Source organism: Sesamum indicum, linkage group LG4 (genome assembly GCF_000512975.1).
Source record: "Sesamum indicum cultivar Zhongzhi No. 13 linkage group LG4, S_indicum_v1.0, whole genome shotgun sequence".
Lineage (NCBI taxonomy): Eukaryota > Viridiplantae > Streptophyta > Magnoliopsida > Lamiales > Pedaliaceae > Sesamum > Sesamum indicum.
The window spans coordinates 9,408,846-9,477,366 of record NC_026148.1 but is presented as its reverse complement, the minus strand read 5'-3'; the positions used below and the strand labels follow the sequence as shown (position 1 = coordinate 9,477,366).

The following is a 68,521-nucleotide window of genomic DNA, read 5'->3' as shown; positions in this document are numbered from 1 at the left end:
ATATTGGCAAGGGATTTCAAGTTGATAAGATTCTGGACTTAATTTTCTCTGTTTACATCCCCAAATTCGAGGCCGATAAGTTGGTTGATCTGCTTAGCTTTTTGAGAAACTGCTTTTCGTTTTCGGATTCAAATCTGATTTCTGTTATATCGAAATTAGACCAGTCGATACTGCGGTATTACATTGTTAATGCGCTTAAATGTGGAAGGAAAGACAAAGTGTTGGAGTTTTTCGGAGCTTTTGGCAATGATTTGCTGCGGAGAGACGATAGTTGGAGTTCCTGGTTTGGTTAGTTCATTTTTACAATTGATTTTTCTATAAAAAAAAAATGTGATTTTGCGACTGATTTTATGAATCTTATCCCTCGCAGCAATTCCGTATTTGCAGAATCCGCATTTGGATCCGCAGTTTCGCGTGTATTTTTCTGAGGAATGGTTCCGTGCTTTGCACCTTTCTATTATGAATTTCTTAAGTGAGATTCTTAACGGAACTCATATCCTTCAATTGATTATATTTGAGCTTATTCAAGTTGTTTGGACTTTATTATTATTTTGTTATTGTTATTTTTCTTTCGGTATTTTGATTGATAAACTAGGGAAGTGACTAGTGATATATTTAAAGTAAAAAGTCTTTATTGCTTTGTTTCTAGCTCTTAGAACATGCTCAATCCCGAAGCAATATAATGCTGTTTGGAAAAAATGTGAAAAAATACAAAAGAAAATGAAACCTTACTTGCAGTAGGTTTTATGTATGATGACATGGGAAAGTTTGTCTATGGAATAATGTCTTTTCTCTTGTACACCTCGGGTGATTGTTATGGTGGTAGGAATTTAGAGATACTTCTCAGTTTTAACACCTAAATTACGTTTAGGGCCTCTAATTTGAACAAGCTAAAGTGTATTAGAAAGCAACTGTTTACGGCTAATAACTTGCCGATTGGTGGACGACTCGATCTCTCTGTTTGACATTTTCATTGCAATATAGATAGAATCTTATCTTCCTTAGCTTATTCACGTACCCCTGCCTTATTGAAGATCAGTTCTGAAAGGGATACAGTGAAACGTCTCAAGAAAGAGATTAATCAACTTAATCTCAAGCTATCACAAGTTCAGACGTTGTTGCAGGAAAAAGAGGCACTATTGCGTCTTTCAAGGAGGTGATATTGATTTTTGATTGTGCTGAAATTCATTTATATATCAGGTTTAAGGAAAAGATAATGACTTACATTAATCACTAAGTGCAGTTTTTCCATTTTAGTGGTGCAGAAGATGCTGTAATACCACCTAGCAATGTGACACCGCCGGGAGAAAGAGAGTCATTTCAGATTAGGGACAATGTTGTGGGATCTTGTGAATCAAGATTTAACTTTAACAATCATGCTGATGAGAGTGGGAACAGTAATATTCTGCAAGGTTTTATTGATGACTCTCCTCTTGGTAAATTTTTGCTGGAGTTCCTGGTTCTTTTACCCAGACAAAGTAGGTTAAGAGAATATCACGAGTTTCTATCCAAGTTGATAGGATATGGCTATTGAACCTGAAACACCTTATGCTGTATGCTGTTGTGAACGAACTATAATTTTATCTAACAGACCATTTTGGATGGGCTGGTGAACAAGGATCTGAATTGTACAGAAGCTGTTAATAAAGATGCCCTTGCATGTCTCAACCTCTTTACTGATGTTATATGATTTTTTTCATTACAGGAAGTGGTTCCGATTTGCAGAGTGAAGAAAACTTTCTAGAAGTGAACGCAGTGTTTCAGGTAAATTAGTTAAAAGTTTGTTCCTCTTTATGCCTTTCCTTTGTCTTTAAGATCTATTTCTTTTCCATCTTTTTATGTTGCAAAATCCTTCTTTTGCAGGATTCATTCTTGGGCCATACAAGTCCCATCAGTTGTAGCCGCTTTTCTGCCTCTGGCGACAATATTGCTAGTTCTTCAATTGATGGCACAGTTAGGTATATATTGTCAACTTATGACACCCTTTTGAAAGATGCACAGACGTCTCGTAAAACAGTTATTATGTAGAACTCAAAAGTAGTATATAAATGCAAAACTAATTTCAATGGTATTTCCTCCTTGTGTCGCTACGTGCCCTGGTTCGACTGTTGTTCCTCAGCCTATAACCCATTCCTTGATGAAATCATTGAGAATAGTAGACAAACCCCAGTCTAACATTTGTCAGAACTATCTTTCTGTCCAATTTCAAGTTCAGCATTTCATAAACTTCTGTGTAGTATTAAAACACTCAGACTTATTCTTTTTACAAATATCATGTGCTATGGTGAAGGATATGGACCTATGATTCAGCAGCACCAACATCTAGAAATGCCACCATCTATTGCGGAGCCGAGATCATGTCTCTTGAGTGGGACTGCAAATCTGATCGTTTGGTATGTTGCTGAATTTGTTAATCATATACATTTACATTGGGAAATGATAATTGTTTTGTCGTGATCTGAAATATTTCTGAGTAAAGAAGACTGGGCATTTGATCATTTTATTGTCTATTTGACTAAAGCTACTGATAGGCACTTCTGATGGAGGCATTAAAGCATGGAATGTAGATGCTAAGCGTGTTGTCTGTGATCTCAACTCAAGTGAAGGATACCCTAGGTGCTTGTTATTCTCATTTGTTAATTCGTCTGTGTCCCATCGCTGTATACCCATTTCCTTTTCATCTTTTACATTTTCTGAGAATTATTGGGAGAAACATGAACTTATGGTGAGGGTCTCACTCTATTTATTATTTTTGGTTTGATGCTTTCTGTAATTTCAGCATTTTGGACCTAAAATGCAGCCCTGTGGAGCCTATTTTTGTTTCTGCAGCAGCATCGAGGAGGTAGTTTTGCACTTATGATTTTCTTTTTCCCCTTTGCACCTATGAACATGTGAGTCTCTTTTTGGGATATGATTGATTTTGGATATACCCTGGTATTATAAAAAGAATCTAGTAAATAACTTAGGACCAATCACCATGATAAAATATTAGTTCATGATAAGACCATGCTGTTGAGATTTGATAAAAGAAATATACATCAGTGGTTAACATGTTATTCTGTTGTCTCTTGAGCTTTTCCAGGCACTGCAACTGTTTTACCTTGATGATTTTATAAAACATACCTGTGGAATTTGGTTGCATTGATCAGGTTCTATAATGAGCTTGATGGTAGGCCAATAAACATTTCAAAACGTTTTGGTACCAGATTGTGCATAATATAAAGGAGTAGGAACAAGAAGATACAGAGTGAAAATTGAGGACTGTCTCTCGATCTCTGTAGTTGCCACCTCATAAAATGATGCAATCCAATTTCACATGTTTTGATAGTTTGTTATGAACATCATGTGAAAAAGCTATAAGTAAACTGATTCTGCTAGATGAAACAGATATACAACTTCTTCCCTGTTGGTCTGGTCTCTCTTTTGGCGAGCAAGTCATTAACGGAGTCTGTCATTCCAACTTGAGGAAATAGAACATAATTTCTTTTGAAGATGTAAATATAAGATTTCCTTTTTATTTCCTCATTTTGTAATGGATGATAGAAGTCCTTCACTAACAGAGTTTCTTTGTTCTGTTATTAGAATCAATCACTGTCTGTTCCTCCTTTTCTTTTCTATTAGTGATTACATAACTTGACTATACCGTGATGAAAACCATGCATATTCATCCATATGCATGGGACATATTCATTTCATGTATATTATAAACATTGTTTCTTAATCTTTGTAGGGATGGTACTGGCTATTTTGATAACTTGGGGTTTGCTTCATTAACTGTATGGAACATGAGAACATGGAAGCCTATGGTATGTAACTGTCTATCTGATATATATGACAATAAGTACAGGAAATTTTCCATTGTTCTTTCTCACTTTGGAATAAGAGTCATTAGTCCTCACTTCATCTCAACTTTTTTGAAGACAGTGCTTCCTCTTGGTAAAGATCCACCAGCAGTGACCTCCTTGAGTTTCAATCACAATGGAAAGCTTTTAGCAGCTGCTGCAACTGATGGAATGATTCATATGTTTGGTATCCTTTTCCTCATCTTTTGTGGAATTGTGTTCTTCTGTTTTTACCATAGATTTGATATGACAACATTTCTACCAACAAGCAAATGCTAGACCTTAACTGGGGAAGACATGTCTGCTGGACAGCAAGTTACTGGATGGCCAGCTCATGATTCTGCAATTAGCTCGATTCGTTTTGGGCCCGATGAGACCAGCATTTTTAGCTTAGGAACTGATGGAAATGCAAGTATCTTTGACAACTCTTAGTTATGCTTTCCAATTGCATACATGATGCATTTGGGTAGTCCGTCATTTGAAACTATTTTGAATTTGTAATGAATTTCTGATGCATTTATCATATGTTCCCTTACAGCATTGCAAAATTATTGTACTGTACTCAATATTGGGAAACTAACCTGTAAGTTTGTTTGAGCGCTCAGATATTCGAATGGAGCTTGCACAATCAAGGCAAAATCCTTTGGTCAAGAAATTGTAGCAGGTGTGAAATTGATTTTTGATTTATTTATATGCATCTTTTTTCTACAGATTTAACATCAGCAACTAATTGCATACAAGCTTGCAAATATGCACAGACTCTTTGCTGTCTAAAATATTTTTTCTTGGTTTGGCAAATTCATTTCCAATTATGTCATGCTTGTTTGACTTGTTTCCAATTATGCTTCCACAACATAAAGATGGACACTTGGGAATAACCACCATAGCCATTAGTACCAATAAATGTAGGTCCCTGACCTATTCCTTGCCCCCTTATAACTACCACACTAACTATTCTTTGACACGATCTTACTATCTGTCCTGAAGAGGCATCCCTTCATGATATATTTGCTGAATTATTCTTTGCCAACCCCTAGCTTAATCACCACCACTAACGACATGCCTATTTTACATATATTATATTGCAATGTGCTAGATAGGTTCAATATATTTGAGAAATAACGTGGAATGTTTGGTCATGATTATTTTGATCTTTGGTGACCGTATATATTAGTTTCCACTATATGAACATGGTAATGAGTCAATTGTTTGGTCCAGGTTTTGCAACCCTCAAAATTCATCCGATTGGAAACATGAAATGGCTTTAGATGCTGATGGGAGGAGACTTCTGGTGACATCTAGTTCAACAAGTGCACCAATATACCAGGTACCAAAACAATCTTTAGTTCTGACTTTGTTATCTTGTGGCCATAATCACCTGATGATGATGATTGAGCTACTCAACCAACATTTTTACTGTCTTTTGGAGGTTCATTTGATAGTTGATACTACTATTTTACTAGTTAATCTTCTTGTTTTTCTTACTTTATCATGGGCAGGTCCGAGGTCAGATGAGTGTTATGCGAACTCTTTCTCATAGTGGATCTATCACAACAGTAGATTGGCATCCAACATTGCCCATCTTCTTGACAGGGTCAGCTGATCACTCTGTCAGGGTCACTTCAATTTTATGATGGGTCTCGTTGCTGCTGGTTAGTTCATCATTATTTATCCCATACCATGTTTTCCTTTTGTTTTCGGTTTTCCCCAGGGTTTGTTGGGTGTGGATGGGGGTGGAAGGGGTTGTGTTGGAGAGGGCGATGAGCTGCACTGATATTGCTGTTGTGCCTTGTTGTGGAACCCGGTGGATCTGCAACATGGTGGAATGAGTTTGTTGTAGTTAAATGTGAATATTTGCTATGATAACCATGTTTGTGCAGTATAATTTAGTCGCATTTATTCTATGTTCAAAGAAAGATGAAGCAGATGATTAAATTGCTTCATAAACCATTTTTACTGTGGAAACAAAACAATCATTATAATTTATAGGTCTCCTCATTAGTTCATATTACTTGTGATGGAGTCGCTTTACTCATCTACTGGTACCCCAACTCTTTATTGCCGGATTATGCTAGTCTGTGGTGTATATGGATAAGTTGGGAACAGACTCCGTGAACGACTTCTCCAGAGGAACTGCTCGAAAAACAGTGACTTCTTATTCATCCAAATCGCTCATCTCTGTATGATTCTGAAGGTTTAGTTGCATTTAAGACTCTTTAGTAGACTCTGGCGACAGTATGAATAGAAAAAAGTAGAGAGGTCGTCATCATATGTTGCAGTGAATCCTCTTTAAGTTGAAGTGTATAACATCATTCTATGAGCAGCTCCGCAGTCTATATAAAAGATAATTCTGTGTACGGAATTGAATAATTTTAGCACCTGTTTATAATGGAAAGAGTCACGTAAGACTGGCATGATAATCCACCCCTTTTCTTTTTGTAATTCGCATGATAGAAAAATAATTTTAGAAGATAAAAAAACAAAAATTTGTTTCATAAACATTACATTCGTGCAGCATTTACAAGAGACATCTAACCCAACCACCTCCAGTCAGATCTCTTATTTGGAGATTAGGAACTCCTGCTCATGATCATTTACTTTCTTTTGACTCCCGTGGAAATGAAAGTTGCAAATGTCTAAAACCAAACCGAAGTCGTGTTAACTGAAAGATAAAAGAGGGGAGGGCATCTTTTAATTGAACAAATATTCCATAAAATAAGTTTTACATTTACGATTAAGAATAGAAGTTACAGTGCTCAAAGGAAGCGGACAGGAGACAAACTGAGCAACCCTACCGCTCTTAAGTTACATTCAACCAACAAACCGTTACAAGTTCAAAGAACACAGTGGCATCCAATAGAAGTTCAAAAGGATGGGGGAAAGGTACAAAATATAAAAGAAATGGACTCAGCTGAAGTAAATAACTTATGGTTACGGCACGCACAGTACATGCCCTCAAAAACTGAATCATCCAAGACGCATCAATCAATGTAAAGTGAGGGGATCACCACACTCTTTTCCAATCTATGCATCGACTATCAATGCAATGCCATGGTATAGATTCCAATTCCCTTTCGCATCTATACTTTCCTCACCTGAATATTATGGGTGGATTGGAACCGCCAGATAGGTTGTCTACCACTTTGAACAAGTGCAACCTGCTCGCCTTCTTTCACCATTCCTTGCTTCTACAAATCGGGAAGATGTTATTGTAAGAATGAAATAAGCAGAATGAAATGCATAAAGAAAGAGATGTCAATCATATAACAAATGACTCAAAGAAAGAATTTCAGGGTTAATGCTCTCGGACCAAAATATGGTTTTCTGGGTCATTTTTTTATCAAATTGAAATGAACTTATAGAACCACATACCAACCATTATTAATAATCATAAGGGTTAAATACACTTTACCCTCTTCACTATATCAGAAGTCTCATTTACCTTGCTAAGCTAATAATTGTAACCTTGAGCTAAATGTTTGGACAAAATTGCCTTGTAAATATATATATATATATATAAAGCACAAATAATTTCCAAAATTTTCATCTTAAATTCAACATATAATATTTCTTAATTAAACAAATACATTTTAATTTTAATAAAAATTGATAGTTAACTAATTGAAACTGCAAGACTAAAGATTAAGTAATATGAGTAAAATAAATACACAAAAACCTCAAATGTAAAAAGATACTCGAAACTTAAATTATCAACTACTCAATCTAAATGTTTTTAGATAAAGATGAATAATTACACCTCCATTTTCAAATATATATCTTTTACAAAAATTAGAACAAAAGTGTATTTACTCATATTTTTTTGAAATGGTGCAACATTTCTTCAATTTTTTATTTTTCTTTTGTACAAATTAATTGAATATCTTTATCCGTTTGTCAAGAAAAGCCAAGCCTCATTTGATTAGTTAATTAATAACTTCTTCTTTAGTTCAAATGAATAAAATAAATTCTTCATGATTAGTATTTGTATATATCATACTAATATATTACTTTAATTTGATCTATAATGCTCAAGTTATTAATTACTCTTTCTATATTTCAATAATTTGATTTAAATTAATGTGTAAACTATTTAAAATATATTAGGAATATATAAATATATATGGCATGCAAAGGGGTATTTTTGTCCCAATAATTAAATCAGGGGGGGGGGGGGAAGGCCACATTTACTTGGGGGGCGGGAGGTGAATGAGACTTAGAGTATAGTTCGGTGGTCAAGTGTATTTACCCTAATTATTATATTCTTTACTTCAATTTGGAAAATAGTTCCTTACTAAAGGCCGGTTGTGAAATACAACTTCATCTACCATCAATTCTTTGTTACTATTTTATGATTGTTATCAACTGGTCTAAAGTACCTGACAGTCAAAAGACTCAGAACTCAGCAGAGAAGAGCATTTTTAAAAATAATTGCACAGAAGTTGTATTCACCTGTAACAAAGCCAGCGCATTGGAAAATGTTTCCTCAGCATCCGCAGAGAACTCCATGTGTATGGGACAAACACCTTGGTACAAGGCCAATCTCTGCTGTACTCTCTTCCTGTGAAACAATTATATAAAATATATCAATCAAATAGAACTGCAGAATTACCAAAAGGCTAAAATTTCGAAATGCCGGTAAAATCATTTTACTACAGAAAAGTAATCATGTTAAGGAGGACTGGTAGATTCACTTAATTATTAGATAAGGCACCAAAATGCATTAAAATTGAATGAGATTTGCCTCATTTGCTCACACATTGGCTTTTTGAAAAAAGCAGTTTGCGGATGTAAATTCACATGACTCACTCATTTGTGAAAGCAAAAATTGTGCCAGATGGTCGAAAATGGCTCAGTAGAATGGCCATGAAGCCAGTTCTAGTGAAGACAACGATAGAAGTTCCAAGGGTGTTAGACATCATTGTTGCATGGAAGGCAAACATTTCGCTCATATGATTCTGCAGAGAACAGAAATGATAGGTCAATAAAAATGTAAGTGACTGTACATGCATGTACTTGCATGACAGAGCATGTATGCAGAAAACAAAGCTAGCACATTATTGAGAAAAAGATTATCCTGACCTTGAAGGTTTGGCCCAGATTTGCTGGAGTTTGGGCACCAACTATTGTAGCTTCAGTCCTCAAAGACACTGTGTGCATGACCTTGACTGCTTTCAGTGGGAACCTAACACAGAAGTGAAACTAAATCAATTTAACATTCAGGTGAAGCCTTATAGTGCATAAAAGAGTATGTGAAATTGCCCTATTATCAAACCAAAGAAAAGGTTACTTACTTCCCATGAGCAGTTTCTCCAGAAAGCATAACAGCATCTGCTCCTTCTCTAACAGCAATAGCAATATCTGATACCTCTGCCCGGGTAGGAGTAGGATGCACAATCATGCTTTCAAGCATATTTGTTGCCACTATGACTGCCTTCCCCATACTACGACATATCGTGATAATTTCTTCCTACATTTGTAATAAAATTGCATTTGTAAATCAATGTATGGCCTTGACAATGTAACCAGCATTAGAAAATCCAGCTACCCATGTGCCCCACGCTCTATACTAGATAAGGCAAGGGAAAGACGTATACGTTTCCTTAACAAGATATCATTATTCTACCTGCAACAAAGGAACCTCTTCAATTGGCAACTCGGCTCCAAGATCCCCTCTCGCAACCATAGCCTGACAAAGAAAAGGGAGTTAGCTATCTTCTTGCCGAATTAAGTTGATATTCATGATTCATCAAGGTAAAAGGATAAAAAGGAGTACTGAATCAAGAAAGGGATAATCAGCTGTTTAGGCTGGACTAAATCATAGCCTAACATCTTGCTGTTCGAGCAGTTTCATTTGGTTTCAGGGATAAAATTCTCATATTCTTACCCCATCAGATGCAGTTATAATTGAATGCAGATTTGGTATGGAATCTGCACTTTCAATTTTTACAATGACATGAATATCTGCACCAGCATCTGCAGGGAAAAACATTAAGATAGTTGAAATCAAAGACGCAACAGTTATACATCAAACATACAATTGTACCTTATAAGCTGTATTGTTATTAAATGACCTAGAACTTGAAATATACCTTTCAGATAATTCTTCAGTTCGTGGACCACAGCTGCATCCTTGACAAAAGAAACAGCATAGAAGTCAACTTTGTTATCCACTCCAAATTTGATGTCGTCCCAGTCCTTTTCTGTTATAAATCACCATGAAAGGATCATCCCATTTGTCACCCAAAGGAAGAAAGAGGACATAAAATAATACCCATCAGTTGAAGCAACAGTGGCAAGTATGCATTTACAACATGGTTAGTAAGCATGAAATAAAGCATGCAAATGTAAGAAGTATCATTGTTGATCTAACCAGTTATGGAAGGCAGTGTTGCACTTTTTCCGCGAACATTAAGATGCCGTCGGGATTTAAGCTCTCCCCCATCAACAACTTCACATTTCACAGAATCTTCCGTCTTTGATTTTACCATTAATGACATCATACCACCTGCAAAAGCGATAGTCAGTAACAGAGTAAGAATAAAAGCATAATCATAACTTCCCCATGAACATAGTATCTAAAAGAGGTACACATGCAAACATGTCACATGCATCAAAGATCTTTTTGAATGGCCAGTAAATGTATGAGCTGGTCAGCAAATAAACAGATATTTCACATAGGAAGAATTCAAAATGTTTGATTTCTGAATGCAAAATTTTCACACACTAAAAAAAATTTGGACAACATAATAAAAAATGAGTGATAATAATCCACTTTCCATCAAGATGGGTGATTCAAATGTTCTACTCGTAGATAGTCTGCAGTTGATGAAAAGCACAATTAAAGGATTCATAGATTATACCATCAACAAGTAGCATGTCTCCCACTTCTACATCATTGACAAAATCATCATAGTTCACACTGACACAGTCTGCTGTGCCAACTCCTCTTCGGATTGTGAAAGTAAATTCCTGACCAGTAGTCAATGTAATGGGTTGAGGTAAATCGCCACTCCTAACTTCAGGACCCTGTCATCAAAATTCATCAGGCATTAGAAAACAAATACATTAGACATTCAAAACATCACATGAATATTTACTTAGCCATGATACTTGAAATTCCATATCATACATTTCACATACAGCTCTTCTAGTACGAAGAGTGGATGCCAATGAATGGTTCACATGCCAAAAGAAGACTTACCTTAGTGTCAAGCATGATGGCAATAACATTGTCTTTTGCTTGGGCATTATATTCCTTAACCAAGTCAATTACTTTTTGGTGAGATGCATGGTCTCCATGGGACATATTAAGACGAGCAACATTCATTCCAGCCTCTGCCAACTTCCATATCATTTCCCTGGTGTTGGTTGAGGGGCCTATCGTGCAAACAATCTTTGTCTTGCGCCTGACGGTAGGCTTAGACCACATACCCACTGATGTCTCACCAATTTGTGGAATCCCCTGTAAATATTGGTTTTGTTCTTCTGCCTGGTTAAGAGAAAAGCAATGCTGATGCTTTTTGGTGTAGAATACATAACTAAGCCATATCTGCACAGTTATTGTTTAGCCACCTAACAGACGCTCAATTTACCTCAACAGTGTGAGTTATGCCCAAGTATATATTGTCAATGATACTCTTAAAGTTTAATTTCAGATAGTACATTATCATTGACTCGAACTCTGAAGCCAAATTCAATGACATGAAAATGGGGTAACTCAAGAAAAACGAAAACGGACACATAAATAAATAACTAAAAGTTAGCTACCCAGGCTAAGTGAGCCAAATAAGCTGCACTGGTTTCTTTTTATTCGTGCAACCTCAAATGATATTAAAACTGCAAAACTTAATATAGTCCAGAAAGCCTCGAACATGCATAAGAAGCTAAAATCTCCAACACGCATGTAGAATCACTTCCTCTAACAAAAAACACTAATAAAGCTGGAACCAATCATCTACAACATAAGCTTACCACCATGCTCAAAGTCAGAACCCCCAGCCACCCCCCGACAAATAAAGGAACAAAACAGAAAGATTCAGAACCTTTGGCACGTCTTCAGGAGAAACTGGAATCACATGCGGCTCAACACCGCTAGATCTCCTCGCCGTGATCGGCGCGCTGACGTGCACAGCTCCGCGGCTGCTCCTCTTCTCGGTTTGTGCAAAAACCTTCGCCTCGAAGCCAGAAGTCGGCCGCAGTCTCTCAGCCCGGCTCTGGAGAGATCGAGAACCAGTATTCGCAGCAAATGCACCGTGAATCAACCGAGTCGCCACCACTTGAGCCATCGCCACAAAAACCTCTCAGAGAGACAAAGGTAAACCGTCGGAGATTAAGAGAGAGAGAGAGAGGGGGTGAGGCGCAGAAGAGAAGAACTGAATGTATAATAAATTGAGAGAGAGTTTGGAGAAATCGCCGATAAATTTGGAGGTTGTGAAGGCGGAAGGCTCTCTTCTTGTTTGTATCGAAAATAGAAGGGAGGCTTCTAACTCTCAGCAAGCTTCGTTCGACTTCGCAACGGTTTAGAGGGGTTTTAGTTTTGGGGAGAAAATGGGGTTTTCGCTTTTATTTTCCTTGGTGAGGGTGGTTAAGCGGTGTCGTTTGGATGGTGGGGGAATTCAGAGTTACAGTGGGTCAACGAAGAATGGGCCCCTAACATAGGAGGAGCGAAGTCGCCAATGGGACTGACACACGAGAGCCTCGTGCGAAGCTGGACTTGCCCACCTGCTTTTTGGGTCTACTGGACCGGAATTCCAGTTAGGTATATGCATATGATTTATCCCACCAATCTTTAAGTTGTCCAGTAAATCCAACAACAATCATTGCTACAATAGTTTTATCTGAATTATTACTATTTTTGCAAATCATGGAATACATAAGCATTCTATGTACTGTATTACAAATTTACTTATTAGAATATCCATCAATATTCCATTCATAAATTTTATTATCAGAATAACTTATATCAATTGTATCATTATATTCTTCATGTAAGACATCCATAGGTGTTGGTCTATTATAATAGAATTTACTTTGAATAGGTTTGTCAGCCCATTTATTAATAATTTTATTAATTTGATTTTGAAAAACTTGTTTATGATCAGTATTTTCTATCAACTCATATTGTAATTCTTTATCAAGAGTTTTTATACTCAATTTACTGAATTTTTCTTCAATAATTTTTTCTAATTCATGGATTAGTCTTATTTTGAAATCAGATATAACTGGAGGAGGCTGGAAACTAGGAGATGCTTCATTTTCTTCAGATTTTGTTTCTATTATAACCGGTTTTACATTATTTATAGCTTAAATAATAATTTCAATTTTATTATGAATGGATTGAATCTGTTCTCCCAAAATATTAAGGAATAAATTCGTATAATTTTGTTGTTCAAACATATTATTAATATGTTTACAAGTTACTGCAAGTGTATCATTTTCTATTAATTTAGAAAAAGTTGAAAAATTATGAATTTTTACATTCTTTTCAATATGAAAAGTCTGCCGCAGAGGGTAAAGACCTTGATAAACTTTTTCTGATTCTAATTTATAATTTCTTTCCATAACAAAAATATAATTTTTTACATATGTATCAATAAACCATGTTACAAAAGGAATTAAAGCATTTTTTTCTTTACAGGTTTTATAAAATTCATCTTGAAAATATAACATTTCTTGCTTATTAAAGCTTTGGAAAAACCATTATCTGAATTGGCTATAACCTACGTCTTTAAATTCTTCTGAACTGATTTTTTTGGCTGGAGAGCCAGGACTAAAATCTATAATAGAACTATAATCCATTAAATATTAAAATCCATTTCTAACATTGTCGGTTCTAACTCATTTATATTCTGAGTTTTAGTATTAGATTCTCTTACAATATTTTGTCTATTAATGTATAATTTTTCTGTGAAAGGGGTAAATACTTCTGAATCTCTTATTTGAGAAGTAAATGCTCTAGAAGGCATAGGAGATTCCACCCTATAATCTATAGGTGATGTGTAAGATCTCGTCGAGTTACATTTTTTGAACAGTAATGATTTTGTATTTGTATCAAATTTAATATTTATAGTTCCTTCATTATTTTGAATAATATTTGTTATATTATTATGATCATGTATTTGTGTTCTGACCGGTACAGTTTTTTCAATTATCCAATTTTCTGAAAAAATTATTTCTTCCCATTTAATGGGTCTTCTTGTAATAATATTTGAATTACTTTAATATAATATATTAATTATATATTTAACTCTTATTTATAATATATTTAAAAACACAATAAATTATTTATTATATAACAAACAAATCTTGCTCCATTTTATAATATAAGTGTCATAGTGTTGTTTCTTTATTCAAGTTTTTTAACTCCATTTGTCCAAAGTTTGTAATAAAAATAAAGTGTGTTCAGCAAAATTCAATTTGATAGTGCGCTTTGTATAAAAACGACGAGTAATGTAAATATAAGCTTATGATATACAACAAATGTGAAAAACATACCAAGTATGCAGGTGGGTAAATTGATATACAGTAATTGTAAAGTTGTAATTGCTATTTATTAAGTATAAGCGAATTAAAGTAACTATATTCCATTGGTAAAGTGTATGCTAAGTAAAATATTTTCAAGCATATTATTTTTACACAAAATGAGAATCTCTTTGACTTTTTATTATTAATATTCGATTCACACATGTTTAAAGTTAACAAAAAATATTTTAAAAACCATACATAATGTTTATCTTTGTGTTTTAAATATTTTGTTTTCATTATATTTGGTTTCATTTTTAACTTGTTTTGGTATGTTCAGTGGAGATAGAGAGTGAAAAACAAAGATAAATAAGTATGTGTTAGAGATAGTGTGTATGTTTGAATTTGTTTTGAAGATAATATAAAATAAGTATGGTATGTTTGATGTTGTTTAGTGTGAGGCAAAAATTATTGTTTATTGTCAAATCATGTATCTTTTATATATATTCATATATATATGTATGAATATGTATATAATTTTTTAGTTGTAGGCCCTATAATTAGTGTAGACTTATTTTAACCAAAAATAAATGAGGCATTATTTCAAAATATTTCAAAACACCATCAAAACTTTCAAAATAAATCAAGGCAAACATTTACTATGTTTTGTCCATCTCAAAGACGGGCCAAAAATAAAATCAAACACTATGTTTGTGTTTTGGAGATAAATAGAAAAATATAAAGATAAGTAAGTGTGTGTTGGAGATAGATTGTATGTTTTAATTTGTTTGAGATAATTTAAAATATTTTAAAATAAGTGGTGTATGTTTGATGTTGGAATCTTGGATACAAAAATAACTGTTCATTGTCAAATCATATTTCTATTTTATATATTTTTATATTAAATATGTATATAATATATATTTTATGTTTAATGTCAAATCATGTCTCTTTTATATATTATATATAAGTGTATATATATATATATTATTATATATATAATTGAAAAACAAAAAAGACACACAGATAAAGTGTAAAAACACAAAAATAAAAAATGAGTATGCTTTATCTTGTATCGAAAATGCGAAAACATGAATCATAACATAGCGATAAGTTCTTGTCATTTTTCTATTTTTTGTTTTCTCAATTTATTAAAGACAAATTTAGAGATAATTACACCGTCTTCCTCTTATATTTAATGTAATTATACGTAAATCTCCTATAATTTGAAAATTACATTTAATACAATCGATGTTTATTTCTATGTAACAAATAGATTCATCATTTATTTGAAATTGAATTCAAAATGATATTTACACCAAATGGATTTATTATTCACTTATTATAAATCAAATATGTTATAATCAGAATACCCATGATTAATATAATAATCCTAAAGTACTTTGAGCTCGTTTTATTTTAGTTTTACTTATTTTGTTAAACCAAATTAAAAAAAGGTTTATACATGCATGTATATTTATATATTTTCTTAAAAAAATATACAATTAATAAAATTAAAAGGGCTGATGAACTGATAGAAAAATACACAATTAATATATACTATATGCGTATGGTAATCATATAATTGTAGTAATTATATGTATGTATAGATTTATTTTTAATTTGATTTGACGAACAAGTCAAACTAAAATGAATCCCAATTATTTTAGGATTATAAAATTAAAAAGAGCTTGATAAACAAATAAAACTAGAATTAGACAAAGATTTAACAAAGAGTTCTTTGGCATTTTAGAATTGTTATTATTTTGATTTGCTTTATATATTTTTTTTCCACAAATCAATTTTTATAAGGATAAAATTGATTTTTCAAACTTAAAAAGATCGAAGAAATTTTTAAAAGTTTTAATACTTTAGTAAATAATTAATGTGGGGTGGATATTTAAATATGATAACTGTATTTAACTCAATAATTTACATTAAAATTTTTTGCAAAATTTAGTAATATTACAAATATATTTTCGGTTTTAGAGAAATAGGCAGTCGCTATTTTGTAGGAAGACACCGAAGACCGAACCATTAAAAAGTAAAGAAAAGGAAAAGAGAAAATAGAGAGAAATTATGAACACACTCGAGCCTTTCTCAAAAAGGGCGGGAAATTTGCTTCGCGCTTGGCGCCCCCCCTAAAAGCCCTAATCCCAGAAATTCTCAGATCCCCCAAGTTTCCAAACCAGTTCTACTTCCACCCATTTCACCACATTTCGTCTATCATTCTCCCCAAACTTGAGGTTTTTGTTAAAGCTACATGGACGGATTGTCCAGCATCTGCGCTGGCCTCGGAACATTAGAAGAAGACGACAATGGGAAGCGAATTGGTTATGCCAAGGGAGAGTACTGTTCAGGTAAGGCTATCTTTTGTTTTTCGGTTTTATGTTAAGAAAACTTTGTTGCTTATTTAGATGACTGTGATACTACTTTTAAAATTTATTTGCCAGATAACCTGAAGGATTTATTAAGGTTTCTAAGGCGTGATGATCCGGAGAAACGAGATGTGTTCAAGCAAGTTTGTAAATGGAACATAGTGGGAAAAGATCTGATACCTATTATTGAGTATTGTCAAGAAGATCGAAATTTAGTGCTAAATTCAGGTAGGTTTTACCTAGAATTATGGATATGTAATATTTTTGACATACTCAATAAGATCCTTTTTGTTTTATGTTTTGAGTTTTTGTGTTTTTGCAGTGAAGGTGTTGGTGTTTCTTACTATGCCTGTTGAGCCCACGTCTATTGATATAGCCCAGCAGATTGAGTATCTATGGGGATTGAAGTCTGCCATTACGTTCAGTGATATTGTTCCAGTGATAGTGTCTCTTCTGGAAAGTCCACTAGAAAATCTCGAAAAGTGAGTATGGATTTTCAATTATGGTTTTATGATTTTTATTTAATGGAAATTGGAATGGGATCTCTATCTCAAATCTTATATGTGAGTTTCCTAAAGACAAGAAGTGGACGAGACGAGGGTGAAGTACGAGGATTACTTGGTCCACAAACCTAAATTATTAAATACTAGCAGTTTACTTTTCAAGATGTTCACACAAGTTTAATTCCATGTCTTCCAGTTCAAACTTTATCTATAACTCTGATTCCAACCTGATGAATTTACTCCATGAACCATGATACCAGTGAATCCTTTACAGAAGAAGATTGGAAATTGGTTCAGCTGGTCCTTACTTTGTTCCGCAACCTTCTTGCTATTCAAGATATATCAACTCAGCAGAAAGCTGGAGGATCGGCCACTCAATTCCTAGCCCTGCGGGACAGGTTTCTAGAACTATTATTCCAGGAGAATGTGACGGACCTGATATTAGTATTGTCTCAGCACACTGGTGGTTCTCATGGCTACCTACGTCAAGATAACTTGCTTTTACTGGAAGTTTTCTATTACATATTTAAGGGTCAAGAGCCGGAGTTGATTGCTAAGGCATATTTAAAGGGCTCAAAGGTGGAAGATGACCCTGAAGAAACAGTTTCTACTCTTCAATCTATTATGACAGAGGAGCAAGAGAAAAGAAAGCTGACCAGATTTCATAAACTCAGTTGCTATTCACAGTTTAGTGGAACATTTACCCGGGTCTCCTTGGTATGCCTTATCAGATTTTTGGAGTGTCGTCCTAGTAATTCATTTTTGGATTAAGTAATTATTACTTTTTATATCTACAACAGGATGGTTCTAAAGCACTTCTTAAAGGAAACCCTTCTGCGTCTGCTGACGCTTTGCTAAAGGCTCACAAGAATTACCGAGGTCCGTCGAAAAGAGAAATGTGGGACCATGGAGAACTGCCATCTATAAAAAATCAAATCCTGCAATTACTTGATGATTTTATAAGCCAGTTTCTGATGGGGGGATACAATGGTATTACTGCATTCATCTACTGAAATGAATATTTTTTTTGAGCTTTTGCATCCTTTTAACATTTTTTTGGTACATAATCAGTTAATTTTCGTGTCCATCAGTTTTGATGCTGTCAATCCGGGAGGATATTGAAAAAGAAAACCAGGAAATTCAGAGTAGCGATGTGGTCATGTTCTTTCAAGTTGCTCAATTTGTCACCTCATTTCAATATCACAAGTGTTTAGCTTCAAAGGTAAGATGCAATTAGTGGAACTGAAACATTTAATCATGCTACGGCCTACGAGTTGCATTTAATTAGTACAGTCTGAAAGAAAGTTTAGTTGTGAACTCTTTCTAATAGGACATCAAATTAGCATTAGCATGTTTGGTACCTATCAAAAGAAAAAAGGAAAACATATTCTTTTGTACTCAAGAATGAGTGGCTTTTCTTTCCTTATTCTCCATTCAGATAGGATAAGCATGAATCACCAGGGAAAATATCCTAAGCCATGTCCAACTCCAAAGGCAAGCAGCCGGTTAGAAGCAATCAGTATTGCTACTTGCATATGCAGGCATGTTCTTTTGATTGCATTGTAAGTCAAATCTTGATTTAGTGATGATGGTAAACATCAAAGCTGTTGAAATAGTTAATCCTAATATCTTATAACACTGAAATAGCCTATTTGTTGAGGGGGACTATTATTCCAAAGCAACTTAACTATACAGTAGAATTTTTCAGTAATGGAAACTGAAGTTTCTGAGTCTGCATGATTGCTCTTACAATGAAGAGTGAGGATGGAATTTAATTGGAAGACAAAAGTCTTAGGCTTTCAAAATTTAGTGTTAATTAAGGAGAATGATTAATTCTTTTGAATGAACCTTGGGTATTAGATGTGTTGTGCTGCAGTGTTGTGGTGTCTGTCAGGATATGACTGATTGTACTTGTTAGTAGTTGAATTAAGTGTTGTTGCATGAATACATCAGTAGAAGTTCGAGATTTAGGTAAGAAGCTAGAGGAAATTCTTTCAAGTACAGCTTATACTCATTAACAGGAGTTGCATCAAACCAGGTAACCTAGAAAGATATCACAGTTGTGTTGATTTTAACTGGAGAAACTTGTTGGAGAATACATCATTTACCTGCTCTGGCTCTATAAGACATTCTGGCACGCAAGAGTCATTATATAAGCTCTAGCTAGCCGATCATTTCAGGACCCAAATTCTGTACACTTGATAAGTAAATTTGTTGGTCCTATTATTTTTCACATCTGAGGATGTGATGGTTGGTAGAAGAGATTCAATGAAACAGTATAATATTCCCAGGTCCCTGAAATCTTGTACTTGATGAATCTCTTGTTTCATAGAATCATCATTTGTAATTTTCTGGTTGCTATCTCAAGTATTAAAGCTGATTTTCTGCCCTTTTTCATTGGCAGCCTAGTAATCATGTTGAAAACAGAGCATCAGCGACTTGTCATGATGACAACACTTTGTTTACTGGTAGTATATGCGGACCAATTGCTGAAACTCTGAACGAGTCGATGTTTCTAATGGTCATTTCGAAATGGCGTTATGCATTTGAAGGTTTAAAACAAACAAACGACTATAAGTTTCTTTCAGCAGCAGGATCCCTGGTGAAAATTATGGTAGACATTCTTCCCATTCAATTTTATGATATTTATTTGCATACAGATGGATGGCATTCTTTCTATTATAATTATCAGTTGCCATTTTTGTTCTTTTTTAAGAACTACTCTCTCAATATCCATTTTCTTTATAATCATTGCTTGGAAAAAATGTGTATCTTTGGCGTAATAAATTATTCCACACATTTCTACTCCATGGGTTTTCAGATCATAATCACTGGCAAAGCATGCATTTAGTGCCATTTCTAACATATGGGTTGTTTCTTATGAAGATACGTATGCTGGATTTGGTGCTGAAGCAATGCCCCGAAGATTCTAAGGAACCTCAGACAGCTCGAGTCCTTCTATACAAGTTATTCTATGATCAAACTGAGGAAGGGATGACTCAGTTTCTCCTGAACCTGATTAGATCATTTGATACTCATAAACAGTCAAAAAGGTATCACTTTTAATACATTGCAATACTCTATTTTTAAAATTTTTGCTCTCAGTGGATTGTTCCTTTGTAAGATGGATGTATAATGCTCTTTACACCCTATACTCAAATTGGTGCTTATTTAGGAGTACTAAATCCCTTGAAGATTATTTCATGCATTCAGTAGAACCAAAGTCATAATTACATATGTTATTCAGATTAATGGTATCTTGATTTGCATCAAGACAGCAATCACTCCTCCCATTCCTTTGTCTGGACTTTTATATGAATCCTCATTGCAAGATCTTTATGTTTGTGCATTGTCCATGACATTCACCTTTCATGTTAATTGTCAAGCCATATACTATGTTTTTAGCTGCAGTGCTTGGTGCTAGTTTCTTCATACAAGCAACCAAGCATTTGTCTGTTGCCATGTCACATAGTTATTTACTCTGTTTGATCCTGAATGACTTGGTGTGCTTTTAAGTGCATCTATTTTCCCCTAATCCTAAGATTAACATTTACATTTTCAAAAGAGAAACTAATATCAAGGGCAAAATAAATGGTGCACATCTTGTTGAATTTTAGCTGGTACCAATTTAAAATGCTAGCTTCAATGCAGAATGAATATTTTTCAATTATAGCCGTTTCATGCATCTAGTTTTTAAAAGTTGATGGCGCTCATGTGCCTATACCTGCAGCCGTGAATATGCCACATTGGGTCTAACCTCAAATATTTAAATATAATGATGTTATAACAAGAGTATGGAGTTTAAGCCTCTAAAATGGAAAAAAAAAATCATTGAATCTCAGAAACAATCACTTACCTAAATGATGTACTGGGTAATCTAGACCATACTCATTGAGCATCTCCTCTGTTTTCAAGCTTATATGATGTCTTTAAATTTGTACATGTGCTTCTTCAATATTCCATGCACTTAAGAATGGTATTGTTGAGTTTGTGTACAACTGATAGTTTTCCAGTTTCTTCAAGTTGAAATGGAGCAGAAAGATGCATGAACAGTGTGACAGACTATGTATGCTAAAATTTACAATGAAAAGTGTCAATCTAGTGAGTCAATAGTAACAGGTTTTTAAAGTTTTTAGTATTATTGGGCTGAATTTACGGTCTGGGGCATTTTGTTTATGGACTTGTCTATTTAAGCAAGATTTGAACATCAATGTTTCAGGCATAGCCCTCTAGAAGGACCACTTAAATCTACAATACACATGTGGAGATAAAAATGTCACTAGTTCTACATACTTGATAAGCATTAATTTCTATTTCTGTTCTATTACTTTGTTAACCCTGTATTTATGATGTTTCAAGTGATCTTGCTAACTTGGTGGAAAGCATGCATGTGGTGCTACGACTATTGGAGAATCTTCAAGCACGTGGCACCTTACGGGTACAGTTGATTTACAATTAATTTTTCATTCAGTAGTTTCTGTGTACGATTTTTTTGATGGAGTTTCAACCTTTTGGTTTATCAAACTACATAGTGCCTACAAACTCATTGGACTTGAATTTCTAGCCCAGTTTCTTTATGAAAGCATCACTTGACTTGTTTTCATTTGTTTCCCCTACTACATTATCTGATTGACTTTCCTTCGGGGTTGAATTTTATTACAATCTTGCTCTCAAGTTTTCTCAAACCCCTTCAAGTGCTTTCTGGTGATGAGCTAGCACGCACAGAATAGTACTTCTTCTTTTAGCATACATAACAAAAGATACTTAAAAATAGCATTATTTAGCAGCAACTGAGCTTCCATACATGGAGTTAGAAGTTATAGTATTAAGTGGACTTGGAGATTTTTACCTGGGATAATTGCAGCTTAGTTTTCTCAAGCTAAGTGTTTCTTTTTGACACAGATTTGAGAATGCTGATAAAATAATTGTCCTAGCCATAAATTCACTTTATTGTGTTCTTATGATGTTAATGCAATGATAATGAATATGCTATATTTCTGGTCAAAAATTGTCATGGAATATAATTTTCACTAATGTTAAAAGTTGAGGTCTATTCAAGTAAACTTTTCTTGAAATGAAGGTTTCGAAAAAGTCAAGGAAGAAAAGGATGAATAAGAGCAAGAATGAAAATGTTTGTGAACCGAGTGTGGACAATGCTACCGTTCCGAATGAGGTTGGCAGCTCCATTTGTGAAGAATCAGCTGATATCAATCTTATTGAGAAGGAGACATTAAAAGTTCAGGATTTTGACGTAGAGGCAGATAGAAGTATGAGGGATTCCATTCAGGTTGATGAACCTGCTATAAAGCCTGCTAATCTAGCAAGCAATGAGTCAGAGACAGATGACATAAATGTTTTTCATCGTGGTGGTCTTTATCCTGAAACTGATAATTCTTCTGGTGATGAGCAGCTAGTATTGACAGATGAAGTTGACTTTAAGGTGTCTTCTTTGGTTTATGCTCTGGCTAACAACAGTGTTATTCAGAAACTATGTTGGCTGCTGAAGTTCTACAAGAGCAATTCTGTCATTACGAACCATTACATAGTAAGCATGCTTCGGCGAATTTGTGATGATTTGGAACTATCGCCAATGCTATACCAGGTATATAATCATTTTAGCTCATTAACATGACATTATAATTCTAGATAAAGAAAAGTATCTCATAGTAATGTCTTGAACAAGTACAGTTATCATACCTCACAATATTCTATGAGATCCTGGAGGAGCAGAAATCAAGACCATGCAAAGAATATGAGAATGTTGTTACCTTTCTGACAAGTTTGGTTCGGAGAATGTTGCGGAAAATGAAGAGTTATCCCCTTCTCTTTGTGGAAGTTCTATTTTGGAAGACACGAAAAGAATGCCATTATATAAATTGTGGATCCATGCTAAATGAGCTTAACAGTATGAAAAATAAAACTGGGCAAAGCAGAAGTGACACTAAAAGTGGAGGAAATGGTTTGTTTGAGGAGCAACAATGGGTACGAAGGAGTATAGCAGATGCCCTTGGTGATGATGATTTTGTAGCAGCTCGGCAGGACAGCCAAGGGTAAGTGATGATAACCTTAATGGTCGCTCTATTTTATGTTTCTTTGTAAATTTGTCTAAATAGAAACTACACATGACTTACTATAGCATTTTTTCTGTTGAATTAGAACTAATAGCTTATTTCAGCATTTTAGTTTTGAGCAGCTCAGGCATTATATACTACATTTGTTCCTGGATTCTGATTTACCTTTCTTCTATGAGATCTAATGCGTCTAATGACAGACATGGTTAATGAGATTAGGAAGTCAAAGAATCTTTACTTTTGGCCTGAGATTCTAATAAATGATGAACAGGGGATATGATCCTTTTGAAGGCAAATCTCAGAAGCTGGCACAAAGTCATGGGGAACAAAATGAGACCAGTACATCAAATCCAAACAAAGCCATTGATGGGAGTGAAATTTCTGATAGGCATGGTTTATTAGAAACTTTTTTTTTTAGTTCTTTGTGGTTCTAAGGTTTGTCCTCATTCTTCTGTTATTTCTTTGATTCAGGGAGGGGCGATCTGAAGAACCTGACAGAATATCAAAAAGAGGAAGCCGCCTCGTTCTCAGTGATGAAATGGAAGGCAGATTGAAGGATCTCTATGAAAAGTAAGCACAAAATTACATATCAACTATATTGCAAAATACCTTCTGAACCATTGGGAGTACTGGGGCTCTACAGCATTTTGTCTTGATCTTCATCCTCCATATAGATGATTCCGGTGCTTTATACCCTGCTTTTATTACTCAATCTGGAATGTGATTCTTCTAGAATACTCATGGTTTTGTTTATTATACCCCAGGTTATTGAGATTTTCACGTTCTTATAAATGCTTTCAAATTGCAAATTGCCAAACTGAAACAATTTTACTCCCATCTATGGCATGCTAGGTACAAGGATAATCCAGATTGTTGTCAGCTCATTGCTGGAGAGCTTGATCCAAATGGGGATATTTCGAAAATGCGAGTTGCCAAGACACTTAAACAGCTTGGATTTAAAATGCCAGCTAGGGAAAAGATGCAGAGGTCTGATGCCTCCATTCAACTTGGAACCAATAAAAGGGATCTTACAAGGGGTAGCATTACTGCAGAGGAAAGTTCACCCTTGAGAAAACCTACGTAAGTTGGTTGAAGCATTTTGAATGCTACTGTGTATTGTCAGCTTGCTGCAGGGCCTGTTTTCAGGATAATTGCTCTAGATTTATAAACTTTTCGTTTGTGGTTTCCTTTTTCTGCAAGTTGATGGATAGTCCTTCCTCTTCCTTCTTAGGCATTCTAGAAAAAGAGTACACGCATTTAGCGTGGACGAGGAGCAGAAGATTAAAGATTTGTTTGAGCAGTAAGTGCTTCCCAGCTATGGCTATCCTAATATTACTTGACTGCATTTTCGCATAACTCTGTAGAATCTGAAGAAGTATGCAATGTCCTAAAGGTTTAAAGATCAAAAGAGGTGCAGTTACATGATTGCTAATGCGCTCGATGGCAGTGGCAGAATTTCTGCAGCTCGGGTTTCTCGCAAACTCAAGCAACTTGGCCTTGTTGGGCCAAGAAAGAAGAGGTCTCATGCTAACAAGCATTTGAAGGACGAGGATTTTAGTGACATTTCTTCAGAAGCTGCAGGCAAATCCGACGATGAAACATTGTTCTCTAGGAGAAACAGGTGACAACAAATTACTGCAATCCTTTGGATGTGTGCATATATGTCGGTGAAGTTGTTCTTATGTGTTCCCCTATATCTCAAGCCCTGAGTGACTTGTTTTGGATGGGTGCCTCAAATCTGTTCTTCATAATGTTACTCTGGCCTCCTAGTTTTTGCAGTTCCTACCTACTTTTAACATGCTTTTTGGTTTAAGGATGATCCTCGTCAAAATCTAAATCAGCTAGAATGAAACATTTGTGTCTGGAATTAGTTTACATTTTCCGTTTAGCAAGTCTTTCTGCACCTTGATAGATATAATGCCATTCTCAAACATCCAGTTTCTTTGATAATATTGTTGACACCAATTGTCATTTGAAACATCATCAGTTATCTGACCTTTTAATTCAAGCCCTCCTGGATTGTCACATTTTGTCTCAAATTGAATTTTCATATTAGTAGAGGCAAGTTAAAAGCTAATAAAAGAAAAAGAACTATTACTGTTTTCAGATGGTGGTTTACCGTTTTTTCCAAAGTTGGTTTGTACTTTTCTTTTCTAATTATCAAATAGTTAAATTCTGAGTTATGAAAGTAGCTTTTCACATTTTAAACCATCTTTGAAGCTATAAAATTTTTTAACTGTTTGCTAGTGTAGTTTCCTCAAAAAGTTATTAGCGGCAATGTAATTCCTCTAAGTTCTGCTATGCCTAGCACTTGTATTCTAGCAGCATTTTGTGTATAATATCCCAGTTTGTTGCTGACATGGTTCATTATCTATTTTCTTTTCCTAATAGAAAGTGGCATAAACTACGATACAACATATATGTGAACATTCAGGATCTCCTCTTATCTATGTCTTTTTAGGGGCAAACAAAAGCGAAATGAAGGTCATTATGATGAGGAGCACAGTATGAAGATTGCGCAGAAATTGCCCGAAGATGTGTCTGATGATGAGTTGCTCAGCTCTATGTTTGTGTACGTCTGTCTCTCTTCCTCTCTCCTCTTCAGTATGGATTCTGGAGTTCTTGCTCTAGTTCAGTAGTATCTGCATTAAGGAAACCTAAATAGGCCATATATGTCCCATACCATGTTTATTGTTTCTTACTAAATTCTCCGGTTTTTTACTCAGAAAAAGAAAGAAAAGGTCCTCGAGAAATGATGATGATGAACATATGAATGGTTCATTTGAGAAGAATTTAGTTGAAGCTAACTCCATAGACAGGGATACTCAAGTTCCAGAGAGGTAAGTAAACTGCCATTTATCTAATCAAAATTTTCCTTACGTTTGGTTCAATGATTATTTTGCTGCCAAGATTGAGCTTAACTATTCTTATATATCTTAGGTAAGTTACTTCTGTCAATAAACAGTTACTGGATTTGGGTGTTACACTAGATAGCTCACCCAGGAAATATGCAAGTTTTTTTCCATTTATTATAGCTCAGGGGGTGAGAGTGCCCTGATTTGCCAGAAATTCCCCTCATGTCAGATATGTTTGTCATTGTTATTTCCCAGAGGCGGCACAAATCTTATGCTGCATTCTCCTTTACCTTTTTATATTTCATTACTGCAGTGTTGCATGGATTAAGCTGGAACTAGTTCTAAATTTGATTCATGCTTTGTCAGATTCTTGTCCTACAATTACTAGTATGTTAATAGTACCAATATCTTCCAGGGATGCTTCTGGGCTAACCAATCAGATTGGAGCTGTAGAAGACACTGTAATAGTTGATCATCCTGGCGATGCAGAAACTGAAGCAATTGTAGTGGATAATCCAAATGAATCAGATGCCAAGTCTTTTGCGAAAGCTGATGACTCCTCCAAGCAGACGCTCTTTGATGATGAGCTTGATGATGAATTAGTTGATTTTGATAAAAACACGGATTCTGTTACGACACAGGAAAATAGTGCATCAAGAAGGCGGCTGAGGATGGTAATAGATTATGAGGACGATGACGAATAAGGTTGTTCGGTTGCATGTCTCTTGTAAATGCTGCATGAATGTAATGTTTATGAAACAATTTTTATTTTTATCTTCTAAAATTATGTCTCTATTATGCGAATTACAAAAAGAAAAGGAGTGGATTATCATGCCGGTCTTGCTCGACTCTTTCCATTACAAAAAGAACAGGTGCTAAAATTATTCAATTCCGTACACAGAATTATCTTTTATGTAGACTGCGGAGCTGCTCGTTGAATGATGTTATTATACACTTCAACTTAAAGAGGATTCACTGCAACATATGATCTTGCTCTCAACTTTTTTCTATTCATACTGTCGCCAGAGTCTATTAAAGAGTCTTAAATGCAACTAAAACCTTCAGAATCATACAGAGATGAGCGATTTGGATGAATAAGAAGTCAATGTTTTTCGAGCAGTTACTCTGGAGAAGTCGTTCACGGAGTCTGTTCCCAAGTAATCCATAAAACCACACAGGGTAAGCATATAATAACGGGTTTTCAACCTAAAAGAAATAAATAGTTAGACTAACAAATATTAACAGTGCAACGCATACTAGTTCAACGAAATAAACATGCCATAACAGTACAACATAGAGCAAGATCTATTTTACATTGAGAAAAAAATTTATTTGTATATACCTGACTGGAATACCGGCCCATTAGACCCAACAAGTACGTGGGCGGTCCATCTTCGCACGAGGCTCTCGTGTGTCTGTCCCATTGGTGACTTCATACACCTATGTTAGGGCCCACTCCTCGTTGACCCACGCACGGTAACTCCTGTATTCCAAGTGGTAGGCAAAAGTAAAACTAGTCCAATTCTGAATTACCCCACCATCCAAAACGACACCGCTTAACCACCCTTACCAAGAAAAATAAAAGCGAAAACCCCATTCTCTCCCCAAAACTAAAACCCCTCTAAACCGTTGCAAGAGTCGAACGAAGCTTGCTGAGAGTTGGAAGCCTCCCTTCTATTTGCGATACAAACAAGAAGAGGCCTTCCGCCTTCACAACCTCCAAATTTATCGGCGATTTCCACAAACTATCACTCATTTTATTATACTCTCAGCTCTTCTCTTCTGCGTCTCGCCTTCTTTCTCTCTCTCTCTCTCTCTCTCTTAATCTCCGACGGTTTACCTTTGTCTCTCTGAGAGGTTTTTGTGGCGATGGCTCAAGTGGTGGCTACTCGGTTGATTCACGGTGCATTTGTTGCGAATCCTGGGTCTGGATCTCTGCAGAGCCGAGCCGAGAGACTGCGGCCGACTTCTGGCTTCGAGGCTAAGGTTTTTGCACAAACCGAGAAGAGAAGCAGCCGCGGAGCTGTGCACGTCAGCGCGCCGATCACGGCGAGGAGATCTAGCGGTGTTGAGCCGCATGTGATTCCAGTTTCTCCTGAAGACGTGCCAAAGGTTCTGAGTCTTTCTTTTTTGTTCCTTTCTTTGCCAGGGGGTGGCTGGGGGGTCTGAGTTTAAGCATGGTGGTAAGCTTATGTTGCAGATGCTTGGTTCCAGCTTTATTAATGTTTTTTGTTTGGCGAAGTGATTCTCCATTCGTGTTGGAGATTTAGCTTCTTATGCATGTTCGAGGCTTTATGGACTATATTCAGTTCTGCAGTCTTAATATCATTTGAGGTTGCACGAATAAAAAGAAACGATCGCAGCTTAATTTAGCTGACTTAGCCTGGGTAGCTAACTTTTAGTTATTTATTTATGTGTCCTTTTTCGTTTTTCTTGAGTTACCCTATTTTCGTGTCATTGAATTTGGCTTCAGAGTTCGAGTCTGTGAAAATGTACTATGTAAAATTAAACTTTAAGAGTGTCATTGACAATATTTACTTGGGCATAACTCACACTGTTGAGGTGATTTGAACGTCTGTTTGGTGGCTAAACCATCATTGTGCAGATATGGATTAGTTATGTAATCTTTACCAAAAAGCATCAGCATTGCTTTTCTCTTGACCAGGCAGAAGAACAAAATCAATATTTACAGGGGATTCCACAAATTGGCGAGACATCAGTGGGTATATGGTCTAAGCCTACGGTGAGGCGCAAGACAAATATTGTTTGCACAATTGGCCCCTCAACCAACACCAGGGAAATGATATGGAAGCTGGCAGAGGCTGGAATGAATGTTGCTCGTCTTAATATGTCCCATGGAGACCATGCATCTCACCAAAAAGTAATTGACTTGGTTAAGGAATATAATGCCCAAGCAAAAGACAATGTTATTGCCATCATGCTTGACACTAAGGCAAGTCTTCTTTTGGGATGTGAACCATACATTGGTATCCACTCTTCATACTAGAAGAGCTGTATGTGAAATGTACGATACGGAATTTCAAATATCACGGCTAAGTAAATATTCATGTGATGTTTTGAGTGTCTAATGTATTTGTTTTCTAATGCCTGATGAATTTTGTTGACAGGGTCCTGAGGTTCGGAGTGGCGATTTACCTCAACCCATTACATTGACAACTGGCCAGGAATTTACTTTCACAATCCGAAGAGGAGTTGGCACAGCAGACTGTGTCAGTGTCAACTATGATGATTTTGTTAATGATGTAGAAGTTGGAGACATGCTACTTGTTGATGGTATAACCTATGAATCCTTTAATTGTGCTTTTCATCAACTGCAGACTATCTAGGAATAGAACATTTGAATCATCCATCTTGATGGAAAGTGGAGTATTGTTCACTCATTTTTTATTATGTTGTCCAAATTTTTTTTAGTGTGAAAATTTTGCATTCAGAAATCAAACATTTTGAATTTCTTCCTATGTGAAATATCTGTTTATCTGCTCACCAGCTCATACAATTTCTGGCCATTAAAAAGATCTTGACGTATGTGACATGTGGGCATGTGTACGCCTTTTAGATACTATGTTCAAGAGGAAATTATGATTCTGCTTTTATTCTTACTTTGTTAGTGACTATCGGTTTGCAGGTGGTATGATGTCATTAATGGTAAAATCAAAGACGGAAGATTCTGTGAAATGTGAAGTTGTTGATGGTGGAGAGCTTAAATCCCGACGACATCTTAATGTTCGTGGAAAAAGCGCAACACTGCCATCCATAACTGGTTAGATCAACAATGATACTTCTTACATTAGGATGATTTATTTCATGCTCAATAACAATGTTGTAAATGCATACTTGCCAATGTTGCTTCAACTGATGGGTATTATTTTATGTCCTCTTTCTTGCTTTGGGTGACAAATGGGATGATCCTTTCATGGTGACTTATAACAGAAAAGGACTGGGATGACATAAAATTTGGAGTGGACAACAAAGTTGACTTCTATGCTGTTTCCTTTGTCAAGGATGCAGCTGTAGTCCATGAACTGAAGAATTATCTGAAAGGTATATTTCAAGTACTAGGTCATTAATCACAATACATCTTGGAAGGCGTAATTGTATTTTGATGTATAACTGCTGCGTCTTTAGTTTCAACTATCTTAATGTTTTTCCCTGCAGATGCTGGTGCAGACATTCATGTCATTGTAAAAATTGAAAGTGCAGATTCCATACCAAATCTGCATTCAATTATAACTGCATCTGATGGGGTAAGAATATGAATATTTATTCCCCTGAAACCAGATGAAACTGCTCGAACAGCAAGATGTTCGGCTATGATTTAACAGCTGCTTGTCTCTTTCTTGATTCAGTACTCCCTTTTATCCTTCTACCTTGATGAATCATGCATATCAAATTAATTCCGCAAGCGAATATCTAAATGCCTTTTCTTTCTCAGGCTATGGTTGCGAGAGGGGATCTTGGTGCAGAGTTGCCAATTGAAGAGGTTCCTTTATTGCAGGTAGTATACTGATATGTTGTTAAGGAAACATATACATCTTTCCCCTGCCTTTATCTAGTCTAGAGCCTGTGGAACATGGGTAGCTGGATTTTCTAATGCTGGTTACATTATCTAGGCCATAAATTGATTTACAAACGCAATTTATCACAAATGCAGGAAGAAATTATTAGGATATGTCGTAGTATGGGGAAGGCAGTCATAGTTGCAACAAATATGCTCGAAAGCATGATTGTGCATCCTACTCCTACCCGAGCAGAGGTATCAGATATTGCTATTGCTGTTAGAGAAGGGGCAGATGCTGTTATGCTTTCTGGAGAAACTGCTCATGGGAAGTAAGTAACCATTTCTTTGGTATAATAATAGGGCAATTTTTTCACATACTTTTTTATGCATTTGTAAGGCTTCACCAAATAATTGAATTGATTTAGTTTCACTTCCGTGTTAGGTTCCCACTGAAAGCAGTCAGGGTCATGCACACAGTCTCTCTGCGGACTGAAGCTACAATGGTTGGTGTACAAACTCCAGCAAATTTGGGCCAAGCCTTCAAGGTCAGCCTATGTTTACTGCATACATGCTCCGTCACGCAAGTACATGCATGTACAGTCACTTACATTTTTATTGACCTATCATTTCTGTTCTCTGCAGAATCATATGAGCGAAATGTTTGCCTTCCATGCAACAATGATGTCTAACACCCTTGGAACTTCTATTGTTGTCTTCACTAGAACTGGCTTCATGGCTATTCTACTGAGCCATTTTCGACCATCTGGCACAATTTTTGCTTTCACAAATGAGTGAGTCATGTGAATTTACATACACAAACTGCTTTTTCAAAAAGCCAATGTGTAAGCAAAAGAGGTGAATCTCATGCAATTTAAATGCATGTCGGTGTCTTATCTAATAATCAAGTAGATCAGCAGGTCCTCCTTAACATGATTACTTTTGTGTAATAAAATGATTTTTCCGGCATTTCGAATACTTAGCCTTTTGGCAATTCTGCAGTTCTATTTGATTGATATATTTTATATAACTGTTCACAGGAAGAGAGTACAGCAGAGATTGGCCTTGTACCAAGGTGTTTGTCCCATACACATGGAGTTCTCTGCTGATGCTGAGGAAACATTTGCCAACGCTTTGGCTTTGTTACAGGTGAATACTCTTCTCTGCAATTATTTAAAAAAAAAGAAAATTACTCTTCTCTGCTGATGTTACAGGTGAATACTCTTCCTGAACTCTTCTCTGCTGAGTTTTGACTGTCAGGTATTTTAGACCAGTTTAACAGAGGCAATCATAAAATAGTAACAAAGAATTGATGGTAGATGAAGTTGTATTTCACAACCGGCCTTTAGCAAGAAACTATTTTCCAGATTGCAGTAAAGAATATATTAATTAGGGTAAATAGATTTTACCCCCTCAACTCTTCTCCAAGTCGCATTCACCTCCCTAAATTAATATACGTTAACATTAGCCCCCTTGATTTAACAAAAATACCCCTTTGCATGCCATATATATTTATATGTTCCTACTATATTTTAAATATTTTGCACATTAATTTACTATAAGATTATGTTTTACTTAGAAAAAAAGATATTCTTAATTAAAATGTGGAAAGAGTAATTAATAACTTGAGCATTATTGATCAAATTAAAGTAATATGTTAGTATGATATATACAAAACAAATACTAATCATTCAGAATTTGTTTTATTCATTTGATCTGAAGAAGTTATTAATTAACTAATCAAATATTCAAATGAGACTTGGCTATTCTTGACAAATGGATAAATATATTTAATTAACTTAAATAAAAGAAAAATTAAAAATTGAAGAAATGTTACACATTTTCGAAAAAATATGAATAAATACAGTTTTGATCTAATTTTCGTAAAAGATATATATTTGAAAATGAGATGTAATTATTCATCTGTGTCTATAAATCGTTAGATTGAGTAATTGATAATTTAAGTTTTTAAAAATTAATAATATCTTTTTACATTCGATGTTTTATTTTATTTATTTTACTCATATATTAATTAATCCTTAGTCTTTGAAGTTTAAATTACTTAACTGATAATTACTTTTTTTTTATTAAAATTAAAATATATTTGATTTATTTGAGGAATACTTTATGTTGAATTTAAGATGAAAGTTTTAGAAAGTATTTGTGCTTTAAAAAAAAAACCTATATATATATGTATACTAGGGCAATTTTGTCCAAACATGTAGTCAAGGGGGTTAAGGGGTATAATTATTAGTTTAGAAAGGTAAACAGCACATGTAATATAGTTGACGAGGGTAAAGTGTATTTAACCCTAATGATGATAAATAATGGTTGATATGTTGTTCTATAAGTTCATTTCAATTTGATGCAAAAGAAGGACCCAAATAACCGTATTTTGGTCTGACAGCACTATCCCTGAATTTTTTTTTTCAATCATGTGTTGTATGATTGGCATCTGTTTCTGTATGCATCTTCATTGCAGTCTGCTTACTTTAATATGTCTATTTTCTTATGATAACCTCTTGCCAAAATGTAGAAGCAAGGAATGGTGAAAGAAGGCGAGCAGGTTGCACTTGTTCAAAGTGGTAGACAACCTATTTGGCGGTTCCAGTCCACCCATAATATTCAGGTGAGGAAAGTATAGATGGGAAAGGAAATTAGAATCTATACCATGGCATTACGTTGACAGTCGATGCATAGATTGGAAAAAGAGTGTGGTGATGCCCTCGCTTGATTGATGCGTCTTGGATGCTTCAGCTTTTCACTTGGGGGCATGTGCTGTGGTGCCGTAACCATAAGTTATTTACTTTAGCTGAGTTCATTTCTTTTATATTTTGTACTTCTCCCCCATCCTTTTGAACTTCTACTAAATGGCACTGGGGTTCCTTGAACTTGTTACGGATTTGTCTGGTTGAGTGAAAGTAATGTGAGAGGTAGAAAGGTTGCTCAGTTTGTCGCCTGTCTGCTTCCTTAGCACTGTAACTTCTATTTTTAATCGTAAATGTAAAACTTAGTTTATGGAATCTTTGTTCACTTAAAAAGATGCCCTCGTCCCGTTTATCTTTGTGTTAACACGGCTTTCGGTTTGGATTTAGACATTGGCAACTTTCGTATCCTTGGATTAAAAATAAAGTAAATGATCATGAGGAGTTTCTAATCTCTAAATAAGAGATCTGACTGGAGGTGGTTCAGCACAGATCCCTGCAAAAGCCATAAACTGATTTTTTATCCTTCAACTAGGTCTCATCTCGTAGCAGACCACTGCGGATAGAAGGTATTAAACCAAATTACACAATCAGAAATAATGAACACCACAACCATAAGAGGCCATTATCCAGCAACCATTCAACGACATAGACAGAACAATACTTACAGCAATTATGTATTCACAGGAGACACATGATAGTTAAATGTATTCACAAGAGACACATGCAGTTTAACTATAACATAATGTAGCCACCCTACCTACCTAGATTACACACTTGACTTTAAAATTTCTTGAATACATCTATACCTGCTGCATAAATCAGAGACAAATACCTCATCCACCATGACCAGACCCAATAACTAACAAAGTACAGACTCCTCAACTTGAACCAACAGACAACTAAAACACAACCAACATAATGGCGTGAGGGATTCTGTTCATACCCATCTATGTGACATAGGAAAAGATTTCTCTGGCACCAATTCACCACTGTTGTCTTGAGTATTATTGCTTGTTGCAAAGGCTGTCCCTCCTTTAAGCATTGCCATCAGGCTACCTCCATGCACCCTGCCTTCAGGGAGAGAGAGCCGATCCAAGCAAGCATTTCCAACCACGAAATTTTCTTGTGCCATAATTGGCAGAGATATTGGTTGATGTCCATGACTTATTGAACCAACTGATCGTGCCCCATTGTTGTCAGTGGTGCAAGGATAAGGAATATGGGTTCCAGCTGGAAAAATGCCTTTCGTTTGAGTAGATGTGTTAGAACTCGTGTCCTGTGTCGTTGAAACCAACTCAAAGCTGCCATGGATATCTTTTTCCTGCACTTGCGCATTGTGGGCAGCACAGAGGCCAGATTTTCCCCTTGCAAACTTGTCACAAGGAACAGCACCTTGACTGCTGAACTCAGAACCCAACTGTCCCCAAGAGCATCGTTTCCCTCCACCATGCGCCTTGCAAAAATCAGTGCTTCCTTGTGCACTTTTTGGACAGCCTGCAAACTTGCACCTTTTTCCACCACCATGACGGACACAGTAGCTTGTACGACCCCTGGCACTCTTGGTACATCCAGGCATAGCACATCTTTTGCCCCCCCCATGACTAACACAAAATAAAGTTCCCCCGTGAACGCTCTTAGTGCATCCTTCTGATGTACATCTTTTCCCGCCACCGTGGCCCTTACAGAATGGAGTGCTCCCTTCTGCACCTTTTGTGCATCCCAAAACCGTGCACCTTCTGCCACCACCGTGAGCTTTACAGAACATTGTGCTCCCTTGAGCACCTTTTGTACACTCAGGGTATTGGCAGCGACGCCCACCTCCGTGGGATATGCAAAGGCCAGAGATGCCCTCAGCACTCTTACTGCAATTTTCCATCTTGCACCTTTTACCACCCCCATGACGGATGCAGAGGCCAGACTTACCTCTTGCTGCACGAGAGCAACCCTCATGACTACACCTCCTACCGCCACCATGACCTATGCAGTAGTCAGTACGGCCTTCGGCACTTTTAGTACACCCAAGATGCTGGCACCTCCGACCACCACCATGTGCCTTGCAAAATACAGTCCTGCCCTCAGCTCCCTTCTGACAACCAGCTTTTTGGCACCTCCTGCCACCTCCATGGGCAATACAGAGACCAGAAGCACCCCTTGCACCCCTGGTGCATCCTTCAAAACGACAAGTTTTCACTCTAGCTTTGCGTTGTTGCTGTTTGTTAAGTAGACAAGAAGCACTGCCAGCCAAACTTGGTGTCACCAATGCAGTTGAGGGGTTACTAGACACCACTGGATTAGGATTCCCACTGTCATGGACTTGGTCAAATGGGATGGAGATCTCTAGTGGACAATCCAAGGGGGCAACAAGAGGGCCAGTTTTCCACCGAGAAGATGTTGACCCTTCATCCACTAGTTGAAATGTAGGGGTTAAAACTGGTGACTCAGAGTAATTCTGGTAAGGAACGAATCCTTGGCTGCCAGTGGTTACATCAGATTCAGCAGGTCCAGTGGATAGACTTAATTGAAGGTTTAAAACAGGCCTCCGTACCGTAATTGCATTCAATGCCCCACCAGCAGAAACCTGCTTTGGATTGGATGACCTGCAATCTCCTATGTTGAGGTTGATACTCAGACCAAGATCTACAGAAGACTCCTCTTCAATTTCGTTCCCTGAGCATATGCTAGTGCAGGAACTTGATGAACGCCCCAACCCAAGAACCAGAGAAGACCCATCTTTGAATTTAATTGGTCGATCAACAGTAGTACATTTTCTCTTGCTTCCCTTGGAAACATAAGAGCCTGGCAGGCCAGGTGAATCAAAATCTAGAGTAGAAACAACAGTATAGTCAACAACTTCGCCCCCATCTCTTGATGCAGAGGCCAAAGTAGCTGTATGGCCATGGGTACCATCCATGCAATGAAATTCACGACTTCAACCGAACTAAAAGGTAAAATATATAGACACGAAAATAATATAAAGAATAGATTGCTGGATTTCTGTGGTCTACAGGGAAGAAGGAAGGGCCGCACAAGATCTAGTAGCTAAAAATCAACCAAAAGCTTCTGAAGATGAAGCAGCAACCACCACTAACAAAACCTGATGTGTCCTGGCGGTCCATGCTAAGAGCTAAGTATGCAACTTTAGCACTTCAAAAGTTGCAAGAATATCAACTGAGAAGCATTTACAACCGTCTCCAAGTGAAACTCACAACTGTCATCCTGTTTTAAGCAATCAAAATTCACTGTCAGCTGAGAGTTTCATATATAAACTGAGACAATTTAAGTCAATGAAACCAAAATTATCATGAACCAAGACCTTACAAGATAAAACTGATACCATTTAACATTAACTGAAATCCGAAATTAACATATTCCTATAGCTTTCTGCCAAGAGAACTAACTCTAGATGCATGCAGGTCCCTCCAGGCACAAACAAACACAGCGGGAAAAAAGTAGGACGATATACTCAATTTTGCACAGAATTAACTTTCCAGGTGAAATTGTATGCAAATCTTAGATCTGATAATCTACCTCAGGCATACTCGTATAGAAACATAATCCAAGATAACTGAAGAAAGATGTCAAACTGGCACTCTTTTATATTTTTTATCTTTTGCCATTTTTGGTTCAATAGCTGAAAAAGATCAAATCTGTTTTTCCAAGAAAAATTCCCTAATGGATCAGCAATTCACAGGAAAACTGTAAAGATGAATGAACTAGCAATGATCAGAAAAAGAGGACACAACGCGCCAACTAACAGTTTAAATAAAATTCATTCCAGGGCGAACTGTAAATTTACATGCAGTATGTTATCCCTCTTCAAGACATCAACTCCAATCAGTCAAGAATGTCCCGTTAATGGCATTTCTTTTAGAAACATAAAAGTCACAAACTTTCAAGTGAAACCCCAGGTCATCAACCCCTCCTGGCTCCTGCAATCCCATCCAAAAAAATGTAGACTTACCATCCTTGATTTAAGAATATAAACTATATACAAAACTTTTTCTTTTCTTTTTATAGTGAGTAAAAACTTCAATTTCAGACTTTATTATTCATATAAAAAAAGCAATTTCATACGGACAAATTGGAAAAAATCCGGACTACAGAAAATCAGACACAACTCACTGTGAACGCAAAAAGAAAAGGTATTATTTTTTCTTTCTTTATGCTTGACTGACAGTTCGAAGGCACCAATATAAACAAAAACAAAATAAAAATGAAAAAACTAGTCGGAAGAGAACTTAAATTACTTTCCATCTACTCAAATTTCAAAGCAACAGAATTTTCCTCTTTCCACCAACAAGACTTGAATCGCGAACGTGACAAAAAATGAAATTAAGTCCAATCACTCACACAACAGAAGGTACTGAATTATGCTCTTTATAGAAGGAAAAAAGCTCAATCACCTCAAGAAATTAAGGGAAATTGAAGCGGAAACTCAGCACGGAATGCGCCGCTGTGGAGAGAACTAGGGTTTTGGCGGTGCCGTCAAATCCGAGAGTGCTCGAGAAAGACAAAAAGACTGGTGGAGAAAATGAGATGAAAAAAGAGTGAGAATTCAATTAATAGTGGAACTGGAGGCGCATTTTAAGAAATTAGGCGCACGTTTGGTGGGGATATTATGAATCCACCGCGAGCGGCCTCACGTTTCTTCTTATGTGCCCTCGGTGGTCAACGATCTTGCAGATTGGATATACTTTTGCTTTTCACTATTGCCCGCACCCGATTTTTGCGACTATATAAAATAAAATTATGATACAAAATAATAAAAAAAAAAACTTAATTCAAGGACGCCCTCCTAAACTTCGACCTCTTCTAAAAAAATATTTAATTAATAATTATTAATTTTCTCCAATTTATTTTATATAAAATAATAATTTAATGATATTCATGACGTGGCTTATGCTCATCCAAACACGTACACAATACGTGCATGCATCCTGAACGAAGAGTAAGGACCATTCCGACAGAATAAGAAAAGTTTATGGGTGTTTCTGTAATTTTCAGAACTTAGTGTACTAATTCGCGTTCTGACAGAAAGCCAAGACGTTAGCACATGAAAGAATGAATGATGTAACCGCAACAAAATTGCAGATGACGTAACAGATGACGCCAATTGGGAGCGTCCCGTAGTCGCTAATGGTGCGCACCCGGGCCCCACTCCTAATCACTGAAATTTAGCAACTAATTATAATTTCCCTTTTTCCTTTGTCATAATTAGTTGTCATGGCACACCATACATACGTACATATAAAATTTTTTTTTTATATTTTAAAATAAAAATTAACAAAATAGATACATAGATTAGTATTAAATAGGAGTGGTTAAAAAATACAAACCGAATAATTTGATAATTTAAAAAATTAGTATCGTAATGTAACCACTATTTGAAAGTAATTAGGAATTTTTTTTATTAGTATAGATATATAATTAGTAAAGAAAATTACCATATATATATAATAGTTATGTCTTTAATTAATTCTAGAGATAATAACACTCTCCTCCCTTAAGAATTTGGTATAATTATACGTAGATATTTTCGTGGTTTGAAAATTTATATTTAATATACTGTAATTGCTTTTGTCTAATAATTAAGCTCCCCCATTAATCAAAATTCACTTAGTTTACAGATATTAAAAAAGTTAAATGAAAATTGATATTTACCTTTGATCAACTTATTGGTGACTTATTGTGGGTTAAATAAATTATTTTTGACTAAATCATCCTTTTAAAAGGTAAAAATGTACCTCCTCACATACATTAATATATAAAGATGCACAATGATAGTAAAAATATTTATTTACCTGTGATAAATCAATAATAAGTCAATCGAAAATAAGTATCCATTTTTTATTGTTAATACCAGTAAATTCGATAAATTTTGACTGATGTGGAGACTTATTTGTTAGATGAAGCAAACCCTAAATGTACTAGATAAATATTCCAAACGACATAGAGTTTACATATGATTACGTCAAATTCATAGGAGAAAAGTGTAATTATTCCTTAAAATTAACTAATAAAGTTATATTTGAATTAATAAACTTTTACCATATTAAGTGCAATAAGAATTTTCAAGAAAAATGTAAGTCGACGAATAATTCAAGTGTTTACATCTGTAATATAATTAAGACAAATAATTCATATAATAATAAAAATAAGCAATTATAGAATAATTATAATTATTGCTTATTACATGATTAGTTGGATTTGATTTATTGATATGCATATTTGATCCTTTTTTAATTTAAATTGGATATTCAAAATTTCTTTAAAATGAAGGAATCTTAGGGGACCAAAAACAAAAACAAGTGTGTGATATTAATGAAGGCGAGATTTGCCAGCTAAAAAGAGACTCTCAAAATCCTCAGCCAATAAACTATTTAGCTAAGCCTTCATTACCTCATAATTGTTTCCTAATTATTCTATAATCTCCCACTTTTCATTAATTATATATATTCAATAATATTTTTACTCGTTCCTTCAAGAATTTTACATATTTATGATGATATATATATATATATATTGTAAATTTATGCATTTTTGAAATGTATCATAAAAAATTAAAGCAAGCAAACGAGGCCTAGGTATGTGGGACGAAATTATTATGTTTGACTTAGTATTTGGTGAATAAACACATACACTCACCAAGTGGTACAACTTGGAAAGAGGAGAGGAAACACCAGGAATAAAATCCAACTTTAATCAAATCAGAATTCATCACATTTGGCAGGAAATATATACTCTTTTGCAGAGCCTGGATTTGCAGTCAGCTTAAACACCAGATAAAGGGACACGTCAACTTCACCAATTATTCCTTACTTTAGTGATCAGATTGAGATCTCACAATCTAAAGATCGTGAATTCGAGTTCTATAAATGTAGATGTTTAGTAGCATGTTGTTTCTTTATCTGCATTGATGTTGTTGGTTTAATTTAAAAGTATTAGTGTATTGCGTAACAGTATGCTAGTTATTCTACGACCATGTATTTTTTTTAGAGTATATATAAAAAAAAGTGGACAGGTAAAAGTTCACTTTTTGATGTGTAGAGAGAGCCATTAATTTAAAAGAGTATATAATTTGAAAAAGGGAAGAGAATATTACAGGTAATATTCTCCAAATTCCAACCTATCTTATGTTGAATAGTTATTTTGATTTCTATTTTTTGGGTTTGGAGTTTGTGGGAGTGTTTATGTGGCAAAAATTAGTTGCTTGTTAAGTGGAAAAACCTAAAGGGTTTTTGATGTGTTGTTGATATTGATAGGTATAAAAGTCTGCTAGTAATTTTGTATTAGCTGTATTTATTAAAAAAAGAAAAAAAGTTGGGTGCATATGTGTGTTTTTTATGTGGCTTTGTAGTATGTGTTTTGCACTTATGGTTTGTTTTGATTGGAGTTTCATAAATTTTATAATTGAGAAGACAGTTTACTATAAGTAGGTTGTCTTGGGATCTGTAAGTTGTATGAGTTTTTATTCTATAATTGATGTGGATTGTATTAGATGATTGTTATTTGTATTTGATAAAAGAATATTGTAAAATTGAATGATATCATCTTTTGTTTATTTAAAATAATAATAATAATAATAATAGTAATATTATGACATCACTAATTTCTAACTATTATTTTTAAAAGTACTAATATGTGAAAAGATGTTGCATGTGGAATGAAAAATGTTATGGTCTTTCTTATGGTACATAGTGATATCTGAATTGAATGTCAATGTGACATCCTCGTCGCTTTGGCCGAGTGGTTAAGGCGTGTGCCTGCTAAGTACATGGGGTTTCCCCGCGAGAGTTCGAATCTCTCAGGCGACGTTGACTGACTGTTTTGTATGTGACTGAGGCCACTCTTTCTTCTATTCCAATAATTTTGTAATTTATGGTATCTACTCCACTTATATTTCCTTCTTGCCTAATATTTTTTACTTGCCAAATACAAACTAAAAAATTTCAATTTGACCTACCAAACAATTCGTATCAATTTTTGTAGTTTGAATTTTGATACAAATGCGACTTGACTATTAAATAGTCTTTTTTTTTTTTTTATGAGTTATCCTATTTTGTTAGTCTATCATATTTAAATTTTGACGATAAAATATAATTTATCTTTGTACAATATTATTAAATACGAATAATATATGATATTAACTAGATTTGATTTAATCACATTACGTAATGAATAGTGTTCCACGCTATTTTTTTTTTCTTTTAGTTACAATGGAGATGGGGGACGGAAACTGAGCTTGAACTTGGAACATCTTTTTCTTTTTAAGGAGAAGTGATGCCAACTCAATTAAATATTAATGGCTAACATCTGCATTATTTTGTTCTATCATATTAAATCACGTTCCAATGACAATAAATAGAATCAATGTGATTATACTTATGATACGTATCACTTATATAAAGGGTTAAATGCAATTCACCATTCTGTGATATGTAAAATGAGCAAATATCTCGTAGAAAAAAAATAACAAATTATCCTCCTATATTTAAAAAATAAAGCAAATTACCCCTGTCAATAATTTAGATATGGATATAATTTGCTATTATATTTTTTACAAATTTTTTTTTTCTTATTTCTCATACACATGACATAAATTGGATTTTTTCCCCTTATATATATATATTGGACAAGTATAAAAAAAGATACATTTAATTGGCCAATTTGAACCATTCTTATAGTCAACGAAAAGAAGTGTTGGTAGCGGCTACAAATTGAAAATAAAAGCAATGACATTGACCACTTTTGATTCTTTGACCTTTATTATCATTCTATCAAAAATCAAAAGTGATTTATACTATCTAATATTCAATAATATGAAATCCAAAATTCTGTACTACGTTTCCTTCATCTTATTTCACATCTTCTTACATCTAATCAATTATGGGCATGTTTACTTCATTGGACTAGTCGGCATCATTACATCCTACACATTGAAGTAAATGAAAAATAATCTTATTAAATAGGTCTTAATAACATTTTGACTCATTTGAAAATGCAAAATTATACTTTGCTGAAAAAAAAAATTGAAATTATACTAACATCATTTTCAAAAATTTTTTGTTTACACATTATTTTGCTAGGATTTGGATAAAAATACTGACATTAGAAAAAAAGTTTATAAATTTATTCCTCATTTATTTTATACTTGTAAATGAATAAATATAATATATATTATATATAAAGTGAGATTAATCTCATTATATTTTTTTCCTTGTGAGTACAAAATTAATACATGAAAATATCAAATGAGGGCCAAAATTAAAAATTTATATAACATTTTTGCCAATGTCAATGTTTTTGTTCAAATCTTAATAAAAGATGATTATGTGTAAACAATGAATTTTCGAAGAAAATACAAATATAAATTTAAAATTTTATTGAAAAAAAGTATAATTTCACTTTTCAGGAGGAGCATCTAAACATAATTACTCATATTAAATAATCATATCACACATATAATTTCAGTTTAGTCATATTTTTTTATTAATTGCATCTTTAAAGTAAATATGCCCGATAAGTATTTTGTACTTATTATGTAATTATTTATTGTTAGATCAATACAATGCACTTGTTATTTACTAAATTTGAATTTGGTGCAATCAAATTGAAACTAAAACTTTTGAAAATTGGAGCAAATTATTGTTGCTATAAAATAACAACATGGAGTGGAAAAGAGAACTTCTGTCTTATTTCTAAAAGCGTGCAAACGACATTTCTCAATCCCAACTTCACACGCTTTTTACAATGGCGGCACTATATCCGCTTTGATCATCCCAATACTTTGACCAGAGCATCACCCCGCCATATTTCCTCGATCTTCGGATCACCGGAAGAATCTGCCCTGTCAGCACCTCCGGCGGGATGAAACCACTTCCGGCGGCCTGAGGTGCTGCCGGCAGGCCCAGGAATATCTTTCCAGCATTGACGGAAGTCGTCCAACGTATCCATGAATTCTCCAAATTATCCGTATTCCCTGAAGTGTACTGGCATGGAGGGTTATTGTAGAACTGAACCCAAACATAATCAAACAGGCTGGTATTCAGCGCCGCCCCCAATAACCGATCGGGAAACGGGCACTGCGGTGCACCTGTCACATACACTCTTCTCCCATTCCTTCTGTACGATTTCAAAAATCTTACGAGATCGTCGTAGTATAGCGACGATCCCAGCTCGATATCCAAGTCGATGCCGTCCAAAACGGCGTCTCCGAGAGGCCGGGTGGCGGAGGCGTCGCCTCCGCCAAGAAAATTGTTCCATAAATAAACGGACAAACTTTGGGCGTCTTCTCTGGAGGAGAGAGAATAGTTTCCGACGCCGCCGCCGATGGAGATCATGACCTTGATGCCACGACGCTGGCAGGCGCGGATTTCATCGCTGAAGACGCGGCAGGAGTTGGTGGCGGGATTGCAGTGGCCAGCGAGGTTGAGCTCGGGGATCTGGCCGCCGCCGAATTTGTAGAGGAAGGCTATGTTAACGTAGGAAAATCTGGCAGTGGAGCAGGTGTCAGCGAGGGTGCCCTCGTTGCCATTTTGACCCCAGTAGACGGCGATGCCGCCTTGACGGGCAGAGGCGGCGAGGAGGAAGCTTTGGAGGAGGAGGAGGAGAGGAGCAATGAGTTGACGTTTAATTTCCATTATTGGTGTGTAATAAATTAGTAAGAGTGGGTTTTCGGGGGGAAGAATTTGAGTGTTATTTATACAAGTGAATTTGAAAGTAGTAATACTTAGGATATTGAGGGATTTAAGAAGAAAAGAAAAAAAGAAGTAAAATAAGGTTGTATTAAATTATGAATGCAAAATTGAATAATAATGGTAATGCAGAGTGCAGGCGGAATGGGAATTAGAATATTTTGACTAGAAATGGCGTGAGTTGAAGTCAATGAAGCAATAAGCGTAGACTTTTTGTTTTGGTGAAGAGAAAACTAGACATGAAAGGTGCAATTAAGAACGTGGATTGACTCATTCAGCAAAGCTGCTACATTTATTTCATACTTGAACATGAGAAGAATGCTCAATAAATACATGTCTTACTACAAGAACTGAAAAGAAAAGCACTAAAATAAAGAATGAGTCATACAACAACTTTCTCTAAGTTAAGAATTTGAATACGTCGTGTTCAGACAAGGTAGATAAGATGTACATAGAAAGTTTTCAAACCAAATGCCTTTTCACCAACTTCTTTCTAAATTTGTTTAACTACACTGTTATTTTCTTTAAGAAGATCCAGTAGCAAACACCATCAATTATGCCCATCAATGTGTCTCTCATCACTTATCAGTCGTCCTGAAACAAAGCCTTGGAAACAGAGTATGAAGAGCTCACAAGATCCTTACGTGCTTTATCGCCTGAGCAAGCACGTTTATTTCCCGTCATTGGGGTCTCGCATACCACACTATAAGTAGGTGTTTGCCTATCCTTCCCTTTTGATTTGTTTGGGAGAGAATCAAGCTTACCTTTCAGTGCCTTGGGTTGCTTTGGGGCCCAAACTCTTTGCAAATCTCGGGCCTTGCTTATGAATGGGGCAAATCTTCTGGCCCTCTCCCTCCTCTCACGAGCTTCATTTAGGATTCGGGTGTGCTCATCTTTTCCTATATCTTGTGGACTTTCGCAATGATTGGCAAGAGGCTGAGAGGAGTTTCCTTCAGTTGAGAATGATAGGTGAATGCTGTTGGCTTCAGTCTTCTCATTTCTATCATACTTATCCTTCCATGATTGATTGCTATCCTCACTGTTAAACAGGAGACTTGGAGTCTCATCATCAACATCACCAAATGGCAGCAAATCCATTTCTGTGTATATCTTTTTCACAAAATCTTCAAGCTCATCTGCATACCTGGACAAATCTTGTGTTAGAACATTCAACGTTGACGCAGAGCGCACTGCAATCATGCCAGAAAGTTGATGGTGTTTCTGTGACAACTATTTCCTCAAATTTTCTTGAATACGATAAGGAAAGGTAGAACGAAAATTCAAAAGCTTCTCAATAAAAAACAACAGTGTTAGAAACATTATTAATTTGAAGTGAGTGTTTACCTTGCTCTGATAGTTCGTTCAACATAATCGTATAGGCTAATATGACCATGAATTCCTCCTGCCACAAGGTACTGAATGATCTCTAAAAGGGAACATATCTGCTTCAGCAGCTTCTGTTTTCTAGATTCCCCCATCATTTCTGAAGCAGCTGATCGCAGAATCTCTATCCGAAGTAAAATCTGTAACTCGTATCTTGTGCAAATTTAAGGAAATACATGAAAATAATAGGAAATGTAAATTCAACTATGTATACCTATCTGACACAGGAAACTAAAGTGAGGTATAAGGATACTCTCTGACTATATTTTCTGATGATGAACACTGATCAGAATCCTGGTGCATCTTCTTCATTTCTTTGGGTGCCTTTAGTAGAAGTTCAATTAATTTGCTACCAACAGCTTCCTTAGAAGAATCATCTAAATTTCTCATTGGTTGTTGACCTTCAGAACTATTTTCATCACAATTATGATGCAACCAATGAATGGATGATTTGACAACTCGCTCTGCCAGATTCTTCAAGTCCATTCCTGATTCCAAACTATGTTGGATCCTCTTGGAGAGACTGTTGAAAAAGGTTTCTGAAGTCTCTGGTTTTAAAACAGGACTAGCTCCCTCCTTTGCTGGAGATGGCTCAGACAAGAATGCATTACAAGCAGATAGTTCCTCTATCGACTTGGATCCCGGCAATGTTGTTAAGCAATATGGATCAAGTTTCGTAATTTGTTTCATCCAGCATTTAAGGAATTTTAGCTTCTTAGATTTTTCAGAATGTCTGGCAATGTAAAGCTCAAACAAGTCAATATCAGATCCTTCAAAGGCTGCCTTGTAAAAGGAATTCCATGTCATCTCCTGATACAGACGCCTTAAGCTTTTTTTCCTTTTCCCATCTCCACGTGGTTCACAATTATCAGAGGTTGAGGTATCAGTTTGGGAACCCAAACACCTGTTTGAGTTGCTCATGTCCTCATCACAAGTATCACGAGTTTTATTCTCTATCTTGGGCAATTTAGATCCACTTTTACCTCTACTTGACACATGATCAGCATCCAAGATGCAGATGAGAGCCAAATGAGTTGTGAAAGGCTTCAGAATACCCATAAATATATCTCTGTTGCTACTCGAGAGGGACACCAAGGCCCAGTACCCCTTTGTATGAAGAAAACTTAGAAACATTTGCCAGGTGGGTGGCTGACTTCTAGAAGTGACTCCACCCATTTCTCCATGCAGCATTTCCAGAACCCTGTCCGCAAAAAAGTCAACACCACTGTTCTTTTTGTTTTTCCTCTGCTCCAGGAAGCACTCCCGCACTAGAACAATCTCGGACGAGCCTCCAATCCTCTCACAGTCGTCGTATCTATGAACACTCTTGACATGTACTTTCATATTTTCTTTAGCTAGACGAATCCAAAATGCATCTTGACCGTGAAAACTCTGTGAATCTCTAGATTCAGCGGCATTCAGAATATCATCAGTTCTATTACTACAAGGCAAACTCTTCAAGTTTACAAACTCAAGATCGCAGCACTTGCATTCTAATGGCATCCCATTCACATCCAATATCTCAAGGCTCAATTCTCCACTATAAGTTTTCTTATTCAAGCCCCCGAAATCCATAAAGCCAACTGACACCCCAATTTTTGGATAGATCAACCCAAAAGGTAACAAAGCTGAACCTAAAACAATCAATTCACTAGAACAGAATCCCCATCCGATTTTCCTAATGCCATCCTTCAAGATGACTAGATTGTTCTCACGTTCATTTTTCTTCTCATAAACCCCTTCAAATTTCAGTTCCTCAATCTTAACATCAATCCAACACAGATGAATATCCCTAATAACAAATGCCTCCTTCACAACACAAAACACCTCATCAAACTCACGCAACTCCCAAAAATCAACCGAACAACTAACTGATTGACCAATCGCAGAAAGCAAAATAACCAAATTAGAAGGAACTTTTACAAAATCGCCATCATTACAATCATCCTCACCTAACAGATTGTCCTTCTCAGTCTCCCACGAGTAGTCGTGAATTAACTGAAGCAACGAGCTCACGGCATTCGAAGCACGCGCAGAGCATGGTGAATTCGGCAAATCAATGATGGTAGAAATAGAATCGAAAGTGATGGAGAGGGAAGCCAAGGTTTGGGCGGGAAGATTGAAGGAGAGTGATGGGGTAGATAGGTGGCGCGGGAGAACAGCGTCGGAGCGGAGGGGAGAGAGGGAGGAGAAGAAGAGCTTGTAAGCAGATAGGGAGGCAGAGAGCGGAGCGAATTGTAGCAGACGAGCTGCTACGGAAGTGACGGCGCGGAGGTAGGCGGTAGGGTTTTGGAGGGTGAGAAGTGGGTGGAGATCTATGAGGAGGACTAAGCGTTGGGTTTTGGAGAAGTTTACCGGTGGTAGATTTGCCGGAGTCATTGGTAGAAGCTTTTTGGTGGTGGTGGGGCTAATGTGCGCGGGATGTTTGTTGTTTCGGCATGGAAGGTTAATGTGCTTTGGAGGAAATAGGAGAAATTGGACGGATCGGAAAGAAGAGGCGAATTGCTAAAATGAGCCGAGGGGATCAGGCTATGGGGTTTGAGTGGGAAAATGCGGAAAAAACAGGCGGGCGAAATTTTAAATTGCTTTGAAAAGCGCGTTTCCTCCTAAAATCGTTACATCATTGTAGAGTTCGGGGAAAGAGAGCACGTGATGAAAAGGTAGTCACGTGACGAACGGGCACTGCGAAAGTGGATATCAGCGACGTCGTATTGAACCCTATCTTCATCTTCTCCAATTTTCTCTGCATGAAGACTGAACTCTGAACACTATCGACTCTGTATATTCTTGCAGCGAAGGGGATCATTGGAAAAGACGAGAATGCCCACCATGTCTACCTTCAGATTCTCAATTCTTGCACCTCCACCACTTTCAGTTCCAAGATTGTTTCCCCCCAGAAGCCCGTCAATTTCCAGGAAATTCCCACCTCGCCCACATCTTTTCTCCTCAGTTGCCAGCTCAAGAAGGACATTTTTCCACTCAAAGTCATCTGAAGAAGAATCGGATGTCTCGGAAGCAGAGGATGAATGGCTGCAGAAATTACCAGAAAAAAAGAAGGCTTTGTATTCTCACAGTTTGCCGTGTGTTGAAGCATGGCTGAAGAGTCTAGGATTTCATCAGAGTAGAGATGATAGAGCTGTCTGGTTTGTGGAGAATCCTGATTGGCATGCACAGCTTTCACTTGATGTCACTGATTTGTACATAAGGTTTGCGCTTTTATGGATTGAATATTTCCATTTTCTGCGTCTTGTCTTTCAAGATTGTGTGTTATGTGATTGAATTTGGTGGTGGTTGTTTTACTTCTCGTTTTAGTTAGTTAAGTTTTATGATGGGATTGGAGGTAGCTTAGCTTGGAAATTTGATCTTTGCTTTCTCCCAAGAAAAGATCTTTACAATTCTTCAGAGATGATATTGCCACTGGCAATAAGTCTATCGTCTTTCATTTTGCCCCTCAGTATCTCTAGTAGACAAGACCAGAATTTCAGGAGTTTTTCCCAGAACTTTCAAAAAAATTCAAGCTTACTATCATGACAGCTTCTATAAAATATCACTACTCGTTTGATGAAAGTATGCTGTAGTACCTTAGTGTAAGATGTAAAATTTCCAATGATCTTCTCTCGAAAATTGCTTCAAGACATTTCGGATGAGAGAGTTATGCTGGTCTTCTATTGGGCATTCTTGCTGTAAGCTTTGAGTAAGAAGATGGGATTCATATATTTGCAGCACTGAGTTTAATTCATTCATAACTCTCCAGCTTCACTTCTTGAGATTCAGAATCCAGTGATATGTCTCGTTCTTAATTATAGTCTGTGGTCTGAGAAATCCTCAAGCAATCAGTGCAAGATGTTCTTTTTTCCCACAACTCATTTGAAGGATCTTCCATCAGATTATGTTGTCAGTTGCAAGATCATCTGTAGTACTAATTGGTCTTGAGGTAGTATTTGGGACATGCTTTTTAGTACCATTTCTAAGCACAGCGAGTAGTTTACGTTTAGCCTTTAGATTCTTGCTTGATATCTCACTGTGATGGGCTGTCTTCCAATGTTCTTATTCAAATATCCGTTTATCCTTTCTTGATTTTAGTTATCTTTTGCGCTAACGACTGTAGGTATCTGAAGAATGGACCAGGAAATCTTGAGAAAGATGTTGAAAGGAGATTTAGTTACGCCCTAAGTAGAGAAGATATCGAAAATGCCATACTCGGAGGACCATGAGGTTGATAACCCATTAGTTTGTGTGGTTTCTTTTAACCGACCTCCCACAAAATTATTCTCCTACAAGACTTTGAGTGGGGTCTGCGTTGCCACCTGAATCACCCTCTCGTTGAAGTTGTCAGTTTATCACCACATAACTAATAGTATAATATTGAAGGGAGGAAATATTAATATGAGTAGAACTTTATTTTCTGTGTGTTGCCATTTTGCATTTGGTTCTTGCTGAAATTGAACTTCTGTGAATGGTCTGAGAACTCGTGCACCTACTGTCATGGAAGTTCTGGAAACCACAACTGAAAAACCAGCAGAATTGTAAACAGGAAAAATCTCACTTCATGCTGGTAGATTCTCTTGGACTTTTCCAAATTCACTTGCAATGAATTGTATTATCAAAGTTGGATCACTCAGATTTTTCAGTAGAGCTTTAGCCTGTAATCTGTTGGCAATTTAGTTTGGTAGTCCGATAGAATAGACGATGCTATTTTGGTGGAAAATGCTATTCTGTTACGTGTATGGTTCTTAATTATCTTGAAATAGCAAGCAGTATATTCTGTAAGGCTCTAGATAGAGATGGCACCATAATGAACAAGTTCATTTCATAAAACTGAAGCTATACAAGATCAGCAACATTGTTACATGTTAGGACTTCAAATACATTCCTTGATTTATTACAAAACCTGGACATCGACTCTTTTGTCATCTCTCCTACCTGTTCTCCTACCAGGTTGGATGTAGGAACATAGGCAGAAAGCATTTGCCTACCATCCGGTGAGGTTGGCTGAGCTGACGGAGTCCCTTCATCTAAAGTTAAGAGTGCAAACATTACATAAGATATTGCAGTGTCACTTATTTTGGTTCTGCGGAATGATGATGAGACCAATATTCCTGGACAAGCTGCCCAAACAATGAATCTTGTCTCTTCATTAGCTTCATTGGTTCATCAAATTCCACCAGTTTCCCTGTTTAACAAATAACATTAAACGGAAGACAGATGTAACTGAGAAATGGTGAACAGATGAAGAAGTAACAAACACTCACCATCACTAATGGCTAGAACCATTGTAGAATCCATCACTGTTGGTATTCTATGAGCCACAGTGATCACAGTGCAATCCGCAAATTCTGTCCTGATTGTCTTCTGCAAGATCATGTCGGTCGTATTGTCAATTGATGCAGTTGCTTCGTCTAGCACCAAGATCTTACTTCTCCTTAATAAAGCACGACCCAGACAGAACAATTGCCGCTGCCCCATGCTCCAGTTTGATCCATCTTCCACAACTGTGATCACATAGGTTTTGTTTGTTTGGTCATGACCAGAATATTGACTACTTACTAACAAAGTTTTGAGAAGCTTACCAGGTGAATCTAAGCCACCTTCTTTCTCCTGCACAGCCTCTTTGAGCTGACACTTTCCTAGAACCTTAAGATTCAAACCAAGAGAAGACAGATATTTCCAAGGAACTATTAATACAAAACCATAATTTCAATAAATGGGACAGCACCAAAACAATTTTAAAGCAATCAAATATTTACCTCCCATATTTCCTCATCAGTATGTTGACCTAATGGATTCAAATTGTATCTCACAGATCCAGTGAAAAGAGTCGGGTCTTGAGGTATGATTCCGAAACGCGACCTCAAATCATGAAGCCCGATTTTTGAGATGTCAATTCCATCCACAACAATCTTTCCTCCCGCAGGTTCTACCAGACGAAACAAGGCACCGATAAGAGTAGTCTTCCCACTGCCTGTTCGACCAACAATGCCAATTTTCTGTCCTCCTTCAAATATGCAACTTATCCCTCGTAAAACAAGTGGTGCATCTGGTCTATATTTGATCTGTTTCAATTAAGACTGACTTAGTATTATTGCAACTTTTTTCTTAGACAAAGAACCAATGCAAGAAAATGTTACCTGTAAGTCCTGAATCTCTACTTTACCCTCAGTTGGCCAGCTAACAGGGGGACGATTATCGTTTATCACTTCAGGTGCCTCACTAGGTATGTGCATATACTGGTCGAGTCTTTCTACAGAAATGATGTAGTTTGCCAACATGCACTGGTTATTAATGGAGAACACAAGGGACATATTCAGCGAGAGACCATAGGACAAAGCCATTCCGATGAATCCTGCAACAAGAATTGAAGATGGGAACTCTTCATGTAAATATGTGTCAAGATTATAACAATACAAAATGATTTATCATGAGTTAGTATTATCACGTACCAGAGCTAAAAGTTCCAGGAGGGAGTAAAACCATGCAGAGGCCTGCAAAGGCAAGAACGGTTGCACTAAGGGTTTCAAGCCTTTGGATCAACCACTCATTTGCTGAGAAATAGTGGAAGAAAGGACTGCCGTTTGTGTCGATCAGTTCAAGATTCTTGGCAAAAAACCGGTCTTCCTCTTTAAATGCTCGAATTGTAATGACTCCGGCTACAGATTCAGCAAGATGGTTTGCTACAAAAGATTTTGTGGTACCATTAATCCGCATCAACTCTTTAGCAGACGAGTAGTAGTACTTCTGCAGATGTGGGGGAATTCGCATCAGATTGTTAGCCCAATATTTACAAAATATTAAATAATGGAATGAGTATTCAATAATGAAAACAAACAATCACCTGTAAGCGAATAGCTAGACAGATCATTGGCACAGACACGAATAAAACTTGCCATGTGATAACAGCCAAAACTGCAAGGTTAGCATAGCAATTTGTGGTTGATCCAACAGTGAATACCAAGTTGAAGGGGACATCTAGATCAACGATACTCAAATCAGAGGAGACCTGTCGGAATAGCAATCATATGCAGACCCTTTAGTTCCGTAACTATCTTATTGTCATAAAATGTAAACTTTGATCCCCAGGTGGCAGAAAGATTTACCCGGCTTAGTATTCTTCCCAAAGGTGTAGAGTCATAAAATGACATTGGTGCACGAAACAAAGAAATCAGAAGCTGTGAAAATAATGCTCTGGATGACTTCATGCCCATGACGACGGTGGATAGCGTTCTAGTGAGCAAAAACAGAGATGACACAACTCCAATCAGCAAGTACACGATAATCAATCTCAACGTGTTCATATGTGGATCGTCAACATTTGCTGCCATCCAAGAGTTCTGTATTATCTGACCAATGACAAATGTTAAGTGACAGAGAGCAGCCACAGCAAACACCAAAAAGCCTCTATTGTTCTGCTTTAAATACAGAATATAGGGCTTAAATCCAGTGTCACCAACTTCCCTCTCTTCTTTCTTTATCAACTGATCAACTCCAGTTGCTTTAGCTTTCTTCTCTGCATAAGTCTTGTGAATCTCTTTTGAAGGAGCCTCACACTTTAGAGATGCAGTTACTTCTGAAAGCCGCTCCGCACCAGCAGTCTCTTTGTGTGCATGAACAAGATTCTGAAATTCTTGGCTTTTGTCCAGCAACTGAGTATAAGGAGCAGCATGCAAAATCTCCCCATCTGACATCAACTGTTCAAAAAATTCTGCTTACTTATCTTTCTCGTCACTGATTAGAAATTATAATCATTATCATTATACAAATGGAACGAGGAAGAAGAATAAGAGTTGCAACATATATTAAATTAATTTAGATAAATTCTACCATTTTAATAAGTAATAATTGCATTAATTAAGCTAACATCAGGATGAACTGATAATTTAACCAAGAAACTTAGAAATGAATGAAATGCCTCAGCACAAAAACTCACCAAAACAGAATCAAATGCAGGAAGAAAATCAACTTGATGAGTGACCAGTAAGACAGTCTTCACTGAAAGGGCTCCCATGACATAGTCCTGCAAAGTTTCCCATCAGATTGTAACTTATGATAAGGGAAAGGTCAGCTTATAACTTAAAATGATAATACTAACATTAAACAGGCTCGTGGCAGTGTGGGCGTCAACAGCACTAAAAGGATCATCCAAGAGATATATATCAGCATCCTTATACAGAGCACGAGCAAGCTGGATTCGTTGCTTTTGACCACCACTAAGGTTAACTCCTCTTTCTCCTATCTCAGTGAGATCGCCATAGGGTAGCAGCTCAAGGTCCTTTACTAGTGAACACCTCTCTAATGTATCTTGATACCTCTCGTTGTCCAAGGCAGAACCGAAGAGAATGTTATCTCGAATGCTTCCCGTCTGAATCCATGCTGATTGTGAGACATAGGCTATAGTCCCATGAACTTGAACCTGGAAAATATATTAGACCAAACAAGAATTGTTTATGTGGTACTGCAAGCTGGTGAAAATTATTTAACTATCAAATGAATGAAAACAAAGGCAAGTGACTCACAGTTCCTTCGGTTATTGGAACCTCTCCAAGAATTGCTGCAAGAAGGGTAGATTTGCCCGAACCCACTTCTCCACAAATAGCAATCTTGTCACCTTTTTGAACTGTCAAACTGAAGTTTCGAAGTGTGGGCTTCAGTGGATTCTCATCCCATGACAGATTGGCGGACTTGAAAGCAACACTTAGATTTGCATCATCTATTTCCGACTTTTTCACTCGGACATTTGCAGTTTCGAGCTCAGGTGCCTCAAGAAACTTCACTATCCTGGCAAATGCAACTTTAGCCTGAATAAACACTCCAATAACATCAGGAATGCTCCTAACAGGATCCTGAACCAGCCGCAAGGTTGCTACAAACGTGAAGACATTGCTAGAAGACAGTGGAACTCCAAGAAAATAGCAGGCGCCAAAAGTAGCTGCAGAGACTAATACAGGGGAAGACCAGAATAGGAATGAATTGTATGCTTTACGCAGTTGAACAGCTTTCAACCATTTATCTTCGATTTTCCTCAAACTTTCTATGACATGCCTGAAATGAGTTTCCCATGCATATAACTTCAACACCTTCATGTTCACAAGAGCCTCTGTCATAGCCTTCAACCTTTCATCTTGTGCCACCATGAGTTTGGATTGGAACTTATGTTGTAATTTAGCAAGGGGCATATTGCAAACGACAGTGAGAACTATAACTATCATGGCTGCAATTGTTGCGAGCCCGACAGCTTGGAAGAGAATAATGATTGCAAAACAGAGTTGGACGCTAGTTGTCCATATCTGGTGGAACCAGAACGGAAATTCACCAATACGGTAAGCATCTACTGTAACATAATTCATTATTTCACCGCTTGAATGAATCAGTTTAGCAGCATTCGATAATCTTAGTTGCTTCCAGTAAATGGCGGCTGTGAGTAGTGACCTTACCTTCAGACCAATTAATCGACATCTAAAGTACCACTGTCGTTGAGATACTGATTCCAGGATCTTTGTAAGGAAAAGTGTTAAAACCAGTATATATTTCTCATATGGGGAACTCTCTTGTCCTTCTGCAACCTTAATGAAGGCTTTGAGCAGCAAGGGACCAGCAGAAATAGTAATTACTTTCAGTAGAGCAAAGAACCCCGAGATGAAGATTTCTTTCCAGTGGCATAAGAGAATGGTTGTTAAGATTGAGGGCTGGGCTGATGGATCAGATTGTTTCCGTCTGTTATATATCTCTGCATATTGCAAGTAGCAAGACTCTGCTTTATCATCCTCACGCAAGTTGGGTATATCTTCATCCTCAAGAGTTTTCTCCTTTCCCCTTTTCATCAATGGATTCAACCACCAAAATGTAAATTTACTCAAACAACTTGCTTTTGCAAATGGAGTCATAATTCCGACAGAAGCAGTTTTACTGCTGCCGTTGTCAGTGCTGAGCAATGGATCATAAATATCATTTTCATCATCACCTCCATATCTGAAACCTTTGTAAGTACACAATATCAATAAACTCGATCCCACAAACCACAATACATCTAAGACTATCTTAATTGTCATCTCTTTTACAAGAATCGCGGTAAAAAGTGATAAACTGCAAGAAAGTCCAGCAGAGAGGAAGGCAAGAATCGATAACAGCCTCAAAGGAGCTCTTGGAAACTGCTGTCCCCTGAGGCTCACAGTTAATCCGAGCAACAACCAGATTAACCCATGAAGAATGAATAGCATCCACCAATGCAGAGGTAGATAAGCTTGAGTTCTTCTCAATTTCTCTTCTAAAATCCAGACTCCGAGAGCAAAATAAACAAATCCCAGAAAACCGTTATAAAGAGCTGACACCAGCTGCAAACTTGAAATTTTGCATAAAGATGCAGCCATATGTGAAGACTTGAATGATGTCTTGGAGAATATAGTGAAGAAGAACATGATCAGGAGCAGGACATCGAAACAAATTATTAAGGCATGATTGATGCATGAAGAAGGGCGGGTTAGAAAGATCAAATCAGCACGACACCCATTCTCCAGGCCGTCTGAACAATTGGTTTCCCCACAAAACAAAGTCCATAGACTCCCCATAACTCCTTAGTTTCTACACCTCTTGATCTCTGGAAAATTCATACAAAAAAAAACAATTAACATAGACAAGTGAGAAGTAAATCACCAACATGTCAAAAAGTTAAATCATCAACAAAAGAACTAGTGAACATTCTCTATACATGAAGATCCTCAAAACGAGAAATAATAATTTTGTTTGGCAATTAACATAAACTTCTAAAGACCCTTGATTCACACCAAAAATGGGGGAGGAGAAAAGGAGATATGAAATCATCGTACAGAGATTTGCTATGGGACAAGAAGTAAGTATGCTCGCTTCACACTGACATTCACATGACATGACATGAGAGTGCACCAAAACATTCATTACGGAAAATTAAGAAAGACTTGATCCTACTTTATTTGACTGCAAAACTCTCACCAATTACAGAATTACAGAAGTACTGTATCTAATCAGTTGGTGCAGCCACACAGTTCAAGAGTAGTTGCAACATTCTTCATCAATTAATAGTAAACAGGTAAGGAATATTAATGAGTTGTAATTGCATTCAGAAGGAACAAAAATTACTATTAAAAAAAAAAACAAGAGTGTATTCAGTGAATATAAAAACAAATATATATACATAAGCCCATTTCCAGATTTGAGCACCACAGCTGTTTGACACATGCAGAAAGACGACAGCATCCCAGACAAACACAATACGAAACAAACACGCAAACTTCGGGGAAATGATTAACTAAGAAATGACTTGTTTTCTCGTAGAAAAATACTCCTACATCAACGTTCAAGATCAATGAATAAACAATAGGAATACAAGAGAATAAAGAATCCAAGAGGGCAATACAATACTAGCCTGACAAAGCCCACAACCCTGCGGTCTGTTGCCAAGGTGTATTAATTTGCTCCTTCCCAAGTGAAAAACAAAATATAATCATATATATGAACCAAGAATCAAATATAAACACATGTTCTTCACAGTTCGCACGAGAGATACAGAGAGAGAGAAATCAAGAATCCAAGAATTTATACTTGCTTAGAAAGGTTGCTGAGTAGATCAGAGGGGGTTCAAGAATTCAAGAGATACGGGAGCATTTTTATGATCACGGCCCCAATGACGTACAGAAACACATCACTGTGTGCTGTCAGTGTATAGATACATTTAGATATAATATATATGTGTGTGTTGTTGGAATTTTGGGACTGAAGAATAATTGGCGTCATGGCTCACGTTTCGCACGGGAGGAGGAGGACAAGTGTCAAGTGTTCAACCAGCTTTCCATACTTCTCTTCCCTCGCTCACCCTCCTTTCGGCTGGGAACAAAACAAGCATTTCCTTTAACAGAAATCTCATAGTCTCATTCTTTCATATTTTAGTATGGGGTTTCATATTTTAGTATGGGGTGAGAGCAATTTATCCCATGACATATTAAAATGAACACATTATTTTTTTATAAAAGAAATATAATAATTTATTTTTTATATTTTTTAAAATGAAGCAATTTAACTCCTTATACAGGGAGTAGATTGCTTCATTTTAAAAATTATAGGGGAGTACATTGTTATATTTTAAAAAATATAGAAAGGTAAATCGTTATTTATTTTTTCATAAAGGGATAATTTGCTCGTTTGACAATATCACAAGAAGGTTGCTTGCATTTTCCCCTTTAAATATATTTAACAAGAAGCAAGTTGCCGTTGAGACTTACATGATTGGTAACGTCGAGATCCTACAATAAAAAAGTTGTGAATTTAAATTCTACAAAAATTAATGTATGTAATTTTTTATTTATTTGTCTCGTTTAAATGTATTAATTGATTCAATTATTTTAAATTTAATTGTTGAATGATGTAAAACGCAATCTTATATTTCTATTTAAATTGATTTACGTTATTTTTCAAAGACAGCAATACCCGAATTCTATTGAGAACAATATCGTTTTTGCAACCAAATACAAACAAAAAATAGCATTCAATTGTCACCCTCAACATCTAGTTTTCATGAATGATGGTTATTTTTCAAGAAACAACTCCCTTTAAAGTGACCACAAATTAAGTGATCAGATTTGAATTCGTAATATTTAAATAAAAAATAAAAATTTAATCACTAGAACCACTATGCTAATTGTGAAAAGTATATATATATTTATTACGAGAAAGAAAGGTAAGAAAAGCTTAAAGGAATTTAGGGATTTGGGATTATTAAGGCATTGTTACGTCAATTATGATTTCTCGTACTTTGGTGTAATCGATCATGCTGTCGATGCCTATGAATGCGACAATAGTTGACATGACAAGAATGTTTTCCCTTCACAAATTTATATCAAGATGGTGGTCAAGATGTTACTGTACACAAAATCAAATCAACATTTCACTTCTTGATGGAGATAGGGTTTCAAGATATCTGAGCCACAAGTTTCTTTTTTTTTTTTTTTTTAATAAAAGCAATCCATTTATTATTTTTGATTATAATGATTAATATCAAATAATTATATTTAACATAATCAATAATTATAATAATCATATATTAATCATCAGTATCAGATAACTACATATAATCAACAACTACTCAACACCTTTTACTAAAGTTAAATGACATCACACACGTTGGTGGAGTTCCAACCTGATCTTAAAGTCATAAAACCGCAACTTCGCCAATTAAACTAGATTTCATTGGCATTAGCTCCTTACTCACACATTACCAAACTATATGTAGCATACATTTATTTGTTCATAATTTTATCATAAATTTCAATTATCAACATTAAATATATGTTAGTTATGAATATTAAATATGTATCACTAACCAATAACAAACCAAAAACTATATTAAAGTAAATTAATGTCTATATACTAGTGAACTCAAATCTATAATTTTTTTATTATGAAGCCGTAACTTCGTTAATTAAATTAAACATCATTAGCGAATGTATATTTTTAAATGCAAACGATGAACTGGTCCTATTAGAAGAGATCACGTCAAGTAAATATTTTCGTCAATTATTTTTGTCTTGTTTCTTCTTGTTTTTATCTAAATTTTCTTCTCTGCTCTTTCTTATTTTAGTTTTTTATATTTTCATTCTCTCCTATCAATTATAATTCTTCTTAATTTCAAATATGACAAAATGCAATATTTAACTATAGTTAATTATCATGATTAAAAATAAAATAATCGTAGTTATTAACCACGATCATGTACCGGCTCTTGACTGTGGTATCTACGACTAAAACATCTATCATGACTAAAAGTCATGGCAAGTATATCTATCATGATTCTTAGCCATGACACATAACTTTTCTTTACGGAAGATTTTTATTTTTGTATCAATTTTATTTAACTATGGTTAATAAATTTTAATTTATAACTATTAAAATTATAGATAATAATTATTTATTTTTTCTCATGTACATCATTTCATTTTATTCTTTCGTTAAAGTTGAATATGGCGTACGTCATTGCTCACGTCTCTCACAATAGCAAAGTGTTTTTTATACTTAGTCGGCTTTACGAAAATCACAAGGACCCCTTCCCTCTCTCTCGGAAAATAACAAAATTTGGTTTTGGCTTTTCATATGTTATTTATATAAGAAAAATTACATATTTTGGATAAAACACAAAAAGAAATTTGTAGTGATTTCGTCATGACGAAAAAGACCCTTACATATATACACAACATATATTGTAATAATATTTTTTGAGTTAGGTCAAAATACACAAACATTTCTTATCAATTGTAAAATTACAGGTACAGAGATGATAGTATAATGTAAGTAAAATGGTATTTATATAAGTTTTTACTTCTGAATAGAGGTGTAGATGCCGTTAAAACTACAAATATATTTTATAATTTTATAAAAGTTATAGAATATTTGTGAATTTAGACTTAATTTTAAAGAAGGTCAATTCAAGCTATTCATACATATAATAATTGATGTGAATTGCATGACTATTACTGTGATCCAGTGGACGTGAAATCACTAAAGCAAAAGTTGGAAAGCATAAATGTAATCATTGCAGTAGTATGAATTGTCAATTATTGGGTTCGGTGCTGTGTGAGTTGACGCTATCTCAAAAGTTTTCCAGGAAAAATAAATTGGACTTTTTTTGTTTTAATAATTAAATATATTGGATTTTTACGTAATGCAAATAATTAATATTTTGAGTTACACTTAGATCGCTCTAAAACTATTAAGATCCCTCTAAAAATATTAAATTATATTTTATTTCAATTTTTTTTGAAATTATATTATGGTCCCTCTAATTTTTTTTATTTATATCTTAGTTTTTTTCGTTAGGATTTGAACGAAAAATACTGATGCAAGCAAAGAAAATATATAAAATTTTTAATTTTGTCCCCCATTTAACATTCATGTATATAATTTTATACTTATAAAGAGATAAATATAATATATATATATATATATATGAAGTGAGGTTAACATCATTACTTTTTTCTTTTTACAAGTGCAAAATTATTAATAAAAATATTAAATGATGGATAAAATAAAAAATTTATACAATATTTTTTGTCCAAATTCTAAATAAGATAGTCTGTTGTAAACAGTGATTTTTGGAGGAGGAGTTTTAAAACTTTTTTTGAAGAAAAGTGTAATTTCACTTTTTTAGAAGAGATTTAAGTGTAATTAACTGATAATTAATTTTTAATAAACTGTCTTCCCCTTTGTTTTTTTAATAAAAATTGCACTTGGTAGATACTCTGACTTACATACATAGATTTGTTTTTATTTACAAAAAATAAAAAATATGCAATTATAAAATCTCAGTCGATATAGATACGATGATCTAATATTTTATGATTTAGTACGTAATCGCTAGCTTCGCTTTCGAATCCAATAAATAGTAAACATAATGATCTATTGTGTATTTTATTTAATATATGATTATCATAAATATATAATCTATGTTTTAGGAATTAAGTTTAATAAAGATGATGTGAGTTTTATTCCTTTTTTATTCAATTATTGATATATTCCCCGATTGAATAATTTGGTGGGTGGTCCATCTCAAAATCAAGAAACTGTTCAAGTTGCCTTAAATTGACCCTACACACACACACATATATAGTCATCTTTTCTTCATTTAAGAAACAAATAAAAAAAAATGTAGCAAAATGTCAAAAGTATTTCAAAGGAAAAACAATAATTATGATGTGTTAGTTTTAATCTTTAGTCCAAATTTACCTGTATGTGCCCTCAATTAACTTATTACTGACTTATTATAGGTTAAAATAATATTTTTTAGCCAAACTGTCCTTATAAATCTCCACACGCTAATACATCTAATGAGGTATAGCTTCATTCTTATAAGGTTAGTTTGATAAAAACAAATAAAAAAAAATTACTTGCAATAATAAGTCAATACTAAGTCAATTGGGATAAATATGAATTTTTATTTAATTTTTTTGCTAATGTCATCATATTCGGTTAATTTTGACTAATGCCCATATATATTTACTAGACAAAAACATGCCAGTGGTGCTAGATATAACTTCATAAATCATAAAAAATTTATGGGGTAAATTGCAATCTGCTCCCTGTGTTGTGAGAAATAGTCAAACAACCTTCTTATGAAAATAAAATAGTAATTTATCCCCATATTTTTTAAAATACAGCAATTTACTCTCTATATTTTTAAAATTAACGCATTTACCTCCTTAGACATGGAGGTAAATTGCTTCATAATTTGCTTATTTTTAATATTATAAGAGGTTAAATTGCATTAAATTCAAAATTTATATATAATTATATTAAACTTTAAGTTGAAGAAAAAAAATAGTATAATTATGGGTCTTTAATATAATATGACATATGCATGATGAGATAAAGCAAGATGATGGGGGAAGAGAACTGATAATGACTACAACAAAAATGGCAGTACCCCACCAATTAAAATAAAAAATGGCAGATCCATAGAGTTGTATGAAAAATCAACAAACCCCTTTTCTCGTGAAAATGGGTGAACTGACAGATTGCGGGTATTTCTTCTCGCTAACATTGGTGGAGGCAACACTTGAGAGCCTCTTGTGGACCAAAATGGTTGGGTTAGAATTCTGTCTCACATCATCAGATACTCTTTTCATACAAAACAAAGTGGAGATGTTTGGAGAAATATTATAATCCTCTCATTTCTCTATTACCATAACTATATTATATTTAATTGGATTGACCAACACCTAATTTCTGTTATTAAAATTCTTATGGAATAATTACATGGTCTTGGTATGAGATTTTGGCATAATTATATATAAAATTTTATGTGATTTTAGAAATTATATCCAGTACTCCTAACATTATTTCATCTAATTAATAAATTATTTCGTTAGTTAAAATTCAATGAATTTGTTGATATTAATAAAAATCAAACTACTTTGATAAGAGAGGAGAACAGACCACTTTGTATTAAAATTGTGTCTACAAATTTTTCTTTTATTGATGTCAAAATTGTATTATAGATAATTTATAAGCGATTTAGATTTTAAGAGCATATCTTGTTTGTAATGGAGATCGAAACTGAATCCATCTATAAAAGAATAAAAACATTATAGTTTCAACTCTTAGTATGAGCAAACGGTCTAAGCTTATGCAAATCTCTCTTCTTCTGCCTAATTTCAACGTCCTTCAAATGGGTTGAGGAAGACGTACTTATAGTATTCGAAAATAAGGAAAGTAATTTTCATTTTACGTCTTGCCCGTCGAGACTATTTTTAGTAGCTTCCTGAAGGACGTTAGCATAATTTTCCTTATAGTCATCCCGTCAATATTCCTTTTGTCTGACGCTTTTTATTAATATTGATGTCGAAAATCACGTTTCGTGATTATTGCAGATGACGCGATTCTTATTCTTCACTTACGACACAAACCAAACCAAATCTTACTATATCATAAATTAAAATTATATTGAATCTTATGTTTCGTCGTTGTCGTAAGAATATTTTCAAAAAGAAAATGAGCATCCACTCTCACCCGTCACGTCCTCTCCCCATGAGGTAAAAAGACGTGCTGTTTTCAAAAAGAAAATGAGCATCCACTCTCACCCGTCACGTCCTCTCCCCCTGAGAATAAAAAGACATGCTGAGCAGTGAACAAGACTGAGGATGATAAAACGACATGTAACTTCATTTATTTCCACCACCAAAACCAAGATTCTTGTCATGAAAATGTCAGTAATATCAGGACAATGTGAATTACCGAAAAGCAAATAATTACTTGGTGTTTTCAAGATTATGATCACGACATTCTACCATATATTTACATTTGGTCCACAAACGCAGCGTTACATCTGCCCGACCAATTCAAGGTAGAAATGATGAACATAAGCCAAACAACTCTAAGCGTGCAGAATTTCTTTTACATGCACCATCCCTAAATTTAAATAACGCCCGATTCATGCAAGAATTTCTAATGGTCGTATGCATATTTAAAAAGACATGTACAGATACATTTGCATATCACTTCAATAATCTTTGTCATTTTGATTATATATCAATGATTGTATCATTGATGATAATCGATTTAAGTATTTTATTATAAATGTTTACAATAAAAAGAAATTAATTTAATTTTGTCATTGTTTAATGGGTGAATATTACTGCCTGTCGAAGTGAGTCTTATGCCCAAAAAGAAGGGTCGTGCCTAGTTTCAATTTACAAAATAAGTAAAATAACTTATGGGAAAAAAAAGAAAACTTAAGATCTAAACACGCCAAACTCTTGCACAGGATAGACATTATTTTTTGCTATTCAATTTCTTTGTTTTTTGGGGATATTTATACTACTCTAGCAATAAATGTTATAGGGTGTAAAACCAATTCAACCCTCTTACCTACCACTAATTTGTAGATACAATTCAATGTCAGGATTAATCGGGTAATAATAAAATAATTTAAATTATATGGCTTTGATCTTTTATTATCGCTTATAGACAGGATTTGATTTCCTTTTACATCACCTTTTGACTTAACTTTTTATCTCCGTAAAAAATAATGATACTTCACTTTCACCTTTGGCTTTTCAACTCCCATTTACTCCACAAATTTCAAGTCATTTATGAATTCAACAAGATCTTCGTTTTTCGATGACTTTTACCAAGCTTATTCCCTTGGTTGTAATTTTGCTAGGTATAGATAGTGATCAGGCTCGAAATCGCAGATCGCACTTCGGGGTCGTTATCTACCTTCCGCTCCCGATCACTAATATTCTGAGAATGAGAGAAAACGTTATCTAGCCGGGTAAAGTCCCGGCGAAGATACTCCGACGCTCAAGTCAGTATTGACAATAATGAAAAATATCGGTTCCAAAAATATAAAAATTACTCTCATTAAATGCTATGCACTCTCCGAATGAAAAATTACCTCCTTCTCTGAGATTTTCTTCCTCTTATACTGAACATACCCACCTGCTGACGTGTATCCCCACGATCTTCATATATGCTCCCACGATTATGCATAATGCGCCAAAAGTCCGGTGTTATGGGCATTAACTATGCCCTTAAATATCTAGTCACAAGGGAATTAACACTCGGTCAAATCCCCTAGATGCACTAAGTTATTTCTGCCCCTCTACTGGAGGATACATCTGTCTTTTTCTAAATTCCTCTCATCAGATAGAGATAGAGGAAATATTATTAAATCCATTCATGCGGATCACCGATTAGATGAGGAGTCATCTTGGCTTGTCAAACTCTTACACCTCTACACTCCTCAGTTACCTTAAGCCCCTATCAATATGATTTTTGCATTGTAAACTTTGATCTTGATAGGGGTGTAAACCATTTAATTGAGAAAAGAATCAAAATGCGCCTTGTACGAGCTAAAAATATTAAAAATGCAATAAAATCCGTGCATTTAAGATTGGCACGGGTTAGATCCCCGAACCCGACTGCCGTGGAAGTCATCTCATCCATGATTTCTGACAGTTGAGATTTTAAGATAAAGTTACGAGGTTCATTTGGTGAAGTACATTTGGACCTATAAATATCTTTCTTCTAGAGAATTTATGGTATGACACATTTATTGTTTTCTACCTCATTTATTGTTTGAGATCGCCTACTTTTCATTTCAAACTCAAACTCAAACTAATTTGAGCATAGAAGGGTCTTAGCTAGGGATGCACTCGGCTAGCCTAACGTGCTTGTTCTTCTTAGGGACAACTTCGATATCTGAAACATATATAGCAAGTTTGAGACCTACCTTGAAGGGATCTCATATTTCGACCCGGATCAAATCTATTGTGTGTGGTTGGTATTTATGCTAAATTTATTGTCATTTTAATTTGTTTATTTCTTTAATTTAATCCAACGAAAGTCATTCGTCCACGTCGAGTTTAAGACATTTACAAGAATTAAGATTCCTTGTAAGTTGTATCCAAACCCTTATAACTGTACGATTCTGCCCTTTTTTCCCCATATTGTAATTGGCTATTAAATAAAATAATTCCTATAATAATTACAAATAATTATTAATTACTTAATGCATAAAAAGAAAAAAGTAAATTATAACTAAATTTCTGAAGATTTGATATAATTATAAAATACCTCCTCATTGTTTGAAAAATTATGAATACCCACTCTTATCGTAACGTCTGCCTAACAATGAGTACCGTCCGTTAAGTTTCCATCCACTTTTTTTTTTGTGAACTAATTAGAATGGCATTTTGAGTTATAAGTTATAATTAATATATATTTTATAATATATTAAAATATTTTATGAACAATATCTCGTGTAGGTTATTTAGTTTACCTATCCTAAAATATTTTATATTTTACAAATATTTTTTTTAAAAAATTAGCGAGGGTAAAATAGTAATGTTCATTTAATTGTTTAGAGGCTACATAATTATTTTTTATTTAAAGATGATATTTATAATTTTTTAAATAAAAAAATATTTATAATTATGTCAAAACTTAAGAGAGATAGTTGCAATATACCCAAAAAAAACATGGTGTGGAGCTAGTCATGAATCATGACACGACAGCCCAGTAGAAGACAAGGATACAAGACGAAGGAAGATCTGTATGTAATTATTTGTCTTAATTGTGTCGATCACCTTAAATAATTAATTTAATGGTGGACACCAAATGGTATGTGCCCACCGTCAACCTCAATTTCTACAAGACAGGAAATAAAAATTGAAAGCGCTGTTGACATTGATATATACCAGTTAATTATTGCCCCAAAGTCGTTAAAATGTGAAGAGCGATTAATGTGAAACACAGTTTGTGTAGTATTTGTGTTGGGCTATTTTTTGTTGCCTGCTGTTGTTTCATTTTATGCTCAGCCCATTTGAATTGGGCTTTAAGTTCTTCAATGGGGCCCAATGGTTTAAAACTGGCATTAATTAGGAATATTTATTATAATTATTTAATATCATTCCTTTTGTCACCTTTTTCAAATGACAAAAATGATATTAACACTGCCCCAGGAAGTCTCCTTATGTAAACTGAAAAAGATTTCAGCGCTTTTCCCTTTTTGTTCGGCACTGAAATCCATATACCCGTTGTCTTCACTGTGATCTCAAATCGGAGTCTCTTTGTCATTACGATTTTTTGTCTGTTTTGATTTTTTTTCGTTTCGCATCGAAGCTTCAAATCACTGGGGAAGTGATTGCTGCTGAGTTTTGGATTTGGTTAGTTATTCGGATCGGTGGTATTGAGCTCAGGAATTGAATCGAATAGGAAGAGAAGTTGAGGAAATTTAAAAGACAAAGCAAATGCAGAGCAAGGGATCGAGTGTGCGATTCACTGGAATGGTGATTCGGTCCCCAATTTCGACTCTCATGCTTTCCATGTTCGCAACTTTTGCTTCTCTATACGTCGCCGGACGGTGAGTTTTTGTAGTTTTTTCCAGTTACGTTGTTTTTATATATGTGGAATCTTCTTGTTGGTTTTGGCTGAGTTCGTTAGTTTTTCTCTAATTATGCAGTCGTGGAGACTTAATGAGTTAATTGTATTGATATGTCAACTGGTGACATTAGATACGTAAATTTGTGGAGTTGGAGTTGGATTAATCAACCATCAATTGTTTAATTTTTTTTTTTCTTTTTTTGTATTTTTTCAAATTTTGATATGGAAATGTGTATTAGAGATGATTAAATAGAAAAAGGAGAATGTTAAGGCAGGAATTTAGGAGAACCTTTTTTTAGATTAGAAATCGGTAGTTCTTTACTCTCAACCTTTACCATTTTGATTCAAGAGATGAAGTGAAAGTTAAAATCCTTGTATGCATTTCTGGTGCCAGAGTTGCACTGTAATCAACTATCAAGCATTTGGCTTTTTTTCTCTATATAAATAAAGGCTGGGGACAGAAAAAAGCGTGAGATTGATTTGTTGAATTTGGCGTGGCAGATTGTGGCAGGATGCAGAAAACAGGGTTTACTTGGCAAAAGAGCTCGACAGAATAACTGGCCTGGTACCTCTACATACATTGGGTTTTATTTCAATTTTTTCTACCTTGTGTGTTTTTCTTTTCCTCTTTATTTAACTGAGTAGCTAACTTTTAATCTAGGTAAATCAGGATTCTCTTTTTCCAGTAAGGATGTATATACACTAGGGGCAAGTTTCAAATATTTCCGGACTTGGATATGTATCTTTATATGGCAATGATGACTTAACTTTAAGCAACAACAAGTCTTAATAAAAGTCCACCTTTCTTATGACTGAACGTGCCCTGTCTTTCTGTTTTTAAATCAAACATTGCACAGACCATTTAAATTTATACATATCTTGCTAGTATTTGGATATTATCCTTAAAACTTCTTATATTTCTTAGAAGAATAGAACAGATTTGCCTGTGTAGGCTGCATAATAAGAATTTTAGTGATTAAGTTGTGTTCAAACTTATGTCACAGGCATGATGATCTTATTTGCAATGTATGACATGTGCGAGGGCAAGATTAAGTTTCTCAACCTGCTTTAATTTCCAGTTAAAATTTTTTTATCGTGTTTAGTCAATTCCCTAACTAGATGGGTTCGCATACGTTGCCAATGCAACTTAAAATCATCTTTTATACTCAGGGAAAAACTGTAATGTCAGTCGACGATTCATGGAAAATCATAGAATGCAGGTGACATAAAATTTCCTGGCTTTTCTTTCTCACAAGTAGTTCTTTCATATTTGAGTGTTAGTATATGCAACTTTTATCAAGATCCCATGCCTATCAGGGAACAACGGAAGAAATTATCAGGCTTGGAGATGGAACTTGCTGCTGCCAGACAGGAAGGTTTTGTTTCAAAACATTTATCCGAGATCAATAGAACTCCTAAGAGGAGACCGCTTGTAGTGGTAGGAATATTTACGGGATTTGGTCGTAAGAGCAACAGAGATGCTATACGGAAGGCATGGATGGGCATTGGTAGGTTATCATTTGAAGCTCACAATAGATTGTAACCTTGATTGGAGTTGTTCATTCCAACTTTTTGTTTTGTTCCATTTTTCTTACTTTCTTTATAGTTCGTGTCGTATGGACAGCTATGTATCCATGAAATTGGTTTGCTTGTTTGCATTTTCCTACTTTTATTATTGCCAGAACTATCGCATGTAAGTCATACTCCCATATAT

At 35.4% G+C, this 68,521-nt stretch overlaps 10 protein-coding genes and 1 non-coding gene across 17 annotated transcripts in view; 6 read left to right on the top strand and 5 right to left on the bottom strand.

Annotated features, from left to right (window-relative positions):
- The window catches only part of LOC105160408 (WD repeat-containing protein 91 homolog), a 6,087-nt gene extending 288 nt beyond the window's left edge, over nucleotides 1-5,799 (top strand). Inside the window, exons 1-15 of one of the 2 annotated variants that reach the window (XM_011077772.2) lie at nucleotides 1-288; nucleotides 371-493; nucleotides 1,015-1,156; nucleotides 1,258-1,412; nucleotides 1,706-1,764; nucleotides 1,864-1,958; nucleotides 2,291-2,393; nucleotides 2,522-2,616; nucleotides 2,780-2,842; nucleotides 3,731-3,806; nucleotides 3,921-4,029; nucleotides 4,138-4,250; nucleotides 4,448-4,506; nucleotides 5,061-5,169; nucleotides 5,342-5,799. The exon at nucleotides 1-288 is cut by the window's left edge and continues 288 nt beyond it. In XM_011077772.2, the coding sequence (XP_011076074.1) occupies nucleotides 1-288; nucleotides 371-493; nucleotides 1,015-1,156; nucleotides 1,258-1,412; nucleotides 1,706-1,764; nucleotides 1,864-1,958; nucleotides 2,291-2,393; nucleotides 2,522-2,616; nucleotides 2,780-2,842; nucleotides 3,731-3,806; nucleotides 3,921-4,029; nucleotides 4,138-4,250; nucleotides 4,448-4,506; nucleotides 5,061-5,169; nucleotides 5,342-5,476 (1,724 nt within the window). In that variant the 3' untranslated portion in view covers nucleotides 5,477-5,799. Of the gene's footprint in view, nucleotides 289-370; nucleotides 494-1,014; nucleotides 1,157-1,257; nucleotides 1,437-1,705; nucleotides 1,765-1,863; nucleotides 1,959-2,290; nucleotides 2,394-2,521; nucleotides 2,617-2,779; nucleotides 2,843-3,730; nucleotides 3,807-3,920; nucleotides 4,030-4,137; nucleotides 4,251-4,447; nucleotides 4,507-5,060; nucleotides 5,170-5,341 lie in introns of both variants that reach the window. The other variant, XM_011077771.2, reaches the window with a different exon arrangement.
- LOC105160407 (plastidial pyruvate kinase 2-like) lies at nucleotides 6,513-12,127 on the bottom strand. Its single transcript, XM_011077770.2, has 12 exons — nucleotides 11,885-12,127; nucleotides 11,044-11,331; nucleotides 10,703-10,868; nucleotides 10,213-10,347; nucleotides 9,932-10,042; nucleotides 9,727-9,815; nucleotides 9,466-9,528; nucleotides 9,134-9,309; nucleotides 8,922-9,024; nucleotides 8,649-8,797; nucleotides 8,292-8,400; nucleotides 6,513-7,030 (listed from the first exon to the last, which is right to left on the bottom strand). Exons 1-12 carry the CDS (start codon nucleotides 12,125-12,127, stop codon nucleotides 6,923-6,925), a joined length of 1,740 nt encoding a protein of 579 aa, XP_011076072.1. The 3' UTR covers nucleotides 6,513-6,922.
- LOC105160406 (protein timeless homolog) lies at nucleotides 16,343-27,082 on the top strand. Its single transcript, XM_011077768.2, has 19 exons — nucleotides 16,343-16,663; nucleotides 16,757-16,909; nucleotides 17,004-17,163; nucleotides 17,445-17,901; nucleotides 17,985-18,174; nucleotides 18,276-18,406; nucleotides 19,589-19,798; nucleotides 20,071-20,237; nucleotides 21,544-21,622; nucleotides 22,265-22,786; nucleotides 22,873-23,234; nucleotides 23,527-23,643; nucleotides 23,727-23,825; nucleotides 24,108-24,335; nucleotides 24,487-24,555; nucleotides 24,649-24,876; nucleotides 25,717-25,827; nucleotides 25,982-26,095; nucleotides 26,526-27,082. The coding sequence occupies exons 1-19, from the start codon at nucleotides 16,567-16,569 to the stop codon at nucleotides 26,812-26,814; spliced, it is 3,783 nt and encodes a 1,260-aa protein (XP_011076070.1). The 5' UTR covers nucleotides 16,343-16,566; the 3' UTR covers nucleotides 26,815-27,082.
- LOC105160405 (plastidial pyruvate kinase 2-like) lies at nucleotides 27,980-33,678 on the top strand. Its single transcript, XM_011077767.2, has 12 exons — nucleotides 27,980-28,222; nucleotides 28,776-29,063; nucleotides 29,239-29,404; nucleotides 29,757-29,891; nucleotides 30,062-30,172; nucleotides 30,287-30,375; nucleotides 30,564-30,626; nucleotides 30,783-30,958; nucleotides 31,072-31,174; nucleotides 31,272-31,420; nucleotides 31,667-31,775; nucleotides 33,163-33,678. Exons 1-12 carry the CDS (start codon nucleotides 27,980-27,982, stop codon nucleotides 33,268-33,270), a joined length of 1,740 nt encoding a protein of 579 aa, XP_011076069.1. The 3' UTR covers nucleotides 33,271-33,678.
- LOC105160403 lies at nucleotides 33,960-37,888 on the bottom strand. Of its 2 annotated transcripts, XM_020693377.1 has the most exons (3): nucleotides 37,738-37,867; nucleotides 37,131-37,263; nucleotides 33,960-36,550 (listed from the first exon to the last, which is right to left on the bottom strand). In XM_020693377.1, exon 3 carries the CDS (start codon nucleotides 36,243-36,245, stop codon nucleotides 34,272-34,274), a length of 1,974 nt encoding a protein of 657 aa, XP_020549036.1. In that variant the 5' UTR covers nucleotides 36,246-36,550; nucleotides 37,131-37,263; nucleotides 37,738-37,867; the 3' UTR covers nucleotides 33,960-34,271. The 2 variants fall into 2 exon arrangements, with proteins under 2 accessions (XP_020549036.1, XP_011076067.1); XM_011077765.2 differs by lacking the exon at nucleotides 37,131-37,263 and having other exon boundaries at nucleotides 37,738-37,888.
- TRNAS-GCU lies at nucleotides 41,067-41,148 on the top strand. The gene has a single exon. It is a non-coding gene; the product is annotated as a tRNA-Ser (tRNA).
- LOC105160402 (hevamine-A) lies at nucleotides 42,945-44,083 on the bottom strand. The gene has a single exon (XM_011077764.2). It carries the CDS (start codon nucleotides 43,972-43,974, stop codon nucleotides 43,069-43,071), a length of 906 nt encoding a protein of 301 aa, XP_011076066.1. The 5' UTR covers nucleotides 43,975-44,083; the 3' UTR covers nucleotides 42,945-43,068.
- LOC105160401 lies at nucleotides 44,222-48,012 on the bottom strand. Its single transcript, XM_011077763.2, has 3 exons — nucleotides 45,665-48,012; nucleotides 45,373-45,564; nucleotides 44,222-45,172 (listed from the first exon to the last, which is right to left on the bottom strand). The coding sequence occupies exons 1-3, from the start codon at nucleotides 47,788-47,790 to the stop codon at nucleotides 44,614-44,616; spliced, it is 2,877 nt and encodes a 958-aa protein (XP_011076065.1). The 5' UTR covers nucleotides 47,791-48,012; the 3' UTR covers nucleotides 44,222-44,613.
- On the top strand, nucleotides 48,109-50,060 carry LOC105160400. Its single transcript, XM_011077762.2, has 2 exons — nucleotides 48,109-48,617; nucleotides 49,520-50,060. The coding sequence occupies exons 1-2, from the start codon at nucleotides 48,232-48,234 to the stop codon at nucleotides 49,623-49,625; spliced, it is 492 nt and encodes a 163-aa protein (XP_011076064.1). The 5' UTR covers nucleotides 48,109-48,231; the 3' UTR covers nucleotides 49,626-50,060.
- On the bottom strand, nucleotides 50,197-57,260 carry LOC105160399 (ABC transporter C family member 10). Of its 5 annotated transcripts, none has more exons than XM_011077759.2 (12): nucleotides 56,980-57,260; nucleotides 53,922-55,999; nucleotides 53,498-53,818; nucleotides 53,336-53,422; nucleotides 52,506-53,096; nucleotides 52,244-52,408; nucleotides 51,852-52,146; nucleotides 51,540-51,754; nucleotides 51,159-51,464; nucleotides 50,982-51,045; nucleotides 50,664-50,903; nucleotides 50,197-50,584 (listed from the first exon to the last, which is right to left on the bottom strand). In XM_011077759.2, exons 2-12 carry the CDS (start codon nucleotides 55,968-55,970, stop codon nucleotides 50,472-50,474), a joined length of 4,446 nt encoding a protein of 1,481 aa, XP_011076061.1. In that variant the 5' UTR covers nucleotides 55,971-55,999; nucleotides 56,980-57,260; the 3' UTR covers nucleotides 50,197-50,471. The 5 variants fall into 5 exon arrangements, with proteins under 5 accessions (XP_011076061.1, XP_020548918.1, XP_011076059.1 ...); XM_020693259.1 differs by lacking the exon at nucleotides 56,980-57,260 and adding an exon at nucleotides 56,795-56,969; XM_011077757.2 differs by lacking the exon at nucleotides 56,980-57,260 and adding an exon at nucleotides 56,804-56,969.
- The window catches only part of LOC105160398 (hydroxyproline O-galactosyltransferase HPGT1), a 4,179-nt gene continuing 2,025 nt past the window's right edge, over nucleotides 66,368-68,521 (top strand). The window contains exons 1-4 of the mRNA XM_011077755.2: nucleotides 66,368-66,787; nucleotides 67,309-67,372; nucleotides 67,978-68,027; nucleotides 68,125-68,315. Coding sequence (XP_011076057.1) covers nucleotides 66,675-66,787; nucleotides 67,309-67,372; nucleotides 67,978-68,027; nucleotides 68,125-68,315 — 418 coding nt within the window. The 5' untranslated portion in view covers nucleotides 66,368-66,674. The remainder of the gene's footprint in view (nucleotides 66,788-67,308; nucleotides 67,373-67,977; nucleotides 68,028-68,124; nucleotides 68,316-68,521) is intronic.

What these genes read in the sequence shown, in the direction of transcription:
- LOC105160400 (XM_011077762.2), top strand. Translation starts at nt 48,232, where the DNA reads ATGCCCACCATGTCTACCTTCAGATTCTCAATTCTTGCACCTCCACCA. An exon ending in GTCACTGATTTGTACATAAG is followed by an intron (nt 48,618 to 49,519) that starts GTTTGCGCTTTT and finishes TAACGACTGTAG; the next exon opens with GTATCTGAAGAATGGACCAG.
- LOC105160407 (XM_011077770.2), bottom strand. Translation starts at nt 12,127, where the DNA reads ATGGCTCAAGTGGTGGCGACTCGGTTGATTCACGGTGCATTTGCTGCG. An exon ending in AGACATGCTACTTGTTGATG is followed by an intron (nt 10,348 to 10,702) that starts GTATAATCTATG and finishes TCGCTTTTGCAG; the next exon opens with GTGGTATGATGTCATTAATG. An exon ending in GGAGAAACTGCTCATGGGAA is followed by an intron (nt 9,025 to 9,133) that starts GTAAGTAACCTT and finishes CTTCTGTGTTAG; the next exon opens with GTTCCCACTGAAAGCAGTCA.
- LOC105160405 (XM_011077767.2), top strand. Translation starts at nt 27,980, where the DNA reads ATGGCTCAAGTGGTGGCTACTCGGTTGATTCACGGTGCATTTGTTGCG. An exon ending in CTCCTGAAGACGTGCCAAAG is followed by an intron (nt 28,223 to 28,775) that starts GTTCTGAGTCTT and finishes TCTCTTGACCAG; the next exon opens with GCAGAAGAACAAAATCAATA. An exon ending in GGAGAAACTGCTCATGGGAA is followed by an intron (nt 30,959 to 31,071) that starts GTAAGTAACCAT and finishes CTTCCGTGTTAG; the next exon opens with GTTCCCACTGAAAGCAGTCA.
- LOC105160402 (XM_011077764.2), bottom strand. Translation starts at nt 43,974, where the DNA reads ATGGAAATTAAACGTCAACTCATTGCTCCTCTCCTCCTCCTCCTCCAA.
- LOC105160399 (XM_011077759.2), bottom strand. Translation starts at nt 55,970, where the DNA reads ATGGGGAGTCTATGGACTTTGTTTTGTGGGGAAACCAATTGTTCAGAC. An exon ending in TCCTGGAACTTTTAGCTCTG is followed by an intron (nt 51,755 to 51,851) that starts GTACGTGATAAT and finishes TTCTTGTTGCAG; the next exon opens with GATTCATCGGAATGGCTTTG. An exon ending in GGTTCTAGCCATTAGTGATG is followed by an intron (nt 50,585 to 50,663) that starts GTGAGTGTTTGT and finishes TTTGTTAAACAG; the next exon opens with GGAAACTGGTGGAATTTGAT.
- LOC105160401 (XM_011077763.2), bottom strand. Translation starts at nt 47,790, where the DNA reads ATGACTCCGGCAAATCTACCACCGGTAAACTTCTCCAAAACCCAACGC. An exon ending in TCAGAAAATATAGTCAGAGA is followed by an intron (nt 45,565 to 45,664) that starts GTATCCTTATAC and finishes AATTTGCACAAG; the next exon opens with ATACGAGTTACAGATTTTAC. An exon ending in GAACGAACTATCAGAGCAAG is followed by an intron (nt 45,173 to 45,372) that starts GTAAACACTCAC and finishes AGATTTGTCCAG; the next exon opens with GTATGCAGATGAGCTTGAAG.
- LOC105160403 (XM_011077765.2), bottom strand. Translation starts at nt 36,245, where the DNA reads ATGGATGGTACCCATGGCCATACAGCTACTTTGGCCTCTGCATCAAGA.
- LOC105160406 (XM_011077768.2), top strand. Translation starts at nt 16,567, where the DNA reads ATGGACGGATTGTCCAGCATCTGCGCTGGCCTCGGAACATTAGAAGAA. An exon ending in ACTCATAAACAGTCAAAAAG is followed by an intron (nt 20,238 to 21,543) that starts GTATCACTTTTA and finishes TGATGTTTCAAG; the next exon opens with TGATCTTGCTAACTTGGTGG. An exon ending in GGGAGTGAAATTTCTGATAG is followed by an intron (nt 23,644 to 23,726) that starts GCATGGTTTATT and finishes TCTTTGATTCAG; the next exon opens with GGAGGGGCGATCTGAAGAAC.